Source organism: Pseudorca crassidens, chromosome 17 (genome assembly GCF_039906515.1).
Source record: "Pseudorca crassidens isolate mPseCra1 chromosome 17, mPseCra1.hap1, whole genome shotgun sequence".
NCBI classification, from domain to species: Eukaryota; Metazoa; Chordata; class Mammalia; order Artiodactyla; family Delphinidae; genus Pseudorca; species Pseudorca crassidens.
The window spans coordinates 66786632-66858720 of NC_090312.1; the positions used below are offsets into that span (position 1 = coordinate 66786632).

The 72089-nt window shown below is 35.9% G+C and overlaps 1 protein-coding gene across 1 annotated transcript; it reads right to left on the bottom strand.

Moving 5' to 3' along the window:
• Positions 1 to 15447: 15447 nt before the first annotated feature.
• On the bottom strand, positions 15448 to 44066 carry PI15 (peptidase inhibitor 15). Its single transcript, XM_067712025.1, has 5 exons — positions 43794 to 44066; positions 25734 to 25852; positions 24732 to 24864; positions 24495 to 24610; positions 15448 to 21295 (listed from the first exon to the last, which is right to left on the bottom strand). Exons 1-5 carry the CDS (start codon positions 44064 to 44066, stop codon positions 21160 to 21162), a joined length of 777 nt encoding a protein of 258 aa, XP_067568126.1. The 3' UTR covers positions 15448 to 21159.
• Positions 44067 to 72089: the final 28023 nt, after the last annotated feature.

Genomic DNA, 72089 nt, shown 5'->3' on the forward strand with positions numbered 1-72089 from the left:
TATTTATAACCAGTTATTTGGTCTTTAATTAGGAACAATGCCATTATTCAATATTTATCAAATTTCCATTAATTCGCTAGTAACCATGTCAAGAAATCTACATACAAAATTGAGTAGTGGTTAAGAACACAGTCTGGAGTTAATTTGTCTGTGTTCAAATCCTGGCTCTGCCACTTAACTAGCTGAAGATACCCTTGCTTATGGTTCAAACCCTATTCAGATTATGTAAAATACAACTCTGTTTTTAGTAGTGTGGTAAAAGAAATACTTTGAAAACCCCTCACACTTGAAATTATTAAAATTCTGCATAGAATATTTATTTGCTTTAATTCATTTCTTAGCTGACACAGAAGGATGGAATCTGAGGAACGTTATAATAAAAGAGGAAGCAGGTGGGTAGCCTCATAGGGGACTTCACATAACGCTGGACCCCTTCAGTCAGTGTAAGAGAGGGTGAGAAATAAACCCACTACACAGGAGGGGACAGCTGGAAAACTTGCCTGACTTGATCTTGGCACTAGGTGGTAAGAAAATAAAATCGTCCTTGAGAATTTGTAACCACAACCTAGCCCTTACACGACAGATGTTTCCAGTCTAAATCCACCCTTTTTGCGGTCTTAAAAATCTGAATCAAGGAACTTAATTTAAAGTAGTTCCAGATTGGTAGCGTCCCTTTGGGACTAACTGCAGCAAAGGAAGCTCATCTTAGAGCGATGGGGCTTCAACGCAGGCCTCAGATAATCTACAGATAACCTTCCTGGTTTTGTGAGGTGGCGGGAAGGGAAACGGGGCATTGTCAAAATCACAACAAAAACAAACCAGCAAGAAATTCAGATATTTGAATTAGCAGATACACAGTATAAAATAACTATATTTAATTTCTTCAGCAATAAAAGAAGCCTATAAATATATAAAGGGAATAAGATGGTATAAATAATGACCAAGCAATTTTGAATAAAAGCCAGTTAGATCTTTGAAAATAAAAACTCAAATGTGTTGTCATTTTTTAGAATTATGTCTGTCTTTTTCTAATTGATTTATTCAATAATTCTGGATATAAAAACTTCCAGAAGTGCATTATAAAGTGTTTCTGCCAGTTCATGCTTTGCTTTTTTTTTATAATTGAAGTTGATTTATAGCAGTATATTAGTTTCAGGTGTAAAGCATAGTGATTCAATATTTTATAGATTATACTCCAGTTAAACTTTTTGCAATATAATAGCTCTATTTCCCTGTGCTATACAATATATCCTGTAGGTTATATATTTTATATCTAGTAGTTTGTACCCCTTACTCACCTACCACTCTCTTGCCCCTCCCCACTTACCTCTCCCCACTGGTAACCACTAGTTGTTCTCTATATCAATGAGTCTGTTTCTGTTTTGTTATATATATGTTTGTTTTATTTTTCAGATTCCACATATAAATGATAACATACAGTATTTGTCTTCCTCTATCTGACTTACTTCACTAAGCATAATACCCTCCAGGGCCTTCCATGTTGTTGCAAATGGCAAAATTTCATTCTTCTTTATGGGCAAGTAGTATTCCATTGTGTGCATGTGTGTGTGTGTGTATATATATATATATATATATACACACACATATAATAATTTCTTTATCCATTCATTTATTGATGGACCCTTGGGTTGTTTCCATATCTTGGCTATTGCAAATAATGCTACTATGAACGTTGGGGTGCATGTATCTTTTCAAATTAGTGTTTTTGTTTTTTTCAGATATATACCCAGGAGTGAAATTGCTGGATCATACAGTAGTTCTATTTTTAGCTTTCTGAGGAACCTCCACACTGTTTTCCATAGAGGCTGCACCAAGTTACATTCTCACCAATAGTCTGCAAGTGTTCCCTTTTCTCCACATCCTTGCCAATATTTGTTATTTGTAGACTTTGATGATAGTCATTCTGAGAGCTGTGAAGTGATATCTTGTGGTTTTGACTTGCATTTCTCTAATCATTAGCCATGTTGAACACCTTTTCATGTGCCTTTTAGCAATCTGTATGTATTCTTTGGAAAAAAATGTCTATTCAGGTGTTTTGCCCATTTTTTAATTGGGTTGTTTGTTTTTTGATATGGAGTTGTATGAGCTGTTTGTATATTTTAGATATTAACCCCTTATCAGTCATATCATTTACAGATATTTTCTCCCATTTTGGTAAGTTGTCTTTTCATTCTGTCAGTGGTTTCCATTTCTGTGCAAAAGCTTTTGAGTTTAACTAGGTCCCGCTTGTTTAGTTTTACTTTTATTTCTTTTGCCTTAGGAGACAGATCTGAAAAAATATTGCTGTGATTTATGTCAAAGAGTGTTCTGCCTATGTTCTCTTCTAGGAGGGAGAATTCAATAGTGATTCAATAGTGATTCAATAGTGATTCTTTATGGTTTCAGTTCTTAGATTTAGGTCTTTAATCAATTTTGAGGTTTTTTTTAATATGGTGTGAGGAAATGTTCTAATTTCATTCTTTTACGTGTAACTGTCCAGTTTTCCCAGCACAACTTATTGAAGAGACTGTCTTCATGTTTTACCTTTTCATTCTCTTGATGCCATTTTTTGATAAGCAGAAGGTCTTAATTTTAATGAAGTTCAGTTTATTAATCTATCCTTTTAGGTTTAAAGTTTATTGTGTCTTGTTTGAGAATGTTTGTCTACCCCAAAGTTATGAAGTTCTTCTCTTAGGTTTCCTTCTAGAAACTTGATTTTTATACTTTTCACTTGTATATCTATGAGTCTATCTCAAATTAAATTTTGTGTATTGTGTGAGGTAGTGCTTAGTATTTTTTTCAAATGGATATCAGATTGATAAGGAACCATTTATAGAAAATATCAACCTTTCCTAATGAACTGCAGTGGTGCCTGTGTCATAAATCAGGAACCGTATATGTAGGGGTCTACTCATTTTGATTTGTCTATCTTTGTGCCAATACTACCCTGACTTTACAGTAGTTGTAAAATTAGTTCTGAGATCTGGTAATGTACTTCCTCCATTTCTTTGCTCCTGAAATTCAAGATTTTCTTGGGTATTCTAGGTTTTCTGCTTTTTCATATAAATTTTCAATTCACCTGACTGATTTTCACATACACACAAAAACAGACTGGAACTTTAATAGGGATTGTATTGAATTTGTAGATCAATTTGGAGGGTATTGGCATCTTTAAAATATTGAGTTTTCCAATGCATGAAAAAGATATGTACATTTCAATCAACAATTGAATCAAACTTCTCTCAGCATTTGTTTTTTTGGGGTTTTTTAAGGTAAAGGTTGTACATATAATTCATTAAATATATAACTATGTAGTACTTTGGTACAATTATAAGTGAATTTTTAAATGTTCATTTAGTTTTAGTTGCTAGTAAGAAGAAATTCAAACTGGCATTTATATATGATATCTATAATGAGCAGTGACCTTGTTCATTTACTTATTAGTTCTAATTATTTGTAAATTCTTTTGGATTTTCTATGTATGCAATCATGCCTTGCACTAATAATGACAGTTTTAAATTTGTCTTTTCTATATTTTATATATTTTTCCCCTTTTCATATTACAGTGACTAAGGCTGAAGTAGAAATATTGAATAGAAGTGATGATAGTGTACATCATTGTTTTATTCTTACCTCAGTAGAACATTGTGCTTGGTGTTTAACCAGATTAAGTAGGATGGCAGCAGTAAGACAGTTGTCAATAGCTTTTATCAGGTTAAGGAAGTTCCCTTCTTTTCCAAACCAATGAGAAATTACTTTTTTTTTTGTTAGTGTGCTAATTTTTATCAAATGATCTTTCTGATTTTATTCAGATGATATATGAATTTTCTTCTTTATTCTAATAATGATAATTACATTGATTTCTGAATGGTAAATAAACTTTAAACTAGTAGAATAAATATTCATCATAATAAACATAGTATGCTATCATATATATATATATATATTTTTTTTTACTGGGTTCTATTTGAATATTTTATTTAGTATTTTAGGGTCTTGGGTTGAAATAACTTTCTAGGCCCAAGATGGAGCAAGTACTGATGGGGGCAACAAATCAGCAAGCTGAAAAGAAACTTAGATAACATTTGCATTTAGTGTTTTCCTGTAAATGCTCCCCTTGACCAGAAACACAGTATATTCAGTCAGCCAATCCCCAAACACCAAGCCAACCTGGGGCTTCTTACCCAAAACAAGGTTAACTATGTGGCCCCAGCAATCAGGCATTTTCTATTTGTCTCTTCCTTGTTCTTTATTCTTTATCCTATAAAAGCTTCTTGCCTTCTGCCCCATTTGGTAGTTCTCTGAAAGGAGATGGTCCACTTCATGAAATGTTAAATAAATTTTGTTTGTATCACCTAAACGTTTTTCTTTAACCTTTTTTTCTAACATGTATTTTTTGAGAGGTATTGGCCTGTAATTATTTTTTTCTTGTAATGTCTTTGACAGGTTGATATATCAATGTTATGCTGGCCACATAAAACAAATTGGAAAGTATCCTTCATTTTACTACTTTTTGGAAGAGTCTATGGAATTTTACTATTACATTTTCTCAAATTCTTGGATAATTCACTTGGGAAATCATCTGGTCCTGAAGTGTTCTTTGAAGGAATTTTTTTTTTTAAGTTTTTGTTTTTTAATTGAAGTATAGTTGATTTACAATGTTGTGTTAGTTTCTGGTGTACAGCAAAGTGATTCAGATAGATAGATAGATAGATATTCTTTTCCATTATGGTTTATAAAAGGATATTGAATATAGTTCCCTGTGCTACACAGTAGTGAAGGAATGTTTTAAATTACCTATTCAATTCATTTAGTAGATATGTTTTATTAAACTTTTTCATTTTTTCCTGTGGAAGTTTTGTTAAGTTTTCTCAACTGTTTTGCATATTTTATCAGAATTTTCAAATGCATTGGCATAAAGTTATTTATAATATATTTATTATATTTTAATATTTGCAAGATCACAGTGGGTTCCAGTTTTTCATTCTTGATATATCTTGTTAAGGGGGTATCACTTCTATTAATCTTTTCACATAAGAACCTTTTTGATTTGTCTGCGTTCTCTATCATTACCTGATTTCTTTCATCTATTTTTTCTCTTATTATTCTTTTTTCTTCTATAATCTTTGAATTTATTTCATTATTTGTTTGTGAGATTCTTGTGATAGAAGTTTAAATCATTAATTTTTAACTTTTTTCCTTTCTACTGTATGCATTTAAAGCTATAACTCTATATTGAACAGTGCTTTAGTTGTATTACCCAAATGTTTTGGTAACTTTTTCATTATCATTCAGTTAAAGATATTTATAAAATCCTTGTGATTTCATCTTTGACCAATGGATAAATTACTTAATTTTCAAACAGTTGGGATTGTTTTATTTATATTTATCTTTTTTTTTCTAGTTTAATTTCATTATGATCAAAGAACGTACACTGTGTGATTTCAGTCTTGAAATTTGCTGCTTTCTGGCTCAGCATATGGTCCAATTTGATAAATGGTCCATTAACACACATAGAGAACATTATTCTGTTGTTGGATGAACTCTTTGATATGTCTCTATATGTATCAAATAATTTATATTGGTTGATCAGATCTTCTATGTCCTTCCTGATATTTTTGTCTGATAATTCTATAACTTACTAAGACGTGTTAAACCCACCCACCCTCTAAATTGTTGAATGGCCTATTTTTTCTTTTAGTTGTCATTTCTTGATATTGAAGCTATGTTATTTTGTGCATAATATTGATACTTCTTATATCTTCCTGTGGATCAAGATAAATATGAGTCTTTAATGTATAGTTGATTTAGTTGGATTTTAAACTAACATCCAGCCATTTATTTTCCCTTTGTCTCATCTGTTCTTTGTTTCTAAGTTCCTCCTTTCTTGACTTCTTTCAATTAATCAATTCCTTTCAATTTTCCTGATGTATTAGGTTTTTATTTTTACATTATTTATCTGCTCTAGAAATTACAATATGATTTCTTAAATTAATACTTAAATTAATACTGCTACCATTTCTTAATCAATGCAAGAATCTTATAACAGTTTAATTCCATTTATCCTCCTTTGTATCATTGTTATCACATATACTATTGTATATACATTTTAAAATCCACACAGCACCATGATTATCGTCATTTTAAGCAGTTAATATTTATTTATACTTACTCTCATATTCACCTTTCTGGTGTTCTTCATTGCCTCCTGTAACTTCATTTTTCCAGCTAGGATCCCCTTCAGTATAGCTGAAGAACTCCTGACAGTACCTCTCACAATACAGATATTTGGGCAACAATTCTCTTAAATTTATTTTCTTGTAATCCGCAAGTATGTTTATTTCTTCTTCATTTTTGAAGGATGGTTTCTATGGGTGTTGAATTCTGTCCTGAAGGTTTTCTCCTTTTAATACTTTAAGGACATTATTCCCTTGCATTCCATCTAATAGAGTTTCCATTGAAAAGTCATCCATCAGTCTTATTATTGCTCGCTTAATGACAAGGGACCTCTATTTCTAGTTACCTTTAAGATCTTTCATTGGCTTTGACTTTTAGCAATTTGACTATGATGGGCTTAAGTGTGATTTTCTTTTTATATGTCATGATTGGGAGTGTAGAGCTTTTAAAATCTGTTTGGCAAATCACTTTGGGAAAAATCTCAGTAACTCAGAGGCATGTATAAGTTGGGTTATGACTATAGATTAAAAGGGTTATGGGGAGAGGGGAATTAGTTCAGTTATCTCCTTCAGAAAACCTCTTAAGTGCCCACACCCACTCACAACCCCCAGGTCTCCCTTAGGTGCTCTCTCTTGGGACATAGCATTAGAGCACATTTCATACTACATTGTAGCTATCTTTTTCACTACTGAAATGAGCAGAATGCAAATAATATGGACACTTTTTTTCAATATTTACAAATGTGTATGTATGTGAAGCATATAAAAATGTTAATAAAATGATTTTATTATGGCATTAAGTTTTTGTTAGATCATTTTTCGTGTATTTTGCTTGTTTAAAAATTTTAAAAACCTAGAAAATAGAATAGGTGATTTAAAATGCCCTGAATAGTATTTAAATAGTAGAGTTGAATACAAACTAATTATTTATATAATAAAGTTATATTTGGCCAAAACTCATTAAAGTTACTTAAGAGGATCAACCCTTACATTGTAATCTGTTTCTAAATGTTTACTACATACAAATTACCTATAGTTAATTCAGCTTTGAAAATACTTTTCAGTAAATATAAAGTACAGCATTGAGTCATCTTTTAATATTTACAATTCTATGCCAGTTTCTCAAATTCTTTTTTTTTTAACATCTTTATTGGAGTGTAATTGCTTTACAATGGTGTGTTAGTTTCTGCTTTATAACAAAGTGAATCAGCTATACATATACATATACATATATCCCCATATCTCCTCCCTCTTGCATCTCCCTCTCATCCTCCCTATCCCACCCCTCTAGCTGGTCACAAAGCACTGAGCTGATCTCCCTGTGCTCTGCGGCTGCTTCCCACTAGCTATCTGTTTTACATTTGGTAATGTATATATGTCTATGACACTCTCTTCATCCCACCTTACCCTTCCCACTCCCCATATCCTCAAGTCCATTCTCTACGTCTTCATCTTTATTCCTGTGCTACCCCTAGGTTCTTCAGAAACATTTTTTTTTTAGATTCCATATATATGCATTAGCAAGAAGTATTTGTTTTTCTCTTTCTGACTTCACTCTGTATCACAGACTCTGTGTCCATCCAGCTCTCTACAAATAACTCAATTTTGTTTCTTTTTATGGCTGAGTAATATTCCATTGTATATATGTGCCATATCTTCTTTATCCATTCATCCGATGATGGACACTTGGGTTGCTTCCATGTCCTGGCTATTGTAAATAGAGCCACCATGACCATTGTGGTACATGACTATTTCTGAATTATGGTTTTCTCAGGGTATATGCCCAGTAGTGGGATTGCTGGGTTGTATGGTAGTTCTATTTTTAGTTTTTAAGGAACCTCCATAGTGCTCTCCATAGTGGCTGAATCAATTAACATTCCAGCCAACAGTGCAAGAGGGTTCCCTTTACTCCATGCCCTCTCCAGCATTTATTGTGTGTAGATTTTTTGATGATGGCCATTCTGACTGGTGTGAGGTTATACCTCATTGTAGTTTTGATTTGCATTTCTCTAATGATTAGTGATGTTGAACATCCTTTCATGTATTTGTTGGCAATCTGTGTATCTTCTTTGGAGAAATGTCTGTTTAGGTCTGCCCATTTTTGGATTGGGTTGCTTGTTTTTCTGATATTGAGCTGCATGAGCTGCATGTTAATATGGAGATTAATCCTTTGTCACTTGCTTCATTAGCAAATATTTTCTCCCATTCTGAGGGTTGTCTTTTCGTCTTGTCTGTGGTTCCTTTGCTGTGCAAAAGCTTTAAAGTTGCATTAGGTCCCATTTGTTAATTTTTGTTTTTATTTCCATTTTCCTAGGAGGTGGGTCAAAAAGGGTCTTGCTGTGATTTATGTCATGGAATGTTCTGCCTGTGTTTTCCTCTAAGAGTTTTATAGTGTCTGGCCTTACATTTAGGTCTTTACTCCATTTTGTTTATTTTTGTGTATGGTATTAGGGAGTGTTCTAATTTCATTCTTTTACATGTAGCTGTCCTGTTTTCCCAGCACCACTTATTGAAGAGGCTGTCTTTTCTCCATTGTATATTCTTGCCTCCTTTATCAAAAATAAGGTGAACATATGTGCGTGGGTGTATCTCTGGGCTTTCTATCCTGTTCCATTGATCTATATTTCTGTTTTTGTGCCAGTACCATACTGTCTTGACTACTGTAGCTTTGTAGTATAGTCTGAAGTTAGGGAGCCTGTTTCCTCTAGCTGTGTTTTTCTTTCTCAAGATTGCTTTGACTATTCAGGGTCTTTTGTGTTTCCATACAAATTGTGAAATTTTTTGTTCTAGTTCTGTGAAAAATGCCATGGGTAGTTTGATAGGGATTGCATTAAATCTGTAGATCGCTTTGGGTAGTCGAGTCATTTTCAGAATGTTGATTCTTCCTATCCAAGAACATGGTATATCTCTCCATCTGTTTGTATCAACTTTAATTTGTTTCATCAGTGTCTTATATTTTTCTGCATACAGGTCTTTTGTCTCCTTAGGTAGGTTTATTCCTACGTATTTTATTCTTTTTGTTGCAGTGGTAAATGAGAGTGTTTCCTTAATTTCTCTTTCAGATTTTTCATCATTAGCGTATAGGAATGCAAGAGATTTCTGCGCACTAATTTTGTATTCTGCTACTTTACCAAATTCATTGATTAGCTCTAGTAGTTTTCTGGTAGCATGTTTAGGATTCTCTATGTATAGTATCATGTCATCTGCAAACAGTGACAGTTTTACTTCTTTTCCAATTTGGATTCCTTTTTCTTCTCTGATTGCTGTGGCTAAAACTTCCAAGACTATGTTGAATAATAGTAGTGAGAGTGGGCAACCTTGTCTTCTTCCTGATCTTAGTGGAAATTGTTTCAGTTTTTCACCATTGAGAATGATGTTGGATCTGGGTTTGTCATATATGACCTTTATTATGTGGAGGTAAGTTCCCTCTATTCCTACTTTCTGAAGGGTTTTTTAAAATCATAAATTGGTGTTGAATTTTGTTGAAAACTTTTTCTGCAGCTACTGAGATTATCATATGGTTTTTCTCCTTCAATTTTTTAGTATGGTGTATCACATTGATTGATTTGCATATTGAAGAATCCTTGCATTCCTGGGATAAAGCCCACTTGATCATGGTGTGTGATCCTTTTAATGTGCTGCTGGATTCTGTTTGCTAGTATTTTGTTGAGGATTTTTGCATCTATGTTAATCAATGATATTGACCTACAGTTTTCTTTTTTGTGGCATCTTTATCTGGTTTTGGTATCAGGGTGATGGTGGCCTTGTAGAATGAGGTTAGCAGTCTTCCTCCCTCTGCTATATTTTGGAAGAGTTTGAGAAGGGTAGGTGTTAGCTCTTCTCTAAATGTTTGATAGAATTCGCCTGTGAAGCCATCTGGTCCTGGGCTTGTTTTTTGGAAGATTTTAAATCACAGTCTCAATTTCAGTGCTTGTGATTGGTCTGTTTATATTTTCTATTTCTTCCTGGTTCAGTCTTGGAAGGTTGTGCTTTTCTAGGAATGTGTCCATTTTTTCCAGGTTGTCCATTTTACTGGCGTATAGTTGCTTGTAGTAATCTCTCATATCCTTTGTATTTCTGCAGTGTCAGTTGTTACTTCTCCTTTTCCACTTCTAATTCTATTGATTTGAGTCTTTTCCCTCTTTTTTTTGATGAGTCTGGCTAATGGTTGATCAATTTTATTTACCTTCTCAAAGACCCAGCTTTTAGTTTTATTGATCTTTGCTATTGTTTCCTTCATTTCTTTTTCATTTATTTCTAATCTGATCTTTATGATTTCTTTCCTTCTGCTAACTTTGGGTTTTTTTGTTTGTTTGTTTCTTGTTCTTCTTTCTCTAATTGCTTTAGGTGTAAGGTTAGGTTGTTTATTTGAGATGTTTCTTGTTTCTTGACGTAGGATTGTATTGCTATAAACTTCCTCTTAGAACTGCTTTTGCTGCATCCCATAGGGTTTGGGTCATCATGTTTTCATTGTCATTTGTTTCTAGGTATTTTTTTATTTCCTCTTTGATTTCTTCAGTGACGTCTTGTTTATTTAGTACTGTATTGTTTAGCCTCCATATGTTTTGATTTTTTACAGTTTTTTTTCCTGTAACTGATATCTAGTGTTGTACTGTTGTGGTCGGAAATGATTCTTGATACAAGTTCAATTTTCTTAAATTTCCCAAGCCTTGATTTGTGACCCAAGGTATGATCTGTTCTGGAGAATGTTCCATGAACACTTGAGAAGAAAGTGTATTCTGTTGTTTTTGGATGGAATGTCCTATAAATATCAATTAAGTCCATCTTGTTTAATGTGTCATTTAAAGCTTGTATTTCCTTATTTATTTTCATTTTTGGTGATCTGTCCGTTGGGAAAGTGGGGTGTTAAAGTCCCTGACTCTGATCTTGTTACTGTCAATTTCCCCTTTTATGGCTGTTAGCATTTGCCTTATGTATTGAGGTCCTCCTATGTTGGGTGTATAAATATTTACAATTGTTATATATTCTTCTTGGATCTATCCCTTGATCATTATGTAGTGTCCTATTTCTCTGTAATAGCCTGTATTTTAAAGTCTATTTTTTCTGATATGAGAATTGCTACTACAGCTTTCTTTTGATTTACATTTGCATGGAATATCTTTTTCCATCCCCTCACTTTTAGTTTGTATGTGTCCTTAGGTCTGAAGTGGGTCTCCTGTAGACAGCATATATACAGGTCTTGTTTTTGTATCCATTCAACCAGTCTATGTATTTTGGTTGGAGTATTTAATCCATTTACATTTACTTTTAAGGTAATTATCAATATGTATGTTCCTATTAACATTTTCTTAATTGTTTGGGATTGGTTTTTGAAGGTCTTTTCCTTCTCTTGTGTTTCCTGCCTAGAGAAGTTCGTTTATCATTTGTTGTTCCTTTATCATTTGTTCCTTTATCATTTGCTGGTTTGGTGGTGCTGAATTCTCTGAACTTTTGCTTGTCTGTAAAGGTTTTAATTTCTCTGTCAAATCTGAATGAGATCCTTGCTGGGTAGAGTAATCTTGGTTGTAGTTTTTTGCCTTTCATCACTTTAAATATGTCCCGCCACTCCCTTCTGGCTTGCCGAGTTTCTGCTGAAAGATCAGCTGTTAACCTTATGGGGATTCCCTTGTATGTTATTTGTTGTTTTTTCCTTACTGCTTTTAATATTTTTCTTTGTATTAAATTTTGATAGTTTGATTAATATGTGTCTTGTCTTGTTCCTCCTTGGATTTATCCTTATGGGACTCTCTGTGCTTCCTGGGCTTGACTGACTATTTCCTTTCACATATTAGGGAAGTTTTCAACTATAATCTCTTCAAATATTTTCTCAGTTCCTTTCTTTTCCTCGTCTTCTTCTGGGATCCTTATGATTCAAATGTTTGTGTGTTAAATGTTGTCCCAGAGGTCTCTGAGATTGTCCTCAATTCTTTTTTCTTTATTCTGCTCTGCAGTAGTTATTCTGCTATTGATTCCTTTTAGAGCATTTTAATTTCATTTATTGTGTTGTTCTTCATTGTTTGTTTGCTCTTTAGTTTTTGTAGGTCCTTGTTAAATGTTTCTTGTATTTTCTTCATTCTGTTCCCAAGATTTTGAATGATTTTTACTGTCATTAGTCTGAATTCTTTTTTAGGTAGACAGCCTATTTCCTCTTCATTTGTTTCGGTTAGTGGGTTTTTACTTTGCTCCTTCATCTGCTGTGTGTTTCTCTGTCTTCTTATTTTGCTTAACTTACTGTGTTTGGGGTCTCCTTTTCACAGGCTGCAGGTTGGTAATTCCCATTGTTTTTGGTAAACCTTATCAATGGGTAAGGTTGGTTCAGTGGGTTGTGTAGGCTTCCTGGTGGAGGGGACTGGTGCCTGTGTTCTGGTGGATGAGGCTGGATCTTGCCTTTCTCATGGGCAGGACCACGTCCAGTAGTGTGTTTTTGGGTGTCTGTGAACTTATTATGATTTTAGGCAGCCTCTCTGCTAATGGGTGGGGGTGTGTTCCTGTCTTGCTAGTTTTTTGTCATGGGGTGTCCAGCACTGTAGCTTGTTGGTCATTGAGTGGAGCTGGGTCTTAGCGTTGAGATGGAGATCTGTGGGAGAGCTTTCTCCGTTTGGTATTATATGGGGCCAGGAGGTCTCTGGTGGACCACTGTCCTGAACTCAGCTCTCCCACCTCAGAGGCTCAGGCCTGACACCTGGCCAGAGCACCAAGACCCTTCATCCACATGGCTCCCTGGGCTATTCTGAGGTTCTGAGAGAAGAGGGAATTGCAAGGTGGATCAGAGGTCGGCATCTGAGCCATGGAAGGAGGCAGTGGTGTCCACCCCGGAGCCATCCATGGCTTCAGAAAGAGCCGTCCTTATTATTTTTTATTAACTATTATTATTCACTTGGGAAGGAACAGGTCATAAATTTGGCTCTTGGATTTTTAACTGCCAACAATATTCATATAAATAATATATAGAAATTTTCACAAAGGTAAAACATGTCACTAAAGTAACTATATTGGCTGCAATAAATCTGAGAAAATGTCATAGATAAATTTCTAAAACCTCATCCAAATCTAAATCTGTTTAATTTTATGGGTTAATTATGGAGTCGATTATTAATCTCAACATTTGCAAATGGCCAACTTTTGTAATAAATTACAAGATTATTTAGAGTTTATGGCTCTCTAACAAAATAAGGCAATAAAAAGGGAAGTGACTGTACAACAATAATTAATTAATTAAACAATTAAAAAGAGTAACCTAGGTATATACTTGCATTATTCTTGCTCTTCCTTCTCCCACTAATACTATTACTGACAGACTACAGATAAAGTTTTGTATTTCTTTGTAGCTCTGTATTTGCAATGTACTCCACTGAGGTTGTACCCTCAAAACACTGTCTTTCAAAATCATTTGAAAAATTTTTGTCCCCTCCATACTGTTTCTTTCATATTCCTGGTGAATATGAAATTGGTGAATTTAATTCACCAATTAAAAACAAATATCTATTATTTCCTGTGTGTATATATGTATCACTCCCTCTTATCTTTCTTACAAGGTTAACATGCTAGTTACACTCTTACATATCCTGCTTTTCACTTGTACTCACATCCTGGCAGACCACTCTATCAATTTAGAGATTTTTCTCATTCCACGTTCTTTGCATAGCATTCTCTTATGCCAGTCCCCTTATGATGGACCTTTGAGTTGTGCCTGGCCTTTTACTAGAATAATGTGATAATGATTAATGTTGTACACATGTCATTTCATTATATTGCCAGTGTATCTCTGGAATGGATTTGCAGAATAAGAATTGCTGGGTCAAAGGGTAAATGCATACACAATTTTTGGAGAAAATGGAGGATTGTAAGCCTTGTAGAATTCACTTTTTATGTTAGAAAAAAATCATTTCTGAAGAGATAATTAAGGACATTGCTCAATTTATTATGTGAAAACTCACAGAACAAATCCCTGTCTACACTCACGTTTGGTAAAACGAAAGTGCCCCTGGATAAGTGGTCACATTAACTTCAATCAATAGGCTATCAATAAAGGAAACATGTCAAGACCTCACTCCTCTTTCATCAAGGGAGACATTTGGGGCCAGAGAGATTCAAGTAAGGTTGGTACCAACCTCTCCAGTTTGCTAAGACAAAGCCAGTCACTCCTGCAGTGTTGGCTTAACAGTGCAAGCACAGGTCAGGAAGAAGTTGGCGCCCCTGGTACTGCAATGCCAAGGTGACTGTCTCAGAGTCACTGGCAGTGGGAATAGGCTTTGCTCCCAAGAGCATACTCAGCTGTTTCTGGGAAAGCTGATGTTTGCCTTATCAGGGTGAGCCTGCTTCTCATGAGGTGGTCAGTGATTGCTCTCACTGTTGGGGAAGACTGAATGGCATCCGGCATCCACCAGCCCCGCATTTCTTCACTGTCAGAGGTGTGCAAGACTCAGGGACAAGACTTCTTTTGCATCCATCCGGCCTAGTCTGAGGGGCTATAAACTGCAACACACACACACACACACACACACATCGATGAATGAAGCCCCACCTCCTGTAGAGATGGAAAGAACTTTCCAAACATGTGGATGAGAAACTGGAGGCATAAAAGAGGAGGAAACAAAGTGAAAAGGGAAGACTAGCAAGAGAAGGAGAAGCTGCAAGGGAGCCACAGAGTTCTAGGGGGTGGGAGACATTCTGAAAAGGCTTAAGTTAGTGAGGCTTTCTTATCTTATGTGAAATAAGGAGAAATTTAAATTTTAAATTAAGTCCTAGATTTGGGTCCTTCTCAGCAAACTAGCCTGGGAATAACACTCTGCAAGGCAGAGCCACCCTGTAACCAACAGCCTTGGGCCAACTAGTGACCAGAGGTGGTGCTTCTCCCCCAGGAATGCCTATGGTTTCTCTTCTTGCCCTTAATATGGGGAAGTATGAACATTTTTATGTTCAACTGCTGCAGTTTTCCTCAGCCAGAACTTCTTGATATAATGTTCTTTTCCTCTTTTTCCATGGAACCGTGTTTTACCTTGGTACCTCAAAATATTTTTTGAATTAAATAGAAAAAAAAAATGGAAGAAGGAAGGAAAAAGGCAGGGAAGGAAAAAAAGAAATGGAAAAAAAGAAAAACAGAAGATCTGATGTATTTCAGTGATGCTCAAAGATATAATCATTTCTGCTTTAGAAAAGTAGTCCATTCCTTGTCAAAACTATCATGGCATCTACTTCTATTGTAAAACTACTGAAAGCAAGAAAACAATTAGATTAATTGTTATTAATTAAAACCCTAAAAACAAAACAATTAATTATAATATTTTATTGAAAGAAAAAATACAGCAGAGCTCAAAAAGCTACACTTCTTATGCTTTATAAAGGTAGATGTTTACACAGGTTTTATAAATGCACACATTCATGACATTATGTCGCAATATCAAAGGCACCTTTTACTGCCACAGTATTAGGTAATGAATAAAAAATATCAAATTAATCTTTAAAAAATCTAAAATGATACAATATATTTTAGGATTATGTACATATTTGAAACATTTAGCTATTTTTAAACACTTTATTTTCATACGTGCATCAGAATTATCTCTAATTCTCAAAATATTATGGTACCAAAATTCTGTTTGTCAAATAACAAAACACAAGATGCTGTAATCTATAACCAAGCACCAGTTAAAGTCAGTATTTGAAGCTCCATCAGTTTGGCTTCTAACATGTGCAAAGTGAAGTGGGTATTTAAGATAACCATTGCAAAACATTGAGTCTCAATTTTTTGTGTCTTTAATTAGCTGATTAGAGAAAATGGGGAGAACTGGATGATTTAGATCAATGTTTTTCTAATGGTTCAATGGAATCCTAGGGCTCTCAGAAGAAATTTCCAAGGCACAGAAGAGGGTTTGGGAAATAAGTAGGTCCATTATATGTACATTATATGTTAGAGCTTTGTGCAGGATTGAGATCATACAAAGAGTTCTATTGCTTTAAAATGTTTGAAAATACTAATTTGGAAAACTGCTTCAAAACATATTTCATTTGGTTATGCTAACGCAGTTTAAGAAATATCTTTGTCAAAACAGATTATCACACTTAGTCAGTTGCACAACTCAAGTGAAAGTTTATCTAAAAATGTTGACTTCATGGTTACAGGGTATATAATTCTAAGTTTTTCTGTACATTTTTAAGTCTATAAAGACTTTGAATGGAATAATAAAATGTTATCATTAGCTCAATAGTATGAGCAAAGAACATTATCAAATTATAGATCAACACATAAAAGTGGAGAGATAATCCTTTGATATATGGAATTGTTTTAATATATAAAAATAAATGATCACTTCTGAAAGTGAGATGCACCATAATTCTGTTTGATAATTTTAACTCTTATTGTATTTATGATGTAAACAAATTAAAAATGTATTTTATTAATACCTACTTCACAAAAAGAACACTTTAATAAGCACCTCAGATCTGGAATATCATTTAAAAAAATATTATTTAGGAAAATGGATGTCAAGTTATATTATCTCTATTATCTTCCTAGAAAATTATGTCAATAGAGTCAAGCACTTTTTAATGCTCTCGGATTTAGTGAGTATCCAAGAATTTAAAACTGTTCAGCTTAAATTTTTATTGAACGGAAGAAATGGTTTTGTTGCAGGCCAAGTAGCCATCAAGAATTTGTTCTTTTAACCACCAGAGGGCGCCGGTGCCTGCAGCATGGTTGGTGTAGGTGTAATCTAACCTTTACTTGAATTTTACATCGCCGTGCTAAAAAATGCCTTTAAAAAAAATTGAAAACTTCTAAGAAATATATTTACATTCTGTAACATCTAAATAATGTTGGGCTATTAGATTAAAAAATTGAGTGTACTGGCTTATTTTGGTTAAGACTAATTTAATAGGACTTTATTAATGTTTCTAAATCAGGAATTGAATGGATAACACTTTTAACTCTGAATAAAGAGTCCCTAAGCTCCTAACAGTAACAATTCATTTAGCACCACATATTTAGCACCAGAATAGATATTGATAGTTCACACTTAATAAAAACTTTAATTCCAAAGAAACTTCAAAATTGTAGCAAGCATACGGTGGTTGTTATGCATTTTCAGCACCATTAATCAGTGAACTGTGTAACTTTCTAAGTTTTTGATTGACCTCTCATAAGTCAAAGTCAGACCATGATATAATTTTTAAAAATCATTCTGCATGCGTTTAAATATGTCTTCCCTCACACATACAACAATACAAAAAATATATATAAAACAAAGATAATATTAGACATTGATAGAAATCTAATTTCACTCTACCTAAACACTTCTTCAGGAAAAGGCTTCCCTACATCCATGTCAAGATTTGTGTCCTATGCTACTGCAGAACATAGGGAATGCTGTTATACACGGGGGAGAACACAGACCCCAGGTTAACCATGACTTTTCCTTCCTGGACACATTCAAATTATCTGTTTAACTTATGTTAAGCAGGATATGAACACAAAACACATAACTGGCCTAAGTGTGTTTTAGATTTGCTTATGTAGATGTTATAAGTTGATCTAACACAATCATGTATTAATGAGAAAAAGATATATTGTTTCAGTTCAAATATTCTGAGTAAATTTTATCAGTTGAACTTTCCCTAGTGTTTGGTCAACTCTTCGCTAAAGCTGCATGGAGCTTTCAAATGAATATTTCCATGAAGGTTTCAAATGAACACCACAGCACTGCCAATTGAATTTGGTAGGGAAGCCCTAATGGACCACAGAAGTGATGCTGCTTAGACTACTGAACAGACAAAAGCATGATAACAATAAAAACTGTTTCTGCCACATCTTAAAAGCATGCTTATCCATCATAACCAGCAACATTAAGGGTGTGCCTACACAACTCAAATACAATTCTGTAAAGAAAGCCATCAGTTTAACAGCGAAAATTGTAATTTTTCCAGTCTTTTGATGACACGGAAGCCAAAAAAATCTATATCGAGACAGAAATTTTTTACTTTTCTACTGAATAAAGGATGACATGAAAAATCTATACCAAAGATAAAACCAATGCTGTAGAATATGCATGCCAATTACTATTTCTTTTGAATGAAACCTATTAAAATGAAAACCTCAGTAATGACTATTTAAAGCTGCTCTTATGAAATAGCTTATACCCACACCCTTTGTGCTCTGGGAATTACAGTGAGAAATAGCTATCCTAGCACCATTGTTGCATGCTGTGTGAAAAAATATGACACTCTGTGTTGATACTAGCAAACTTTCATTTGCTTTAGCCTGGAAAATAAAACATTTCACATGGCCACTTCATATTACTAACTTTAAAAAGTACAGATAGAATAACAAATATACCCGTTATATTTTCAGCTGAGTTGTTAAGTTATAAATAAACTTACAGTTCTAGTTGTGATTTGGAAAGGACTGTTGTGTACAAGTTATGAGTGTGTGAACCACAGTCATAATCTGATATGTTTGATGATTTATCTGGATTGTTGATGCACTCAAAGCTTTGTATTTAAGACATTTTTGTCTTAATGAAACGTGGAAAGGTGGGGTTCCTCTAAATCCTTGCAATTCTGGACTTTTTAGTTAATTCTAAAAACCCATTCATGTAAACATTTATTACATTACAGCCACTATATAAGAAGCTGGTATAAATACAAAGATAAGACAGAATTTCTGCCAAAGGGGAGCTCAGATAATTTTATCTCAAATAAAAGTCTCACAACATGAATGCTAATTTTAATATTCATACATTTCTGTTACTATGGTAATCTTACTTTCATGTGACAAAATATCATTATACTTTTTGAGACTTGAGAAACGAAGCTACACAAGTAAACCAGCAACAGAACTGGAACTGATAGTAACCTTTTCTGGTTTAATAGTACTTTTCCTACTTCTGTAGAACTAGTTTAGCAAACTCAAGGAAGGAAATATTTTCTAGATAAATCAAATGAATATCGCGCTAATGAGCTTTCTCTTCAACTGCCGATATATATGTTAGCTAAAAGTTGAATTGGGGCCTGATTCTTACTGTTATTTCTATTTTTCATTTTAGTCTCCAAAATTTTTAGTTTTAATAAAATATATGTCCCCACAAAAGCAAAGTAGTATGATATGAAAACATTTGGTCAGATTCAGTTCGTAAAAGGAATCAGGCCAATTGTTTGTCATCATGTAAACCTGAACTTCAGATGGTGGATGTTTCCACCATCGGATTTAATTAACTACCTCACCTTTCAGCGCATCTACCCTAAGAAATTGCAAACGTGTAGGGAGTTTTAAACAAGTAGTTTTCTTCTGTTATTTGTACTCTGGAACTAACCGTGTTTACTTATTCTGTGATCCTGTTGAAGCATTGCATAACCTGAAATATACACACACACACACACAAATGCATGCACACTTGAAATGTAATGTGTTAAGTGTCTTGACCCATGTGTTGAATTCTCCTCTCTGAAAGTGATTCCCTGATTTGGAAATAAGCATTTTCAAAGTCACATGAGTGAAATTTTCATAGTGACTTTGATTTGATTTCCACCAAACTTAATGGAGAACTGAAAATTATTCTTCTACTTAGATATGGGAATAAAATTTAGTAATTAGTCCTTAGAAAATCATCTGAAGAGGCCCCTTTAACAAAATCATAACTGTCTGTGGTGTGCACATGGGAACTTGCACATGATGCTCAAGGACCATGGTGATTAGATTGATTCTCACCAAGTAAGGATGGGCAAAGCAATGGAGAGCTGGAGGTATCCTTGACACCTACAGTGTTTCTTTCTGACATCCCTCACCTCCTGCTGAAAGGCTTCAAGTTACACTAGACCTTCAGTATATGCCCTTCAGAAGCTCTCCACCTGTGTGTGTGTGTGTGTGTGTGTGTGTGTGTGTGTGCGTGCAGTAACCCTATTTCTGTGACTTTTCTTACCTGTGACTTTTCATACCTGAAGCTCATTTCTCTTGGACCTTCTCAGTTTACTTAGGTCTTGCTTTCTGCCTTCCAAAATCACAACTATTTACTCTCACCCAGTAATCCCTAGGCAGTTGTTAATTTTTCCCTGCCTCATTTAGTTCCAGACGCTATAGCTACATTTTCATGCTAATCAGAAGGCTTACATATTACACAGTGTGGCCTATCACCTATTCCACCTACATGTGAACATTGTTGCACTCACTTCCTCAAAATTACATGGAAAATAAATCTGTTAAAAAATAATAATTTTACAGCAATATAATTAGGTGGCATTATTTCCTGAATATTTTTGTGAGCTTCTTGAAGTCAGGAATCGTATTATCTTTGCATGATCAGAACATAACTATCAGAGTGCCTTGCCCATCGTAACCACTCAACACAAGATTCAATAAAAGAGATTAAGCAAAAGGCATGATTTGAACCTTACATAAGTCAAGAGTATCTTTTGGTGAACCCAAGTAAGATAAAATATCTCCAGAATGAAATCTGTGGTTGCTTAATTAAATTATTATATCCAGATATTACTGAGTGTTATTTTGCAAATTATCACTTTTGGGGCACTATAGAAGTGGGTGCTGAAGATGGCCCACCACCTCACATACATTTTAGAATAGGATTTTTAAAAATTTCCCTCAAGTTAACTACAAAATCATATTATTATCATCTATGTGTTATATCAGCTATGTGTGCGTATATACACACACATACATTATAGGCCAAATATATATTCTATTCCTTAAGAACATAATTCCTTTGGAAAACAAGTTTTGGAATTGGATGCATCAACTATGTCAATACTACATACACAATATTTTAATTTAGGCTTAGAGGTCAGAAAACAGAAATGGATGCTTTGTTTACCTCCAAGGATTAAACAAACATAATAGACAAACACTAATTTATACAATGAATAATAAGAGGAAAACAAGATTATGATAAAATATGTATAATATGTGCAAAACTCAATATATATATATGCCTATGATTCCCAGAAACCATTATATTTCCTGGAGGAAAAGACAAGCTTATTTAAACCAGTATAGGTAGTTTGACGTTACTCCTGCAAAACAAAGATTGTCAGTACAAGACCCCCCGTAACTGGGAGGGCAAGCTGAACATGGTACCCCTACTTTATATGGTGCTTCTCCAATCCAGTTGCCCCTTGGAAAAAAAAGAAAAAGAGAGCATTAGTGCTACTTGCCCATCCTTTAAAATCTGATTGTCCTTAAGCACAAGATCACGTGTTGACATGTGATGATATTTTTAGAAGTCTGTCGTTTTAGAAAAGCACTAAAAGTTATAACCATTTCTTATTTCTACAGTAACTTGTTCTGTATATCTTACTTTTAAAATGTTTTCTTTCTGAGTAAATTAATATTATGTTAATTTACAGATAAGAAGTGAGGCACTACAATGCATGGTGACATTATTAGCCATCCGACACCAGGCTTGATGCTCTATCCACTCACCATAGCTGCCTCGTTCCTGCAGCAGCCTTCTAGAGCACATGGGCTGTGTCCACTTAAACTTACTTCTTAAAAAACTCATGCTAATATTATTATAAAGATAGTAAAGTATATACAGATATAGATATATCCATGTCCATTATATATATAAAGATATATACACGTAATTCTGGGATGCTTAGAAACGGTGAAATGAGCAAGAAGTTGTTACAAGCATAAAAAATAGGTTTTAAGTGTTCAAAGGATTTCTTCCTCAAGTTGAAAAAATAGTTTAGATTCTCAGTATTCGTAAGATGAGATAACGGAAAACTCAGTAAGAGAATAATGGCTCACAGAAGCAGCCATTAAAGGTGATTCCAAAACATTTTCCCATATGTAAACTCATAGTTATAATTTTTAGTAATACTATTAGTTTTTTGATAATGCTGAACCTATTTAACTGAATTATTATGTGTTATCAATATTTTTCTTCATCTGTAATTATGGCCATGATTATAGTGGTACACCAAATTCACCATTTAGGATAGTTAAAAACAGCCACAATGCCTTATGTTATTAAGCTCTTTTAGCTGTGAGGAAGGAGGCAATGAATGTATTCTCAGTAGCATGGTGATTAGTAACTACGGTACTATACAGCCAGTGATGTGAAGGAAATTGAATGGTCAGGAGAAAATTTGGTTGTAGATAGTTGAAGATATCAACTATCTTGAAGATAAGACAACAGTGTAAAGGCTAAAATATGAAACAAGTGGGTCTCATCTTTGAAACCTAAATAAGACCAAGCAGGTGACTCATACAGTGCATCTACCAGACATGAACATATCCTTATTCAGTCAGTTGAAAAGTCACGTTTTTATCTATAAAATATCTGTAAAGGAAAAGTTGTCTGTAAAATGAAAAATATGCTGATTATTCATATTACAAAATGAGATTACAAGGCTGCCCACCTCTATCTAGCTTATTCTACACTCTGCCTTCCAGAGAAGCTTCCTCAAGCATAATTTTGGTAATGTAAATGTTTGCTTATGAACATTCAAGGAGGTCCATCCCTCAAGAGTGCAGCTCACTCCTTTATCCTAATCTCTCCCATTCTATATTCATAATCTTATTTCCCTCTATATCTTTACCCAAACCTATAAAAATATATGAACCCAGCCTGTGGTATTTTAATTTCATATTTTTCAACTTATTCTACATAGCTTTTAGAAATTACACAGCACATATTTTTGGTAATGTTAACTTAGAAATACAATTTAATTATATAAAAATTATTATATATTATATTACAAACTTTTATACAAATGGAAGATAATTGTATTCAGTATTAGATCAGTCAGTTGATAAACTTATATTATTTTTCCTTCTAATTTTTATTCTATTTCATCTAATTCAATTCATTCTCATTCTCTCATTTTTCTCTCTCTCTCTCTCTATCTCTGTCTCCCCCCCAAACCCCTTTCCTTCTCTGTTTTATTTTGCCCCTGAAAAACAGTTATACTTGAGATAAATTCATATTGGGATTGGAAGAAACATAGTCAACTATCAGTCAGGATTTTAAAACTTTCTTCATTGCCTAGGTTTCAAAAGAATGGTTCTCTATCACAGCAAATATAGCATACTAACACATATCTTAAACTCTCAGACTTATAAAACAATCAGACATCTCATCAATAGTATTACAAAATTCCAATCATTGGCCAAAAACAGAATAGTTAAATGAATGTTATAAAAAAACCTCTTTCACTATTTGAGTACTACTTGGCCTATTTATGTCAGAAAGAAGGGTTAAAGTCTTAATAGGAAAATATACAGTATAAAACTGAAAATATCAAACAAATGCAGTTTTAATGCTTATCATAATGCAGCCACATTTTACTTTCCAAACCTTACTATTCTAATAACTGTGGAGAGGGGACCATCGGGAAAATTGCTATTTTTCTAACTTTGCAAAAACACTGCCACTGGCATACTACCATATAAATGAGTAATGCAGTTATTTGTGAAACATTTTCTCATTCCCTCCCCATACTGGCAAAGCTGGAGAAAATCTTTGTTTGGGACTTACTTTGGAAGACACCAGGAGTGTCATAAATCCTTTGTACATTTTAGTATTTATTCCAAATGAGAACAGACTCATGTATAAATACTGGAACATTTTATCCGAAGAGTCATTGTTATCAAAAAGGCATTTTATCAGACGTTAACAAATGCTTATTTATCCTCATACTATAAAGAATGTTCATAAATGTGAGCCTATTTTATAATCTTTGATCAATTTTCACAATATCTTTTTATGTATGCCGTAAGAAGAAATTACTGAATATTTTTTGTACTGAAATTGAAATCATGGCAAAGCTTTCATTAAAAAGAAGTCATAGCATTTAAATTTTCCCTTCTGATTCTGAATGCCTCCTTAACCATCTATGGAAAAAGTAAACTGTGATTGTAATTTTACTCTTAAAAGAAAGAAGAAGGGCTTGTTTTGCTTTCCTAGTGAAAAAGCTAAGCCAACATTCTAGTACTGATTGATGAGAATACTGTGGTGTTGATAAATTCCCTAGAAGATCCTTTCCTGATGCCTTTTATATAGCTATCAAAAACCTAAAAGCGTATGTTTATTTTATAATTACCATGCCTAAAGAAAGATGGTAAGGAGAATTTAGTGACTCTCCAAATCACAAATAGTCTTGCCTGCAATTTTAATCTAGAATCCTTGTGAAAAGAAACCTTTCAGCTTATAACTTTTCAGATATACAAGAAGATGGAAGATTTGAGGATTAGTGCTTGTTAGTTAAGTCTTACTCATATTATTTACCTGTTAAAAGTATCTATCAGACTGAAGATATTTAACATCATTAAAGATTCCAAGAAGTAGAATCCAACTGTATACTTACTTTGGGGCATAGTTGCATACCAAATAAACTGCACGGCGCCATACAGCTCCCCAAACATTCATGTTTTGACAAGTATGAATTGCACATCCTATTCGATTGGAAGTGGCCCAAACCATCTGAGAAAGTAAATCGATATACTGTTATTGAAGTTGGAGCGAAGAAAATTCATGTTCACCAAAATAGTAAGAGCATTTTTTAAAAGTATGAATCAAAAATGAACAAAACAATTAAAATAACCTGTGTATAATGTGTGCACATGGGGCCAAAACATCTCATAGGACATCTGGGATTGCAATCCTGGGGATACGGAAAAGCATAATCTTTCACTTCATCATACCATGGCTTGACCAACTGGAGAATAGAGCGATATCTAGATATCAAGAAACACAATGAGAACTTAGAGTACAGTAGTGGCAATATATAGTGGGCTCACCTTAAATTATAAGTTAATTGGTCCTTTTGCAGATTATTCATGATAAATCAAGAACATACCCACCCCTCACAATTACCATCATCACCTAGTAGAATCCTCTATTCCTTCAAGTAGAGCCAAACATGAAAATGCCCAGGACTGGAGCAAGTGATCCTGTATTTGTCTAAGTATGTGTCTGGTTGTTTCAAAAAGAGAAATGCAAATCTTTCAGGAATTATCATCTTTATCTTGTTTTACCACCTGATTTTCCTCCCCTATGTGGAAGAGAATGAGTCTTTGGAATATTGGATGATGACATTCCACAGTGGTAGAAAAATTATCCTATTACTGGGAACAGCTTTATCCATTGTTGCATATACTTGCATATACATACGTGTGCCTATTTATATATACATATATGTGTAAATATATTGAATTTGTACAACACACACAGATACAGGTATATGCAAACATGGGAAGGTTGCATACACAATAATGGCTTCTGCCACCATGAAGGGATTTTTCTGAAGTAGAAGAGATAGGATACAGGATACAGCCTGATCCTTTCAAAGATTCTGTGAGATAAGGGTAGAATACAGGCTAAGGGAGGGTGTTCCAAGGGTGAAAGGGAAAACTGGTTTTTCTAGGCCCTTTTAAAAAATTAAATAATCCTTGAAGACATCTAAAACAGTCATAGGCCAAGCATCAGTGCCTGACACATAGTGAGCCCTCTTGCAGATATTACTTGAAATTGGTGTCACTAACCCTTGGAGTCCATAAGCAGTAAAGTTGCATGGATAAACAGTATCAGTGAAACTACTTCCTACCTTCCAGTTCGTACAGATAGATTTTGACCCAAAAATCTCAATAAGTAAGAAGGCCCATGGTCCCAAATGCAAGTAGCTGCCCAAGCCTCTGCAGATTTTGCAAGATTTTCATCCCAGACCTGTGAAAGTGAAAAAAACCTTCAGCTTTACTGGGTTTGCTAGTAACAAACAAAAAGAGAAAAGAAATGGCACTACTATTTCCTAAACTTCTTTCAATTCTGCTTCCTGACTAGAAGAAAGCAAATTTAGACCATTGTTATTCAAAGTTCTACAGTGCAATATTGTTATTCCTCAAAAATCTTTATTGTTTTTACAGGGCCATCTAGACCCAAAGTCCAGACATAAATTTTGGTAAAGGATAGGTTAACAAAAATATCGTATCCAGATGTAACTTGGAGATACCTCATACTGACCACTGAAGTTTGAATCCACCAAAGTCAATTGATTTCCCTGGAGTTTATTCACAGCAAAAAGGAGCCATGCTATTGATATATCTTAAAAATTAATGAGATCAAATTTATTCAAATCAATGTACCAAAATTAACAATGTCTCATAGTCCAACTTTTTAATTGAGATATAATTGATATATAACATTATTAGTTTCAGGTGTACAACTTAATGATTTTTATGTACATATATATTGTGAAATGATCACCACAATAAGTCTAGTTAACATCCGTCACCACACACAGTTACAAATTTCTTTTCTTGTGAAGAGAACTTTTAAGATGTATTCTCTTAGCAGCACCCAAATGTACAATACAGTATTATTAACTACAGTCACCATGCTGTATATTACATCCTCAGGATTTATTTTATAACTGAAAGTCTGTACCTTTTAACCACCTTCACATATTTCACACACCCCACCCCCCAACCTCTGGCAGCCACCTATCTGCTCTCTAGATCTCTGAGTTCAGTATTGTTTTTGTTGTTGTTTTTAGATTCCACGTACATATGAGATCATAAGTTATTTGTCTCTTTCTGACTTATTTCACTTACCATAATGCCCTTCAGTTCCATGCATGTTGTCACAAATGGCAAGATTTCCTTGTTTATTATGGCTGAATAATATTCCATTTATCTACTTATTTGTTGACGGACAGTTAGGCTGCTTCCATATCTTGGCTATTGTAAATAGTGCTGTTATGAACATTGGGGTGAAGTTATCTTTTTGAGTTAGTATTTTAGTTTCCAGACTAATACCCAGAAGTGGAATTGCTATATCATATGGTAGTTCTGTTTTAATTTTTTGAGGACACTCTATACTGTTTTCCATAGTGGCTGCACCAATTTACATTCCCACCAACAGTGCCCAAGGTTCCCTTTTCCCCAGATCCTCACCAACACTTGTTATTTCTTGACTTTTTGACAATAGTCATTCTAACAGGTGTGAGATGATGTCTCACTGTGGTTTTGATTTGCATTTATTCCAACTTTTAAGTGTCAAACTATATTAAATTATAATATATAAATGATATTTTATATCATTTGAATATTTGATAGTAATAATAATATTAGAACTTTTAATTGTTATGAGCTAGAAACATAGATTTACTTAATGTAACAGTGTATTTAAGTGAAAGGAAATTAATTTAGTGACTTTGAAATAAAATAGGAAAAAAAATTGATGAACCCTTCAGAGACATTTTTACCCTAGAAGACCATGGCACCCACCCTGAAAAAAGATTTGTTAGCCACTTAGAAGTTGTCTTAAATTAGAAAAACAAAGTCATCTTACATAAATCTATCTAGAATTACATTAAAATAAATTCACTCACAAAATTACATGAAATCAGAATTATCAAGAAAGGATCTGGAGTAATTCTGTGGTGACAGTGGCCATATCTCCACTGTCTGTGTAAAAAGAAAGATCATTCAAAAAGCTATAATAAAATACACTTTCCTTAATTATCCAGAATATAATCTGCCCATTTTGTGGATTAATTAAATGTGGCAAAACATTACATAATACCCTTTTAATAAGTAAATAATCAGTGTTAAATACAGTATATAAATGGAAAATACTCATTCTATAATATTTTAAAAGTTAATGTCTCTTTATATACTTGTCTTCTCCTTTGAATTGATATCATGCTTTTTTACAGTTATAAAAAATACTTTGTATTATTCCTTCACACATAGCTCTGTAAAATAATCATTTGATATGTTTTATGAATTATTACTTCAAACCTCTCCTTTTGTTTGTAAAAATTCTGTGCAGAAATATCAGTGAACCAAACTAAATTTGCAATGAAAATCATAGTATTCTAGAACTGAAATTAACTTTTAAAAGCATTTTGTTTGGCTAATAATGGATTCATCTGGTATTTATTCTTCTGATATTTTTAATGAAATATGGATTTACAAAATATGGATTTCAGTTCACCAGAATGCAAAATATTACCATTAGATCACAAATGAATTTTAGACGGAATAGCATCAACAAATTATGTCTCTGAGCTAATTGTAGTCACTTTGGGAAAAAAATACATCTAAATATTATTAACATATTGAAGTGGTGTGCACTCAGAACAGTAACTGCTAAAAACACGGCTTTTCTGTGTTTTTATATAATCTTTCTAAAAACAGTCTTTCTTATAGTCTTGTTCTGAAATATCAGCACTGCATGGCACAAATAATACTGAAAAAGAAAATAAAATATCTTGTATTCTAACCCTAAGCCTACTGCTAAGATCATCTGTGACTGAGGACATGTCAATTATTCTGTCTCCCAGTTAACTCATCTCTAGGGTCCCTTTCCTCTTCAGCATTTCATGATTTAGTATCCCTGAGTAACTCCAGCATCAGAATCAGGAAGATCTGTTATATTGACCTATGACTTGTTCAGTTCTAGCCTTTTCCATACCACAGAAAGAGGAAACCTAGATTCTTCACAAAATAATTTAAAATATTTAAGGCAGTTAACAAATTTAAGGTAACTTAGCATATATAATTCTATATGCTTACTCATATACTTAAAACGTATTGTGTATGTCAAAGAGATAAACCAAAGAGTTCATGCCTGAAAAATATCTTACATGAGCACCATTTTTAAATTATTATAAAGGATTTTGATAGGAAGACCCTGTATTTAGCATTACCGATGCCTACGTTTTTAGGTGTTTCTATGTACAGATATCATAATTAAAATTTTTGAGATGATAGTTGTGAGGGAGGAGAGATGACCACTTTTTTTCATTTCTCCATGTTTGCTTTTAGGAAACTGATGGGAGGGATTTCTGCCTGTCCCTGAAGGAAGATGCTGGAGACCCTGGCAGCACTGGCCAGGTCCCACACAGAGAGTGGGATCATTTTGCCTTCCCATGGGAGACATACCAACTGTCTCTCTGATGCCTACTGCAGAAGAAGTCAGAAAGTCCTGTGCTCTTTCTTGCCTGTTTGTCCCCAGGCAGGACTCACACCCATCCTGTAAAGAGGGGAAGATCCTGCTCTGAAATTTACGAATTGCGTATCTACTGTATTTGCTGTCTCCGTCTTTCTCCACTGGTTACAACTCCCAGGAGAATATGGGTGAGTGATGTATCCCTTTAATCCACAGTGGTATTTAAATCTATTAATATGATGAGAGGTCTTTCAGGGTTGAAAACAGCAAATAAGGATAGCTTCTTTCTTATCCAGAAGCTCTAAATTGTGATGAATGTTGCCAGTTTAACCATGTGAAAGAATTCTAACAACTTATACAAATTTAGGGAATGAAGTTGTAATCACCTAAACATTTGACTAATATATACATTTCTGGATGCTTAGTGGATAATCTATCTGCTGAATTTTGCTGAACACCTGTGATATTTATTTGAAATAAGTTTAGTATCATACCCTACAAATACAGCAAAAGAAAAAAGGTCACAGGTGTGTACTTACTTAACGTTCTATGGAATGACTAGCAAATATGCAACATATTATGATCATTTGTTAGAAAAGCTAAACACCTTATATTTATTCAGCTTTTATGCAGCTAGCCTCAAATTCTGTATTTCTAGTTCTTGTCCCTCTAAATGGATAAAATACTTTCACAGGTAACTGAGTTGTGAACACTTAAAATATCATGCCTTCTAAAAATTAGGCAAAAATTAAGAAAATGATGCATGGAGACAAAAAAACATTTACAGGAGCTAGTAGGAGTTAGATATTATGATTAGATAACTCACAAAGTGAAGATGGCTTAAAACGGTGTCAGAGCGCACAGAAGCCTATATATGTGCCCTATTGCGCCACAGGATTTTCTTCCATTCTTTGCTGTTACGAGCCATTTAGTTGGTCAGCTTGTAAACTGATTGATTTAGCTCTGGACTAAAATGTTTACCATGAACTACTCTGCTTATCAACAAATTTAGCACCTTGTCTGTGGAAACCACATAGTCTGATTAAGCCATGAGAAGCATCCAGAATTCAAACTGATGTCATTTCAATAGCTAGAAGAGTGTGGCTCCAAGAGATAGGAGGCATATGAAAAGAATGAAAAGACCTCAAGTCCAGAGATCTTCAGAGGTTAAGCCAAAGAAATACAAAATTGAGTCAAAGAAAGTCTCAGCATGGGAGAAAATCACTGACTTCCGTAAATTGAAGAATTAGAGAGTGATATGATCCAGCCCAAAGATGAGGTTGTTTTATCAGCCATTTCCTTAAGTTTTGTTATCCACAACACAGTGGGCACCGGGACATCCGAAACTGCCTTCTTAAACCCCAGTCACTATCTCCGGACAATAAGAAATGTAGACCAACTGAAAGGCAACCCTGAAAATTACTTGAGAATATATCCCCAACATTGTTTGATATGACATACTGTTTTTTTTCAAGTGGGTAACATCTTTTAATTCCAAACATAAGAATTAAAGGTAGATGTGTTTGAAAGAATTAAATATAAGGTGTTAAAAAGGATAAATATTTCTAGGTAACGAACCTGTACATATTTGATGTTATTAATATTTATAGTGGTTCAGAGAATCTGGCAACAGGTTATTAAAGCAATACGTTAGCCTTGTAATTTCAACATAAAATATATCAATAATTATTTATATTTGTGGTTTTAAGTTAAAAATTTTAAGAAAATCTTGTTACAATTTTTAAACAGTATTGCAAAATTTAGAACTTAAGAGTCACTGTGTTACTTAGACTTTTAAGACATTTAAATATATGGAAATTATTTTCAATAAGCCAGTTGAAGTACTAAAGGTCAAATATGTTAAATCTATAAATGCAGCTTAAAATTTAAATTAATTAGATTTGTAAGTAGTAACAAACATTAAACAAATGTGATTGCCAAAACTTGCTAGATTTCTGAATAGAACAAAAATATATGTAAATGAAGCTAAATTAGAGGAGAACAAGAAATATTAAATTTGAAAATGACCTCTTAAAAAATCTGTTCTGCACGTGGAAACCATCTTCAAAGACATAAAATACTAAAAAATAAAATTATCACACTGAGTTTTTGAAGACACATTTATAAATTGGTTATTGTCATGGATACTCTGATAGCAATGACATTGGAAACAGTATGGCATGTCGTATAGACACTTATTTTCTTGGACTGACATGTGGTCATTTCTCATATATTTAGATAAAAAGTAAAGGCAGTTTAGATAGACAAGTTTTTGGCTTTTAAAAATAACTCAGCTGGGGCTCTTTGTTCTTTTTCTGGGTTAGATTGGGAAAGCAGTGCTGACTTATAGAAGTGAGAAAGAGCCATTAAAAAGATATTAAGTGATGACAAAATTATTTTCCCTGAGGGCTGCCAGAAGCTTTTAAAAAACACTTCATGGGCATGGTTGTGGTTTTGTTTTGAAATTGGGGTTTATTCCCTTTCGGTGGAAATGCTTGTGAAGTGCCAATAAAGGAAACTGAGAGCTGAATATATGACCCAGTGTTAAACCAGACAGGAGGGAAGAATGGGCCTTGGTAAGACTGGGGGGGGGTGCGGCACAGGAAGAGAAAAGGATTTCCCATGGGAAATTGGGGGCACTAATTGGATTAATTAAATGATATTAAACCAATTATACTTTTAAAAAGAACTAGCTAAGGAACTTGATTTAAAAAAAATTCCCTCAAGCCTCAAAAATGACCATAAATATGGGACCACATTATACCACAAAGTATCAACGTGGGGTCCTAAGCATTTTTTAAATGTTTAAATGAAAATAGTGAAGACTTTCCTCAGGTAAGATGAGTGCTACCTTTTATGTAGGTGGGAAAGGTAAATTTCTATAAAAAAAAGGTGTAAAAGTATACTTTTTTTTAGAGGTATTCTGAACTGGATCATTGCCAGCAGCATAAAATTCTTAAAAACAAACACAAAAGGACTTCTCTTGACCCCTTTTCATCTTCGTCTTCCAATGCACCATTCCTCTTCTTCCTTTTACAATGAAATTTGAGTGTTGTCTTAACAGAGAATTTTCAGTTTTTCTTCTTCTACTCTTGAGCCCACCCCAGGCAGGTTCCCCCCGCTACCTCCACTCTACCCAAATTGCTCACATCCATATCATAAATGGTCATTTCCTGGTCACCATGTTTTTTGTTCTATTAGCAGCTTTTAGAATGCCTGACCACTTGCTCCTCCTGGACCCACTTCCACCCCCTGGTTTCATGACCCCACCCTTGCCTTGTTTTTCTCTGGCTGCTGCCTTGTTTTCCTCCATATGTTTGCTGATTCTTCCTCATCTCCCTAACCTGTGCATGCTGGAGGGTTCCCAGGGCTGAAGCCATGTCTCTGTCTGTCTCTCTGTCTGTCTGTCTCTCTCTCTCCCTCTCTCTCTCTTCTGTTTCATCAATTCACTGCCTAGGTAACCACATCCAGTCTCACACATTGAAATACTATTTATAAGCTGGTGGTACTCTTCCAAATTATATCTATAGACCTCTCCACTGAATTCCAGACTGATTTATCCACCTATCCACTTTAAACCTCTACTTAACAAGTCCAAAATTGAGTTCCAGTATTCACAACCCTACTGCCACTCCCTACCCTCTAACCAGCTACTCCTACAGTCTTCCTCCCGTCAGTGGATGACATTACCCTTTTTCTTCTGGTTCAGGGGTCACCAGATCTATCCCATTGCCTACTTATATGTTATCTATAGCTGTTTCTGTGTTACAGTGGCAGCACGGACCACAAGGTCTGCAGAGCTAAACGTATTTACCATCTGGTCCTTTACAGAAAAAGTTTACCAATTGCTTTTGTAGTTGCTCAAGCCAGAGAGTCCATAGCCATCTTTACTCTTTCTTTGCTTAATAATCTTTATATGCTCTATCAGCAAATCTTGTCGATCCTGCCATTAAAATCCTGTGTATCCAGAATATACCCACTGATCATCACTATTATTACCACCACCTTGAGTGAAGCCACCATCATTTGTTATCTGGATTATTGAAAAAGACTCCTTCCTGAGGGAGTGTTTCCTACATATAAAGCCTTAATATATAAATTAAGGAAGGCATGGATAAAAGAAAAATATTCAGAATTTGAGGTAAGATTATTTAAACAGGATTGGTGATTAGGAAATAAAGGAAAAAAAATTTCAGTGCTTTAATCTATGCATGGCTCAATCTATACCTCAGTCAAGTGCTTTGAAGATACCAAAGTGCTATTTAAATATAATCAAACTCAACTGATTGGGTTGGGGGTTGGTCTAGTAATGAAAATGAGTATTGGGTGTAAGATGACAAAATGCAACTGCTGCTTGACATCCGGACAGTTATATGAAAGAGAGAGAGAGAGAGAGAGAGAGAGAGAGAGAGACTTGGAAATGAGTGAATTTTTCCCCACCCAAAGAGGCTCTTCCTTTTTAAACAATTGCTGACAAGTAGGAAGTGGGCACAATGTCTCTAAACCTTAAAACTTTTCAGGATAATCTAGAAATCCTGATGTATATGTGAAATGTATCCACTTCTACATGTTGCCAAATAGCCTTTTAAATGTAAAATTCTCTGCAGTTCAACACTTGCAGAGCAAATTAAACATGACTACTAATTGGAATGGTTAATGGGCCTACAGTTTATGAACTCTGATGGGAGGTATCATTGTCACCATTACGCTTATGTAGATGTGTGATCTTAATACACAAGGATGGTGGCAAGAAAGAGTGACCCTGGAACTGTCTTGGCCCCAAATCTCCTTACACCAAACTTACCAGATGGGGACTGCTGTTTTGTTATCAACAGTGGAAAATGCAAGAAATGCAAATTTCCAGATCAACCAATAGAATCCTAGATAATTCGTTAATCTAGGCAGCTAGTAATTGGCTACTTATTGGGAGGGCTGCACAGTATTGGGTACTGGGAATTCAACAGTCAGCAAGACTGACATGGACTCTGCTTTACAGTTTAGGAAAGAGACAGGCAATTAACGCACTACCAAATAAATAGTGAATTTATTCCTGTGTGTATGTGTAATGTAAGAGGTAGCATGGGGGGTGGGGAGGGACTTGATTTTCCATTCCCTTAATGGCACAACTTCTTACCTTTTCCAAGATTTTCAGAAAGCAAATATCTTCGTGCCACCTTCCTTATGCTGGCCATACTCTGGTTGCAAGAGGTGGTGTGTACAGGTATTTCACACAAAAGGGCTGGAGGCTTAGAAAGAGCTGGGAGACTGGGGGACAAAGGTTTAAGGCATAGATGCTCACAGGCTTCAAAGGCTTGAAACACTATCGTAATACAGAGTTTTCCTATGTGGTTGCCAAGATTAGAAAGAGTACAGGAAGCAAGATTTGATTCCATATGAAGAAACACTTTCTAATATTCAGCGATGTCCTCAGATAAAAATGCATGTGGAGCGGGCTCAAGAGCAGGAGATGAACTCATGGAGGGGAGTGTGTATTGTAGTCTTTCAAAGCATGGGCTCTGTTGTCATACAGAACTGCTTTCTCATCATTTTGATTTACTTACTCTGGGACCTGGGGGAAGCAACTTACGCTCTCCAAACTTCAAATTTCCTGTCTCTAAATGAGGAAAACTGTCCCCATCTCACGAGACTGTTGTGAAGGTTAGGCAAGATAGTGATTGAAGAGAATTTAGCACAGCTCTAGCACGGCAGGGTGTACAGAATGGTAAACGCTATTATTATTGGAAGATCAGGCACTGGAAGAGTGGTGGTGTCTGTGAACTAGAAAGATGCCTAAAGTGAGAGGTAATGAGAGGTGCACTTTTGATCACCTTATCTGGCAGCCTGAAGTTTGAGACACATCAAGCTTTAATCTCAACTTAGCAGGCAATCAGAGAAAGTGAAAACATAAACCCTGAAGCAACAAACTAATCAGAAACAGAACTGTGTATAGATAACAAGGACCTTGCTTCTTGGCAACATAACATCAGACAGTGGAAGATAAAAATTAGAGAACATTTCAGAAGTTTTAAAACCTATTCATTCCCCTCCTTAAATCCCTCTTTAACATATGTTTTATCTTTAAATTTAAAGACCATTTGTTGATGGATTCTAGCAACAGTTCTCCTTTCCCGGGAAATTAATACCCACCAGCTATCATTTAATACTGTAGTTATATGCCAGGAAGACATTTTCATGTGTGGTTAATTTTTTTCACCAACTCAGTGTTACAATCAGCTAAAAACTGACTTCTTGATTGTTAAACTATCTTGTGAGACACATGCAAACCCCGTACCTTGCTGTTGCCCACTTAGAAGAATTCAAATGCCTTTCCGCCTACCTACTGCTTGCTGAAAACATGATCTCACTGGAATGCAGAGACAGATTTGGTAGAATGTTCATATTTAATGAAATTATGAAATGTGAATTTGATGCACTTTGTAGGGTAAAAAAATATTGTGCCCTTAAGCAACATTCCTGGACTGTTTCAGTTTGGAGTATGTGATGTGAAATTTTAAGAGTCATGAAGTTTAGTCTAAACACACAACTTTGGCGGCATTCTTCCATATTTGTGTCAAAAAAATGCTTGGTACCTGATTTTAGACTCTATGGGTAACATAGACTGGGAACATTCAAATCATACCCCTCCAAACCTCAGTCCATGATGTATTTTATGCCAAACATTTCTCTTGACCATTTTAAGCTGTTAGTCTTTATCTTCCCTGCCTTCTTTCCAAGCCATTCTTCAGAAATTCTCATAGACAATTAAACATCTCAAGTTCATAACCATTTAATGGCCATTGACTGACTATTAAATGGTTTTCAGATATACTAAATTCAGGACACCAGCCAGACTAGTCAACTTCGATTTTTCTGAAGTCCTTTGATTAGTTTCCAGAAAAACCTTATCCTGAGTATGTCAGAAGACTAGATGGACCTGGTGCTATCTAGGCCCCTGAAATAGATTTGGAGTCAGGTTGACTTAAGTCTCAGCACTGATTCTAAAAAAAAAAATATATATATATTCTTAAAAGATACATGAAACTTTCTTGCAAAAATTCTTGAGTAGATTCCCAGACATAAAATCATGCATCCATGCTGTCTCCATGACACTACCCTACCCCCATTATGTAAAGTGGTCCATTCTGATTACCAAAGCATATTCCCAACCAAAATTCTTTGTATTGGAAGAATGTTCCCTCCCACACACTAGCTACTTTTTTCAACCTCTGTAGATGTGTACCCTGGATGATAAACCTTCAGCTACTTAATGACTACCAGAAACCTGCACTTTATTTTGTGTTCTCCAACTCAGGGAAGCCCAATTGTCCTAGTCAAAGATGGAGGCATACTCCTTGGCTTCTCCATCATATAAATCCTTATGCCACTTCTTCATATAAATCACTTACACATACTGATTTGATCCCCAAATTCATTTTGTCACATCCCTATGTCCTTAAATGTCATTGAGGCTTCAATTATCTCTCGCCCAGGCTATTATAACAGTCTCTTGACTGTGCCATTGCTTCTGCCTGTCTCCAATCCCTTTCTCAACCTGTAGCCAGAATGACCCTTCTGAAGGCAAATTAATTACACAGCTTAAAACCTTCAACCACTTCCCTTAATCTTAGAATAAAACTCAAACAAGTTTCTGCTTGCCTTCCCAGCCTCATCAAACATCACTTTTTCTTTTATCCTCTACATCCAAGCCACACTGAATTTCATCTATGCCTTCAAGGTACCATGCACCTTCCCAAAACACCCTTCCCCACCTACCACATATTGCCTCTTTCCAACTCCTGCCTGTATAACTTTTATTTATTTTTCATATTTAATATCTGAAATCATTTCCTTTTGGAAGCCTTCCTTGCGTCTCTACCCCCAGTCCAAGTCTGGGCCAGATATGCCCCATGTGATCCCAAAGCACCTGTATTTATTCTACTTTAGCACACAGCTCACTGCTTTGCCCACTTACTCGTCCATTCACAGTACTTCCTATCAAGAAATGTCTTTTTGCTCCCTACTGAACCCCTCAGCACAATGCCAGGCACAGGAATAAATACTGTGGAATGAGTGATTGAATACTGAGTGACCCCTGCCCACCTGAGCACCATAGCCATGTGCTCTTTACATGGAATGCCCAGCAAAGGTTAAAAGACTTCATTCAGTTGTTCCATAGATTGTTCCTGAGTGTTCTCTGTGGGACAGATATGATGCTAGGTTCTATAAATAGTCAGCAGGAATATAATAAAATTTTCTGTACCATTGCATATGGTCAAATATAATTTGCCAACAAAAAAGCAGTGTTGAATACTAGGAAATATGGTCGATATATGTGTAGCCTATGTATGATTCAAAGCTCTTCCTTCTACCAACTGATGGTGAGGTTCTGAATCATATCATGTTAATGTTTTTACATTTGCACATCTTAGAGCCTGTACTCAAAACAATCATAAACAAAATGTCCTTACTTTCAGCTGGCTCCATAAGTGGAGAGCTAAACATTCATATATAAGCAATACTAAGTAACTAATACTATGCAACATGCACCTTGGAAGAAAATTCATACAAAATGTGCCCAGTCTCCATTTGAAGCCAAGACACTTAAAAGGTTCTACATGTAGGAGAACAGGAATGTGGAGTTCCAAATGAGCTGGAGAAATGCCTTCCTGTCAGCAATCTTTCTCAGTTCCCTGCTGGCTGGCAATGTTCTCAGGAGGCTTTCTAGTGGTCATAAAAGCATTCATTGAAAAAATTTAAGTTAGACACATCAAATTTCTCATAAGAAGAAAATTGAGTTATCCTTCCCAAATGAGAGGAAAGGTGCCATCTGGTCCAGTATATGGTTTCATTTAAAACAACGATAAGGATAGACATCACAAGTGTTTTGTCAACTATGAATAATTTAAAAAAAAAACGTCTTTTACATTATCTACATTCTCTTACACACAAAGCCCAAATAAACAAAATCCAAATTTTTCCTTATTCTCAAGACATAAATTACTGTAGGCAAATACTTTACTGGCTATTTCTGAGGACGGATTAATCTATTCTCCATTCATTCATTTGAGTCATGCTTTCTGTAACTTTACTACCTGCTGTGACTTGGTAACTAGTATTTTTCTCTTTTCCAGAAGAGTATAGGAGACTGATTCCCTTAGCTCTGCAAATAATATTTGCAGGCACCAAACAAATGAAATAGGGCATATTATCAATACAGCTATTTTGGCTTCTTGAAATTACATTACACATTTTTTTTCACTTTTAAGTTGTTCAGTTCATATCTATCATTATCTTCACGCTGTCCCCTACCTGTCTTTCCATCATTCTCTACCATTTATGAAGATGGCTACCATGTGTTCTCATGAACTACTTCCATTAACTGTTCATACCTGTCACTGTGGTAGGTATAGGTGTCCAGTTCCTCCTCACCTTTGACTAAAAGAATGGCCCTGTTGGGCTTCCCTGGTGGCACAGTGGTTGAGAGTCCACCTGCCGATGCAGGGGACGCGGGTTCATGCCCCGGTCCGGGAAGATCCCACATGCCGCGGAGCGGCTGGGCCCGTGAGCCGTGGCCGCTGAACCTGTGCTCCGCAACAGGAGAGGCCACAACAGGGAGAGGCCCGCGTATGGCAAAAAAAAAAAAAAAAAAAGGCCCTGCTGATTCAGTGGTTGCCACCTCTTGGGTCACCTTCACAGCCAATCTAAACTCCATCAATTGATAGTGCCATCTTTCTCATATGCACCTCTGACCCTGCTCTAAAACCTCCGTGGCCTCCCTAATGGCTCTTGTATTAAGTGATCCTCAATCTTTTCTCAAAATCCTTGAAAACATGGCGAATGTGTTATGCTTTTTCTCTCCTGGCGATTTTGTTCATTCATTGCTTTACCTACTATAACATCCAATCCTACCCTTTCCTGAGCATCTATCTCATATACCCTTCCTCTAAGCAGCCTTCCATGATTTTGCCAACTAGAGATTACCTCTTCTTTCTTTTATTTCTCCATGGTATTTTGGTCTGTACTCTTTTATTACATCAGTCTTACACAGCAGCGTCTTATACTGAATTATGTGCCTAAGGTTTTTTTTTTCCTGCTTGTTTTTCCTGTTTTGTTTACAGTTTAAATACAAAGATTTCTGTTATCTTTGGATCTCATCCTCTTACAGAAGGACTTCAAATTTTTTAAATTAATTTATTCAATTGCCTTAAATTCAAGAAATATCTTACAAATTTTACTCCATGTATGAGTCTTGTAATTTCATTCTTTTAGGGAATGATTCTTATTCTAAGAAACTAGTGTGGTCTGTGGTTTAGAGTCACGGTTTAAGTTGCCCTTAGGAAGAATGAAAAACAGCTGGTGTTCAAGGAGCTATGGAAATTTGTCAAAAAACTAATCGTAAAACAGAAGCCAAGAGTTTGACTTGCATATCTTAAGCTCTATCTATATTATTATTTTTTGAAAGGATACAGTGTTTGGAAAATCATGGCCGGTATACCCAAAGAAGATATTATACACTAAAATATGAATGTCAACACTCTAGTGTTCAAATTGTGTCCACTTAATTTACTCAAGCATACACTAGCATAACCAAGTACTTAAAGAGGATAAAATCATTTAATTTTAAGGGGCTTTTTGCTTTTTAGAACTTTGAAAAACTTCTTTCATATTTTAGGTGCACAGGATAAAATGTTATTATAAATGATAAGCGAACTTTAAATATAAATAATATCAAAATTGATTCAAGTTATAAACATGTAACAATTCATAGGGATTTCAAATTCACCAAATAATGGTTGATTACTGTCTATACACAAGAAATTTCCCAAGAAAATAGTTATACAAAGGTGAATAAACATAGACTGAGCACCCTGAAAGCTTAAAATTAGGAAGATTGCAAGAAATATACAAATAACTGTAAATTGAGTCTGATTTTAATAAGAGCAGTGTGATAAACATAATAGGCTACAGTGGTTCAAAAGAAGGAGAAATCAAATATGACTGTGAATGTAAGAAACATCAGTGAAGGACACAACATTCTTACATAAAACTTGAAGGGTAGGATTATAAATATTGGAATAAGTTAAGGAGGAGACATTAGAAGGTGAGGAAATGGCATGGGAAGAGGCTCAGAGAGTAAAGTTGTGAATGAAGGGGATTGCAAATCAGGCTGATGCAATTAGAAACAGCCCTGATACCAAGGGGGAAAGGGGTGGGGTGGGAGGAATTGGGAGACTGGGATTGATACATATATATTATTGATACTATGTATAAAATAGACAACTGATGGGAACATACCATATAGCACAGGGAACTCTACCTAATGCACTGTGGTGACCTAAATGGGAAGGAAGTCCAAAAGGGAGGGGATATCTGTATGTGCATGGCTGCTTCATTTTGTTGTGCAGTGGAGGCTAACACAACATTGTAAAGCAACCGTACTCCAATAAGAATTAATTAAAAAAAAAAAAAAGAAAGAGCCCTGAGCTGAAGACCATTTTCTATGAGGCTCCCATAGTGATATCACCCACTGATGGGGACAGTTTGAACACAGGGCTGGTAGCCATACTGAGGTACGTGTCCTAAGCTTTTGAGGTCCATATTTGAAGTTAGGAATTGAACTCACTTTCGAATTGTTCACAGTCCAAAGCAACGTTAAACAAATTAAAATAAAAGTAACAGTGTTCAACTGAGATCTGTATTTTTCACCTGGCCTGGAGGTTAAAGTCACTGACATTCCTGCTCTGACCTGTTAGATTTTATTTCTCTCAAAGTTTCTCTGAGTCTGCATGAGGGATCCAATGAATTATTTCAGTTAGTCAATTTACTCACAGAGACAGGATTTCACTAAATTGAGCACATTTTTCTAACTGAAGTAATCTGTTCCTCTCCCCCCACCTCAGGGAGTTTGCCCACTCTCTTCCCTCTGTCTGGAATGGTCTTCCCTCATCTGTCAGTGTGGCTTACTGCCTCACCTTCCTCCAGGACATCTCAGGGAGCCCTTCTCTGACCACACTATTAAATGTCCCAGCCTCAACCTGCTTTATTTTTCTTCATAACCTTATAACCTTCTAACATACTATGTAATTTATTTATCTTGTTTATTGCCTGATTGCCCACCCAGGAGGCCAAGGACTGTCTATTTTATTCATGAATTTATCCTAGGTGCTTAGAATAGTACCTAACATATAGTAAATGCTCCATAAATATTAAGTGAATAGATACATGTGTGATGAAGTGTATGCAGTATTTACATGATAATTTGAGACAGTGTTACTTTATAGAGCTTAATATTCTGACTACTGTTTCTCGTTAACTTTACTAAGTGAAGAAGGATTTATAAAGCATTTACTATATAACAAGCACTGTATCTGGTTCTTACAAAATAAATTATTATGTAGTAGCTCCCATATTTGAAAAGCAAATAATAAGAAAGGAATGACAAATAGAATATGAAAACTATATGATTTCAGCTGGCATTGCAAAGAAGGAAACAGTGATATCCTGACATCTCCAGCAGTTTCCCCCAATGTAGTATTTGCTCGGTCTAGAGAATGAAAAGATGCTCCCCAATACAAGCATAGGCTTTGAAATTACACAGACCTTAACTCTAATTCCAATGATACCATTCATTATCCAAACCACCTTCACCTAGTCATTAACTTCTTTGTGTCTAAGTGATTTCATTGGTAAAATGAGGATCGAAATCTTAACCTCACAGGGAGACTGAGCTATCAAATGAGATCATCTGTGGAAACAATTAGCCAAGTCCTTGGCACATAGAAACAATTTAATAAATGCATGTGGAATGAATTAATTCTTGATCAGTGGGGAAAAGTATAACTAGAAAAATGTGGCTTTTTAAAATATATTTCTACTGTGTTGTACCCCACATATTATTCATGATGATCCCTCTTCCCTCAATATTATTGAAATAATAAATTGCATTATATATTGATTGGTTATCATATAAATTATTGTTCCCATTTCACAGAGAAGGAAGTAGAGTCTTATGCATATTAAGTAACTTGCACAAGGCCACAAAGTACACAGCAGAGTTAGGATTTCACCCCACATGAAGTCCTCTCCAAAGCCGGTTCATTTGTCTTGATCCTTACCTTAGTCTGCATAGCTATGTGATTGCCGCCAGAAAGTATTCCCTAAACCTGCAGTCTGGATAGCATACCTTTTTGAGCTCACATAGAATCTTATGCATATTTCTCTCATAATGCATGATGTTTGAAAACATGTTTGTTCCTCTCCTTTCTATACCTGGGCATCACCTTCTAGAAACACCTGTTCAATGTGAGCAATTGTTCCTATTTTTAGATCTTGAACAGGTTTTCACTGGGCACTTTCACAGTAAGCTCACAGAAACCCATAAAAACTAATGTTTATTGAACATTATTTTTCTGTAGGCTCTGGTCTAATTGTTCTAGTTCTCAACTCCATACATTCCTCATAACAACCCCATATGGCAGATACTACCTTTATCCTCATATTAGAGATGATGAAAATAAAACACAATTAGGTTAATGAATTCACTCAGCTTATATTCCAGGACTGGGGTTTGAACCCAAACATTTAGATTCCAGACTACATATTCTTAATCATGAGACTATATTGCCCCTCATACACCAGGACTGATGACATCTTCTTTTCCACTTTCATTTAAAAATCCTAGAAAAATGCATTTTCATAGAGTCTAAATTGTACTTCTATGAACCATGACTCTCTTACATTTGGCAAGTCTGTATTTTTCTGTGACACTAATTTCTACAATTAGTCAAACTTTAAAAGCTTATTTAAATAAAATAGATACATTTAGAATCTGACAGAAACCCCCAAATTTTAGGTCAGCACTTACAGAGTGTTGTTAGTGGTACTGCCATACCCACCCCAACTTAGAAATACCATACTGGTGGTCTTCATTGCCTTAAACAGGCTCCAAGCTGTGCTCTTGGAAGGTGCTGGAAGTTAAACCATAACCTTGTATAAATTCAAAACCAAAAACAAAGAAACTTTAAAAAGACATCTATCCTTTTAATACCAACTTTTTAAAAAAACTTTCCAAGTAAAATGATTTAAACACAGAGAGCCTATTTTTTATTTTTAAGAGAGAGCAAAGAATGTGTTCATGGCAAGTTGGAACAGTGTGCAAATGTGCTGACTTCACTGTTATCTGAACGACAAAGCATTAAATCACAAGAAGGAAAAAGTCAGCATGTTCTCTGAGAATACAAATAGATTAGTGTCAGGAAGAGCTTTGTCCAAGAAAGGGAAGAGATACCTATCCAGAGAATAATTCATGCACATGAAACCTATAATTTAAAAAAATCATTTTCAAAAAATATTTTAGCTGATAAATATGACTATTAGATAAACAAAGCACAGAAAAAGTTCCATGTGAATTTTTTTTTTAAGTGGACCTTCCAAATGTGATCAGTCATCACACCCCACTCTTTACCTCTTTCTTATATAAGACCTGATTCATTAATGGTTATGGAACTCACACAAAAATATTAGATCCCTTTCCTCCCTTTTAATTATATGATGGAACAGTACTTAAGTTTACCAGGCACTTAAGAACATTCCTTAAGTTAAAAGGTATAAAAAACCCCATATCCCTTAACATATGAATTCTTTAGATTCTCCTAATGTACAATTTAAGTAAAGCGTCCTCACTCAGAATTCAAAGAAAACAAGGTTCTCTTACCATATATTCCATGTTTGCTGCTGGTGGGAACACTTTGCCCCGAACTTGGTTATGATAATCAAGAATGGCGATCATGTCATTCTGCGAAATGTAGCGCTTCCGCCTGGCTTTGGGGATGTCCGCAGAATCTAGTTGTGCTTTTAGAGCTGCTTCAATATCAGTGAAATTATTGGTTGGCGGGGATGAGTCAGTGGAATTGAGTAAGATGACGGCACTTGCTTCACAGAGAAGGGAGAGCAGGAGTGCACTGCTGATGGCAGAGATTGCTATCATTTTGAGAGGTGGAGAGGGAGAGGCCACAGAGTTTGCCTTAAAGCAGAAAGGTAGAGTTAGGGTCTATGAAAGGAAAAAAAAAAATAGGGCCAGAGGGTATGAATTTACAAAATCATTGCTTGACCTGACTTTCTTCAAAAAATCCAAGCAAATGCTGAACTCAAGCCTAGAAGACAACCTGTAGTGGTCTCTATACATTTTACTTGGTGTTATGAAGCAGTCCCCTAAGAGGAACTTCCTATAGCTAGAGAAAAATAAACAGCATGGCTACTAACCCTAAAATGAATGTGAGCCATTTACCCCAAACGCCTGAGCCACAGAATGCATTACTGCATATTTATTTTCAGAGGGAAATCTTTAGGAATTGAAATTCATCTTGAGAGTGAAAAGGAAAAATGCATCACAGGTAATAACAGAGAATGTGCTGATAATGTCCCCCAGACATATATGGACACCAAGTAATAGAACAGATAGAAAAAAAAAGTTATAATAATCCAATCTCATTTCTAAAAAAATAAAAATGTGAGCTACTTTAAAAGCAATGCATGCAAAATAAACTTGTTGAGCTAAATAGCTTACCTCTGCACAATGCCAAAATGAATATAGTATTCTTCCAAAAATTTAAAGTTCTTTGCTAGGTTGTAGCATGAACTCTTGTAAGAGGAGTGTGTCTTATTACAAACTCTCAGAGCAAAACTCTGCAAGGTTTGAGTGCTGCTGGCTACAGGAGCAGCTAACAGCTTTTATATGTCACAGTCTGCAACGTCCAGAAAGGGCAGTCTTTCTTAGGGTCTCTCTTAGCCAAAATCAAAGGGGAGGGGTTTTGGATAGAAAAAACAGTGATTGGGTGGCAACCTTTTTATGTGGGTGGTGAGGAAATTGAGTCACACCCACAGCTTACAAAGTACAAACCATAAAAGACAAACCCTTTTTGCTCTGAGCTTCCACCTTTTCTGTGACTGGTTAATTTTCCTCATTTAATGCCTTCTAGTTCCTGGTTCCCATACAAAAAAAGGAGAAAAAAAAAGGGACTGTGAGTTTTTGAAAACACAGAAGGTTGAGTAACAAGCAGTACATTTTTTTTTTTAAGACAGTAAATGACATGGGAGCTGAAAAGAGCAAGCTGATATTAACTCAAAAGATCAGCTCACATAGTTAATCTGGGTGGCCACAAATATGATTCAAAAGAGATGCCAAGCAAATCAGTAGTAGTCAAACTATAGCATATGATATTGGGATAATAGATGCTCAAGTGGTTGCACTTTCTGTCTCCATGTGGCTTTATTCCTCTAATTTTCATATTTAGTCTCTCTTTATCTCTTTCTCTTGTTTCACTCTCTCTCCTTTTTTTCCTTTCTCTACAGAGAGGCAGCAAATTACCTGCCTTTTACCTGCCTTGTATAGAATGCAAATAGAGAAGCTTATGACAAATGACAGCAGCCAAGATAACATCTGTTTCAGGTTTAGAAGCATAGAGTTGAAATTTTAAGCAAAGAGTAGCCCAGCCTCTCAGGAAGCATATTGGAGGGCACAGCTCCGAGGCCATGAAGAATGTCACAGCAGCAGCTGCAGCTGTCAACCGTCAGAAGTGCCTTCCTAGAAAGATGCCATTGGAGCAAAACCTGTGTCTGGCAAGACAAGAGCCAAGAATGTGACTATTAGGGCAATTTGTAACAAAAGGACCCTCACAAATACCCTGTGTCATGAGAACTTTAACAAAATGTGGGATATTCCCAGTCTGTGGCAACAGGAATCTTAGAAACTACACATTATTCAGTTAAACTTGCATAACGTACACTGACTAGTCTAGTTGGTCATTGTGTGTTGCCTCCTGCATGTTTCAGCAAGGAGGAGTACTATGTGGATTTATATTTGTCAGAAAGGATGATCATGTGGTAAGAAGCACACCAGGCTGGGAGCCAAGTTTCCTGGGCTATATTCCCAGTCGTGTCTCTAGCAGTATGTGTGGCCTGACGCACATAGTTTAGCTCTTCACTGGTGCATCTAAAAATGGGAGGGAAAAGGTGTGTATTCTATTCTTCATCAAATTCCTTATGAGAGCAGGACAGTGTTTGAAACTGAAAGTGCCACTGAATTTCAAAGTCCAGTGTGGAGATGCATTCTTTGATGTTGATAACATGTGCCAAAGTTCAGGTTTTGCTATATTTTCATGAGCCTTAAGTTCCTAACTAATTTTGAGTAATTTGAGAAGGGCTCAAGGTGCAATACTGAAAGCTATAAATAGGAATTAATGAACACTGTTAAATTGAAAAGGCAAGAACATCTAATAGGAGCACAGAAGGTGAGCATGAGTATTATGAAACATCAGAGCAGCTTCAGGGAATGCACGTGGCTGCTCACAGCTGCCTATGTTTAACAACTGGAGCTGTCCAGCTAGGGTCTCACCCCTTCAGAAAGGACTCATGGCACATTGAATGAATCTCAAGGATGCTGTGTCAGAGATTCCTGAATCGAATAGAAGATTAGATGACATATTCTCTGTGGGCCATCCAACTCAAAGATCCAAGACCTTTTGAGAAATAGTGCCAGCACTGATTAGCCTATACTTTTCAACATATCTCTTATAGCTGTCTAGCATACAGGAGACTAAAGGACTTTTAATGCCTAAGCAGCAGACATGAATCTTTCTTTCTCCAGGGTGGCTGAGTTCTTGCTTAGAATCTCATAAAAATCAACCATTGCTTTCACGGTTACCTCTTTGTCATGTATACAAAGAGATATTGTTCATCTATTGAAGTTTGACTTGAGGTACTTCCACAGGGATGAAAATGTGTCCCTCGAGAAACTTGTCTGAACCATAAATGGATTTCCTCTACAAGAAAGTGGAGGGATGGAGGAGGAAAAAGAGAAAGAAGGAATTTCTGAGATGGACCTAAGCATGCCCAATTACATGAGGACAGAGATGATAGTTACTTAATCCTGAGACCCTGAGGCATGTCAATGATTTCAGATGTCTTTCAACAAACATGAATTATAGTGTGGAATTTCAGACTATTAGGAAAACCCCCAAGGGTATGGAATCATAAAAGAAAAGACCTGTGGGAGGAGAGTTAAGAATTCTGCTTCCAAGCAGACATTATTGCCAGAAGAAGTATTTTAAATGCTTTGGAAGTCATTTTAATTTTAAAATACTTACAAAATTAAGAGGCATACATCCAAGTTGTCAGTAAAAGAACTACTAATGAACAACTAACAATGAGGTGGTTCTTTATGAGATCTCTTCTTGAAAAAGAACATTGATGTGTATAGAAACATTTAGGGGAATGCTTGCCAACATGGACAGAAAGGAAATGCAGTTATATTACTGAGAAGAAATATATAAACAATTGGCAGCAACTATTGTATACCTTGAAACCTGTGAGAAAATGGTTGCGATTTTAAAATTGAAATCAGATATATTATGTATCCCAGAATGGCACAACTGCTTAAGCAAAGGTACTGTGAGTGTTTGTGTGTGGATACAGATACACATATGGTTTTAGTCTAAAACATTTCTAATCAATGGAGAACAAAGAAAGAGTTACACGAAAATGAGTGAAATGATTCAGTTCACTTTTTAGGAAGGTAACAAAAGGCAATGTTGATAATGAATGACAGGAGAGGCACTAGAGTAATACTAGGAAAAGATTGTGGAATTAACTTTAAGCAGTCATAAAAATGTTTAAAAGGGGAGAAATTGGCAAGACATTTCAGGCATAAAAATCCACAGGTTTGGCCAAGCTGTGGATGTATGAAGCAAGGTGAGAAACAATAAGCAATGGATAATTTGGGTTTCTGTCCTGGAAATGACAGAAGAAAGTTATAATTTCTATTTATATGGCACAACAGAAAACACTGTCACACACACTCAGCCACCTGAACCAAGATGGTGGAGTAGAAGGGTGTGCTCTCACTCCCTCTTGTGAGAACACCAGAATCACAACTATCTGCTGGACAATCATTGACAGGAAGACACTGGAACTCACCAAAAAAGATGCCCAACCTCCAAAGACAAAGGAGAAGCCACAATGAGATGGTAGGATGGGCACAATCACACTAAAATCAAATCCCATAACTGCTGGGTGGGTGACTCACAAACTGGAGAACACTTATACCACAGAAGTCCACCCACTGGAGTGAAGTTTCTGAGCCCACGTCAGGCTTCCCAACCTGTGGGTCCGGAAATGGGAGGAGGAATAGCTAGAGAATCAGACTTTGAAGCCTAGTGGGATTTGATTGCAGAACTTCTACAGGATTGGGGGAAAAAGAGACTCCACTCTTGGAGGGCACACACAAAGTAGTGTGCGCATTGGGACCCAGAGGAAGGAACAGTGACCCCATGGGAGACTGAACCAGACCTACCTGCTAGTGTTGGAGAGTCTACTGCAGAAGCCGGGGGTGGCTGTGTCTCACCGTAAGGACAAGGACACAGGCAGCAGAAGTTCTGGGAAGTACTCCTTGGCGTGAGCCCTCCCAGAGTCTGCCATTGGCCCCAACAAAGAGCTCAGCAGAAACCACATACACAGAAAGATAGACAAGATGAAAAGGCAGAGGGCTATGTACCAGATGAAGGAACAAGATAAAACCCCAGAAAAACAACTAAATGAAGTGGAGATAGGCAATCCTCCAGAAAAAAGAATTCAGAATAATGATAGTGAAGATGATCCAGGACCTCAGAAAAAGAATGGAGGCAAACATCGAGAAGATGCAAGAAATGTTTAACAAAGACCTAGAAGAATTCAAGAACAAACAAACAGAGATGAACAATACAATAACTGAAATGAAAACTACACTAGAAGAAATCAATAGCAGAAGAACCGAGGCAGAAGAACAGATAAGTGACCTGGAAGACAGAGTGGTGGAATTCACTGCTGTGGAACAGAATAAAGAAAAAAGAATGAAAAGAAATGAAGACAGCCTAAGAGACCTCTGGGACAACATTAAACGCAACAACATTCACATTATAGGGGTCCCAGAAAGAGAAGAGAGAAAGGACCCGAGAAAATATTTGAAGAGATTATAGTCGAAAACTTCCCTATCATGGGAAAGAAAATAGCCACCGAAGTCCAGGAAGCTCAGAGAGTCCCATACAGGATAAACCAAAGGAGAAACATGCTGAGACACATAGTAATCAAATAGGCAAAAATTAAAGACATAGAAAAATTATTGAAAGCAGCAAGGGAAAAACAACAAATAACATACAAGGGAACTCCCACAAGGTTAACAGCTGATTTCTCAGCAGAAACTCTACAAGCCAGAAGGGAGTGGCATGATATACTTAAAGTGATGAAAAGGAAGAATCTACAACCAAGATTACTCTACCCGGCAAAGATCTCCTTCAGATTCGATGGAGAAATCAAAAGCTTTACAGACAAGCAAAAGCTAAGAGAATTCAGCACCGCCAAACCAGCTCTACAACAAATGCTAAAGGAACTTCTCTAAGTGGTATACACAAGAGAAGAAAAGAACGTAGAGAAACAAACCCAAAACAATTAAGGAAATGGTCATAGGAACGTACATATTGATAATTACCTTAAACGTGAATGGATTAAATGCTCCAACCAAAAGACACAGGCTTGCTGAATGGATACAAAAACGAGACCTATATATATGCTGTCTACAAGAGACCCACTTCAGACCTAGGGACACATGCAGACTGAAAGTGAGGGGATGGAAAAAGATATTCCATGCAAATGGAAATCAAAAGAAACCTGGAGTAGCAAGACTCATATCAGATAAAATAGACTTTAAAATAAAGAATGTTACAAGAGACAAAGAAGAACACTACATAATGATCAAGGGATAATCCAAGAAGAAGATAAAACAATTATAAATATATATGCACCCAACATAGAGCACCTCAATACATAAGGCAACTGCTAGTAGCTGTAAAAGAGGAAATTGATAGTAACACAACAATAGTGGGGGACATTAACACCTCACTTACGCCAACGGACAGATCATCCAAAATGAAAATAAATAGGGAAACAGAAGCTTTGAATGACACAATAGACCAGATAGATTTAATTGGTATTTTTACTACATTCCATCCAAAAACAGCAGATTACACTTTCTTCTCAAATGCGCACGGAACATTCTCCAGGATAGATCACATTTTGGGTCACAAGTCAAGCCTCAGTAAATTTAAGAAAATTGAAATCATACCAAGCATCTTTTTTGACCACAACACTATGAGATTAGAAATGAATTACAGAGAAAAAAATGTAAAAAACGAAAACACATGAAGGCTAAAATATACGTTACTAAATACCCAAGAGATCACTGAAGACATCAAAGAGGAAATCAAAAAATACCTAGAGACAAATGACAATGAAAACACGATGATCCAAAACCTATGGGATGCAGCAAAAGCAGTTCTAAGAGGGAAGTTTATAGCTATACAAGCCTACCTCAAGAAACGAGAAAAATCTCAAATAAACCATCTAACCTTACACCTAAAGGAACTAGAGAAAGAAGAACAAAAAACCCCCAAAGTTAGCAGAAGGAAAGAAATCATCAAGATCAGAGCAGAAATAAATGAAATAGAAACAAAGAAAACACGAGCAAAGATCAATAAAAATAAAAGCTGGTTCTTTGAGAAGATAAACAAAATTGATAAACCATTAGCCAGATTCATCAAGAAAAATGGAGAGAGGACTCAAATCAATAAAATTAGAAATGAAGAAGGAGAAGTTACAACAGAAACCCCAGAAATACAAAGCATCCTATGAGACTACTACAAGCAACTCTATGCCAATGAAATGGACAACCTGGAAGAAACAGACAAATTTTTAGAAAGGGATAACCTTTGAAGACTGTACCAGGAAGAAATAGAAAATATGAACAGACCAATCACAAGTAATGAAATTGAAAGTGTGATTAAAAATCTTCCAACAAACAAAATTCCAGGACCAGGTGGCTTCACAGGTGAATTCTATCAAACATTTAGAGGAGAGCCAATCTTCTCAAATTCTTCCAGAAATCTGCAGAGGAAGGAAAACTCCCAAACTCGTTCTATGAGGCCACCATCACCCTGATACCAAAACCAGACAAAGATTCTACAAAAACAGATTACAGACCAATATCACTGATGAATATAGATGCAGAAATCCTCAACAAAATACTAGCAAACAGAATCCAACAACACATTAAAAGGATCATACACCACGATCAAGTGGGACTTATCCCAGGGATGCAAGGATTGTCCAATATACCCAAATCAATCTGTGTGATACACCATATTAACAAATTGAAGGAGAAAAACCATATGATCATCTCAATCGATGCAGAAAAAGCTTTTGACAAAATTCAACACCCATTTATTATAAAAACTCTCCAGAAAGTGGGCATAGAGGAATCCTACCTCAACATAATAAAGGCCATATACGAAAAACCCACAGCAAACATCATTCTCAATGGTGAAAAACTGAAAGCATTTCCTCTAAGATCAGGAACAAGACAAGGATATCCATGCTCACCACTATTATTCAACATAGTTTTGGAAGTCCTAGTCATGGCAATCAGAGAAGAAAAAGAAATAAAAGGAATACAAATTAGTAAAGAAGAAGTAATACTGTCACGGTTTGCAGATGACATGATACTTTACATAGAGAATCCTAAAGATGCCACCAGAAAACTAATAGAGATAATCAATGAATTTGGTAAAGTTGCAGGATACAAAATTAATGCACAGAAATCTCTTGCATTCCTATACACTAATGATGAAAAATCTGATAGAGAAATTAAGGAAACACTCCTGTTTACCATTGCAACAAAAAAAGAATACAATACGTAGGAATAAACCTACCTAAGGAGACAAAAGACCTGTATGCAAAAAACTGCAAGACACTGATGAAAGAAATTAAAGATGTTATAAACAGATGGAAAGATATAGCATGTTCTTGCATTGGAAGAATCAACATTGTGAAAATGACTATACTACCCAAAGCAATCTACAGATTCAGTGCAATCCCTATCAAATTACCAATGGCATTTTTTACAGAACTAGGACAAATCATCTTAAAATTTGTATGGAGACAAAAAAGACCCCAAATAGCCAAAGCAGTCTTGAGGGAAAAAAATGGAGCTGGAGGAATCAGACTCCCTGACTTCAGAGTATACTACAAAGCTACAGTAATCAAAACAATATGGTACTGGCACAAAAACAGAACCATAGATCAATGGAACAAGATAGAAAGCCCAGAGATAAACCCACGCACCTATGGTCAACTAATCTATGACAAAGGAGCCAAGGGTATACAATGGAAAAAAGACAGTCTCTTCAATAAGTGGTGCTGGGAAAACTGGACAGCTACATGTAAAAGAATGAAATTAGAACACTCCCTAACACCATACACAAAAACAATCTCAAAATGATTAGAGACCTAAATGTAAGACTGGACACTATAAAACTCTTAGAGGAAAACACAGGAAGAACACTCTTTGACATAAATCACAGCAAGATCTTTCTTTATCCACCTCCTAGAGTAATGGAAATAAAAACAAAAATAAACAAATGGGACTTAATGAAACTTCAAAGCTTTTGCACAGGAAAGGAAACCATAAACAAGAAGAAAAGACAACCCTAAAAATGGGAGAAAGTATTTGCAAATGTATCAATGGAGAAATGATTAATCTCCAATATATATAAACAGCTCATGCAGCTCAATATTAAAAAAACAAACAACCCAATCCAAAATTGCGCAGAAGACCTAAATAGAAACTTCTCCAAAGAAGACATACAGATGGCCAAGAAGCACATGAAAAGCTGCTCAACATCACTAATTATTAGAGAAATGCAAATCAAAATGACAATGAGGTATCACCTCACACCAGTTAGAATAGGCATCATCAGAAAATCTACAAACAAGAAATGCTGGAGAGGGTGTGGAGAAAAAGGAACCCTCTTGCACTGTTGGTGAGAATGTAAATTGATACAGCCACTATGGAGAACAGTATGGACATTCCTTAAAAAACTAAAAATAGATTTATGATATAATCCAGCAATCCCACTACTGGGCATATACCAAGAGAAAACCATTATTCAAAACGACACATGAATCCCAATGTTCATTGCAGCAGTGTTTACAATAACCAGGTCATGGAAGCAACCTAAATGCCCATCGACAGACAAATGGATAAAAAAGATGTGGTACATATATACAATGGAATATTACTCAGCCATAGAAAGGAACGAAATTGGGTCATTTGTTGAGATGTGGATGGATCTAGAGACTGTCTTCCAGAGTGAAGTAAGTCAGAAAGAGAAAAAGAAATATCGTATATTAACGCATATATGTGGAACCTAGAAAAATGGTACAGATGAAGTGGTTTGCTGGGCAGAAATTGAGACACAGATGTAGAGAACAAACGTATGGGGGGAAAGCCATGGGGGGAGTAGTGGGGTTGGTGTGCTGAATTGGGCGATTGGGGTTGATATGTATACACTGATGTGTATAAAATTGATGACTAATAAGAACCTGCTGTATAAAAAATTAAATTAAATTAAAATTTAAAAATAAAACAAAAAATAACAGTCACATATCTTAACCACCTTGTGATAAATTAATATGTATTAAATAACAAATAGGGTTTATACAATGATCTTAAAAAGTCTCTGACCACTACTAAATCCATTGCCATAGAATCAAGTTCAAGTGCCTTGACCTGCCTGACCAGGGTCTCGAGAATATAAATCAATTTACCTTTTAAGGTTTATTTACTTCAATCAATGGTTTCTGTTTCTGTACCCTGGCCACACTTTATGCCCCCACTACACTTAACCACTCTTTTTTTCTGTTGGCTTCAGTAAGTTAAGCCCATGTGTGTTTATTCATTGGGTAGGATGGCAGGCTTTTTGCCTTTAATAATATAATTAGTACAGATAATTATGTATGTTATTATAAAAAGAGCTTAACAAACAGATAGCACTGCATTAGCTGTGAATTGACCTCTGTTTAATAAATTATTTTCTTAATTACAAGTCTCACATAGCATTGTAGAGTGCCCAACATCTACAGATGTTTAAATGAGCTTTGCAAACATTTTCCCCCATATTTAGCCGTTAATAACTACTAATCAAACTATAACATATATAGGGGATAGTTTGATGAAAGGTGCTAGAATGGTAAAATGTTTCAATGTCTAATGTGTATTTCAATTTGTAATGTAGAGGATTGTGAATTTATTGAATTCAGAAAATATGCAGAATAAACATACAAAATATTTTCAAATTTTAGCCCTCTGTCTAATTAATACTATATATAAATATATAATATGTATAGGTTATATATTATATACTTATATAAATTTTATACATTATATAATATATATATATTTATGATATGTAATACCAAAGTACAGCATTTGGGGAAATATTTGAGAAATTATGTAAGATACATATGAACTACCATCTTCACATAATTATGATTTCTTTTATTATATTACCTAGTATTATGAAACCAGATTCAGGGTATCTGTACATTAACTCACCATTATCTCTTCCTTTTCTCTTTCTTACAAAAGTGATTAGGAACTAAATATCACATTATGATATTTGTGTGATAATTCCAACTTCTGTGTGTTTATTTTTCCTCAAATAAAAACAAAGCCAAAAACACTTTTAGGTATTCTTCAATAAAAAAGCATAAAAATTTACACTTTTGTGTGACCAAACTTGAGCTTTCTCATTGAAAAGCATGAGAAAGCTCATTGAAAACCGTTGAAAAGCATGGTTCCAAAGCAGCCTTTTAAGTCCCTGACACAGCTTGTTTCTAAAATAAACAAATAATACAAAGTAATAAAGAATGACAGTTTAATGAAATATTTAATGTAAAAGTAGAATAAAATTGTTTTATATTCATACAAGCTTTTAAAATCTTATCATTCATGTACTTTTTTTGAAAAGCTATTGGAGAATTTGCTGCAACAAAACAAAATAAGTCAAGAAGAAGATAGATGTGGAATTCAAGAAATAGGTCCATAACATGAGAATAAGAGATTCCCTCAATGATGGAAATTCCTGTGATAATGGTGGAGGGAATTCTCAAGCAAAACTTGTGGTACCCTAGGGGCCAGCCAGTCTCGGTTGAAATAGCAGCACAAAGAACACCAATATAGAGTATTTCTGAAGGGGAAAAGAATGAAATTGATATATTTCATAATACTTTTTAACATGTTGAGCATATGCTCGTGAAATAATGTAGGAGAAAGGAAATATAATCACAGAGTACTATGTGATTCTGCCATGAATAATTATATATGTATAATATAAACAATGAATAATGCTGTAACCCAAAGAGATGAAATTACTCTGTCAGAAGGATGAAGAAAGAAGTGTGAATTTGTATGTTAACAGGGAAGGAGGTGGGGGACTTGAAAGAGAGCTTCTTTGAAACACTCGCCTTCTGTTATAGTAAATGTATGACATCAACTACTGCAAAGCAAATTATTCTGAAGCTTAGAGATTAAAACAACAGTAAACATTTATTATCTCACACAGTTTCTGTGGGTCAGGAATTTGAGAGTAGCTTAGTTGGTGTTCTGGCTCAAGGTTTCTCATAACATTCCAGTCAAAATCTTGGGACTAAATGTAGTCAGATGTGGCTGGGAGACTTTAATAGGGCTGGAGGATTAACTTCCAAGATGGCTCATTCACTTGCCTGGAAGGTTGGTGCTGTTGGCATGAGGCAAACACATATGGACCTTACCACATGGACCTCTCCATAGAGCTGCTTGAGTGTCCTCACAGCATTGAAGCTGGCTTCCTCCATAGTCAGTGATCCAAGAGTGAGCAAGGTAGAAGATCCAGTGTGTTTTACGACCTACCTATGGAACTCACACACCAGCATTTCCACTATATCCTGCTGGTTACATGAGCCACTCAGACCTATTCAAGGAGGGAGGAGACTGTACAATACCATGAAACAGTAGGTGAGAATTACTGAGGGTCGTCTTGAAGACTAGCTACCACAGGAAATTTTTGGAAAATAGCTAATTTTTAAAAAATCAAGACATATGTATATTAGTTGAAAATATGGAGTAAACTATCAAGGAAAACTATTTAAAAGAAGTGAAAGTGGGAAGCAATCTGAATGTCCATTGACAGAGGAATGAGTAAAGAAGATGTGGTTCATATATACAATGGAATATTACTCAGCCATAGAAAATAATGAAATAATGCCATTTTTAGCAACATGGATGGACCTAGAGATTATCATACTAAGTGAAGTAAGTCAGAGAAAGGCAAATATCATATGATATCACTTATATGTAGAATCTAAAAAGATGATACAAATGAACTTATTTACAAAACAGAAACTGACTCACAGCCTTCAAAAACAAACTCATGGTAACCAAAGGGGAAAGTTGGGGAGGAGGGATAAATTAGGGGGTTGGTTTTAACATATATACACTACTATATATAAAATAGATAACTAATAAGGATCTACTGTATAGCACAGGGAACTCTACTCAGTATTCTGTAATAACCTATGTGGGAAAAGAATCTGAAAAAGAATGGATATATGTATAGGTATAACTGAACCATTTTGCCATACACCTGAAACTAACACAACATTGTAAATCAACTATACCTCAATATAAAATAAAGATTAAATTAAAAAAATAAAAAAGGTGAAAGTGGCTGTTTCTGGGGAGCAGAAACATAGTAGAAGTGAGGGACATGAGACTAATGTATTTTTTCATTTTAACTTTATAGAATTATTAGACTTTTAAAGTATATACATTTATAACCTAGTTAAAGTAAAAATTAATCAACTAATACAAATTAATCTGGTAAAAAGTGCAGAATAACGTATGTCTACTGAGCAAATAAACAGATGACAAAACTGGAGATGAAGATCAAAGTGAAACCACAGCTGAGTTTGCCTGGTCTCTCTCTCATTGGATTTGATTATGTTACAGGAGCTTCTAACTAACTGGACCATTTTATCTTAATAATTCAATAGCTTCACTCCTAGAATAACTGTCCTATAGGTCTTTGTCTACCTTCCTTGTCTGAGTTTGAGGCTACGCTTTCATCCTTTTGTGTTTCAATGGAGAAAATGAGGCCCTGAAGGAACATATATGTAGCAGTTGCTGTTGTGGATGTTTCATGGTCCTGGATAAAGAGGAGGTAGCCATAACTCTCATCTAAGGGACTTTAAAACGTTGTTGCTTTAAAACGAAGTGTATGAACACTGTAGTCACGGTTTCTTTAGCATCAGTATTAAAGGAAGGCACACCGTCTCTTTTCTAATTAATCCTTAAAATGAGTACATACTTTTCTCTACTTCCTCTAGATATCCTTCAGAAATCTCAAGACTCTTAAGACCAAAGTGTCTGGTGAATCAAGAAGAATCTCATAGCTTAGCTACACTTCATCAATTTAGACTTTGCCAGCCCTGAAGGAGGACAAACATGAAGGGACTCTTCAAACAGCTAATGAGTTTGTGTTGATGTAAGAAAAATAGCCAGTTGGAGAGCTGTGTTGTTTTCCACTAAGACACTTCAATGCATCTGAAAGATTGTGTAACTGAATTTTAATTATCTGGCTTCAGAAGGTATAAAAATCACATTCATGATTAGCAGATAAGAGAGAAAGTTATAGTGGTAAATTCTGGTATGAAATGTTGGTTATATCTGGTAAAACACACAAAGAGCCAAACATGTTAGAGGGAGTTGGTTGGAATTAGAGTATGAGTATTGGTTTCTTAATGAAGGGAAAAGGGACTTGGATATTAGGATCATCCAGAAATTGTATGTTACCTTATGGAGATGAAAAACCCTAAACTTCTATGCTATATATACATATTTTTTTCTCCCTAATCTTTAGGATAAAGTCGATTCTAGAAAAGAAGAACAGCACAGTGACCCAATGGTAGGATATTTCTTTCCATGTGCCAAGAGTGTATCAAAATAGAGGCCAAAAGGTCTGTGCTGTGGCCAAGTAGACAGAGAGATTTTAATGCACTTATTCATGGCATTATTTCAGACTTTGCCTATAGTTGGCATTCAAAAGATGTTTGTTAAATTTGATAAATAAACAAATGCTATATCAGTATGGCCCTTTTCTAATCCAGGACCTTAGCACACAGCCAGAAAAAACTTGCACTCTCCAAAAGCCATCTGCATTCTGGCCAGAGTCATCAATTCTGCTTGGTCCTTTCACAGTGAAGAAGGTTTGGATAAACTTTGTGGGAAAGTCTCGTTAGCTGCCCAGTAAAAATTTAGAAAAGAACATGGGAGATGGTGGTATTAGGATGCCTTGAGTCATTGGGTAGATTATATATCACAAAGTCCATCATTTGTCATTCACAATGACCATGATTAAAGGTGTGCAATCATGTGGCCCTTGTGAAGGGGAATGGAAAGAACATTAAAATCTCCTGAATGTGTACCATTCCAGACATTATACAGCAACCTCAGACCATCTGGTAATCAACAGTTATGAAAAATTCTGCTGAGTAAAATTTTGCTTAGTGGGTTAATATTCTGAAAATAATAAACTGAAATAATTATTATGCTTCCCATTAATCATGTTCCCACAAAGGCTGACTGCCACTGTGGCCCCAAGGAAAGGATTGGGTTACTGACACCTCAAGGATAAGGATGCTATCACATAGCACAAGTCCCTTCTAGACAGAAGAGGAAGAAAAAGAAAGCCTTTCTTGTTCCAGAGAAAAGAAAAGAAACAGGAAGATAGATGCAATAACTGTAACTCAACATTCTCGGTGACAGTCCTGGATAATGAAGCATGGATGACAAAGGATAGATACTTCATGTATACAAAGCAGAGAGCCAAAAATAGGAAGGCTTGAACTTACATCTAATTGGGGCTTTTAGGAGGAGAACCATTGCAGGGTGCCCAATACCAACATGCCATTCCCACCTCTGAATGGTGTGGTGGCATTGGCAGCATGGCATATTTGAGCAGAGAAAAGAGCAGATGTAGTATATGTCAAATCTCTTCCTGATCACAGGTATCACAGAAAGCAATCTTCAGCATGCTCCAGTGGTGGAGAGGATTGGGGGACAGAGGGCTGTAATGAAGAGTGAAGTAACTTTGTTAACTGAGGCTGCAGATGGAGCCGGAGAGCGCAAAGCAAGAGTGGGGAAGAACAACCTGATTGAAATTCAGAAACCCTGCAGTGCCATTGACAGCTGAAGTGAGGGCAAGTCTACAAGGGAGGGCCACTGGATTCTCAGTGTCCTAAGTGAGAGACTCAAGTTTCAGCACTACAGTTTCGAAAGTAGATGTTAACATAATGCCCAACTACCAGACAGTACAGAGTTTTGACACTAAAGAAAATTAGCCTCCAGGGGAGATAAAGACAGACACAGAATTTAAAATCTCTATCCTCATGAAATTATCCAAGATTTACTCTACTCTCTAGTGTCATCTTGAGTAAGAGGATGAAGGAGAAATCCTGAATTACCGAGTATTTACTGAAGACATTGAGTTGCGATTCCCTCTTTTGGCAAATTTAAGGATATGTTTACCTCCAAATCCAGCTAGCAGAGTGAGGGCTTGGGGGAAGATTAAGGAAAAGAAAGGAGCTAAAATGTTTTGGGAGCAATCCTGAATTGTGCTGTGTAACTTTCTAATACACTATAGATGTTTAAGTAGGATTGTTTGGAGGACCTATCTAGATTGCTTAGGTGTTATCTCTGTATTAAGCTAAATGTCAACAGAGAGCCACACTTTTGGAGCACATTCCTTTTAGTGCTACAACAGTGCTTTCACTGACTTGTGCATCGGTACTGTGCCTCAGATGTAGAAGTGCTAATGGAAAGGGAAATGGTGCTAGCTCAGTAATTCCAGGGATATTGTTAAGGGTGTTGCCAGCCACATCATTCAGTGTTTCCAACAGAAGTCTCAGCATGAAAAGCTTATTTCCTATAGCTAATAGGAAAAGCTTCATTTCTCTAGCAGAATTTGTATGCTTTTCCTTTATGACCATTTCAAACCTTATAATTGGTTGTGTTTCCTTTTCTGCTTTGGTTAACAGAACCCAGATAGTCAATTTTAGCGTCCAACATAGACTGTAGGTTTACATATCTACATATTCATCTGATTTTATGTTCCTGATCTATTTGAGTTTTTGCTGGCCGTGATTTTAAATTATGATTTTCCCTTTAATATTGTTCTGAATCATTTTAAAATGTCACTCAATATTCTTGAATGACAACATATAATGATAAAAATAATAGTTTTGATATATTGAGACTTCCTATGATAGGAACTTTTCTAAGATAAGATTTAATTCTCACTACAAATCATGACCTGTGAGAAAGTTTCCACACATCTCTATTTTACTGCAAAGAAAATAGGTATAATTAGATTGGGCAATTTACTCAAGCACAAAGCTAGAAAATGCTGAGGCTGGGATACAAACCTATATTTTCTGAGGACAAAGCGTGATCTCTTAGTCGCTATAGTATACCATCATTTTGGAACAAAATGAGGTTTATATAAAAAAAGTTATCAATTATTAAACAATTATTAGAAACTTCCTCAAATTTCAATCCTCTATTGAACACTAAAGATAACAACAGAAATACTCATAGAAAATCAATTACCCTATGCTCTTAAGGGTCTTATATGTTAGTTGTAGAAATAAGACATGTGTATTGAATTATCTAAATTTATAGAAGATAATTTATAAATAAATATATTCATATACTAAGTAGTAGAAGAAAGCCATCTGGAAATTTTTAAATGGAGGAAAATCTGCAAGTATTAATTGTGGATTTCTTATCAAAGATGAAAATTAGGCTGAATATAAAGGTGGCTAAGAATAAACTGATGTAGGTAAAGACAGAGACTTCCACATAAAAAAAAATAGAAATTAGGTACAGAAACAAAAACAAAAGATAGCACATTTGTGGGACAGAGGAATTAGATGTAGTCAAGGAATAGGGTTTAATAAGTAGATCAATAATAAAATTTAAATGTCTCAAAAGTTCTAAGCCTAAAAGCTTGGGAAAAATATCTTTGCCTAAGAATTTGGGAAGAAAATCCCATCTGGGGAGTAAAATGAAAAGCTTACTATGCAAGTGTTGAGTTTGAAATGATATTCAATTGGAACTATCAAGCTGTGGAGTTGGAGACATAGTACTGGGAATTGGTTAATTGTCAGGCTTTATGACACTGGGACAGATGGGAGTAGGACATAGAATATACTGCAGGTCAGGTTCTGTCCAGAAACCAATCAACACTAGAGAATTAGTTAATATGTGAATAAGTAACTTAGCATATCTTCTTAGTTCAGACAAGGAAGCAGGTATAGATTTGAGAAGTCTACATAAATGAAAAGAAGAAGTGGAAACAAATCTAGGGGTAAAAAGCAAAACCAAGATATACAGTCTCTGGTGTGAGGCCCTATTATATGTTGTTAGCTATAGGTGGGTGGTTAGATAAGAGTGTGTGCATGCGGAACTAAACAAAGACTGAGTCCCATGAGACTTAGTAGACTATGATCATAAAAAAGAGCATTACACCTTCAAAAATATTCTTATAATACTAGAAATAAATATAATCTTCAAATTCTAGATGCGAGTGAAATCCTTGAAAGTATACTACCTATTTAAGGTAGTGATGGTAAACAGAAAAATATACAAAAATAGGTAAATATAAGCTATACAATCTAATATGATAGAAAATAAAGGTCTTGACTAATCTGAAGATGTCATTGTGTAGGGCTGGATTTCCATGCACAAATAGTGACTGATTATAATATATTTTGAAGAAATTTCAAGACTACTTATCACTTAATCTCCCCACTCCCTACTGTGGTGTAACCTCCTGGCCTTTCTCTGATAAGAATACCCAAACTAGAGTTGCTAACAAAATAGGCAACAACTGCAAGGTGAATGTGTCCATAGGCCAATGGTAACATGCATTTATGATATCTAAGGCAACTTTTTACCTCTTTTCCAATCAGCACGCTCATATCATAAGTTGATTTTGCTATATAACCCTTGAAAGGCATAGATGGTCTGCCTCAAGCACATCCCAAACCCCACCTCATCCTAACTCCAGCTTGTAATTCACCATATCTTCCTAATTCTCTCAGAACAGAGGCTCTCCAATTTTAGCATTATTAGAATTATCCAGAGGTCACGTTAAACCACAGATTGCTGGGCCAGAGTCTCTGACTTAGTAGGACTGGAGTAGACTCAAAACTTTGCTTTTCTAACATATTCTGAGATCATAGTGATCCTGCTGGTTGGGGAAGCATGAGAACCACTGACTTAGAAGAAGATCGTAGGTATTTGTATAGTTAGAGTTGCTAGTTAATTTCATATTGATTTCCCTCACAAGGTAGTGAGGTAAGGAGAAGACTGTCTCTGGTGCATCTCTGAACTCCCACTGGGCTGCACACTACCCAGTACAATAACAAACATGGACTGAACAGATGGATTCACCTCTCCATTTGAACTTCGATTACTCCATCTTAGGCATTCATGAAATGGATGCTCAAATAAATGCTTAACTAACTACTAGACTTCAGTTTTCCCTAATGCTTATATAACTAACCCATTATTTACCAGAACTTTATAAACATCCTTATTTTTTATTATTAATTTCATAAACACCCCTGTCTTATTATTCCCCTATTTAAAATTGCAAAAGTCTCTTACTGCAGAAATGTAAATCCTTCTTTCTCCATCATACTGTCTATTCCTATTTACCATTAGTATTAGGCTAGTCAAGCCAGTTGCCTCCACATGAGATGATGCCTATGCTCATTCCAGCTTTGCTCAGAATGTGTCCCCAGTGGCATAAACTCACTCCGTCATTACTTCTGCAAATCCTATCTACAGGCTTTCTAGAATACTTCAACAAATTGTCTCAAATCCTTTTGGAGACAAGATGAAGAAGTGCAAACCAACACTTACCTCACCTATAACTGATGCCATTTTTATTCTGTATTAGATTATATCTTTTATTATTCCTTATGTGTCTAATGTACATTAGTCTTCTAGCTACCACACAATCATAAATTCCTTGTGGACAAGGACTATATCATCTGTAGCCCCACAGTACCTAGAAAAATAATTTGTACTTAATATGGATTCAACAAATACTTTTTGGCTGTTGAACTGTTTAGACAAATAAAGGTCAAGAAGAACATATCTTACCTTAATGAAAAGTACAGATCATAATATGAGTGGGAAAGAACTATATAAAAAGGTTTGAACTGTGATTAATATAAACCCTTAAAAATTTAAATAAAAGGTACCTTTTTTTTTTAAAGTGACTGCCCTTTAATATTTGAAATTGTCTTGCACAAACAACTATGTGCAATCTCTAACAGTGACTAAAGCAAAAAGAACAATTTCCCAACATTGTGGTGGGAAAATCATCCCATAATACCCACTTTTCTGTAATTTTCTATTGTTTATTAAACAGTTTTTTTGATGTGTACATACTCTCACTACAGTTTAACGTCAGCTGGGTAATCTCTTAACTCCTCCAAGTTTGTGTTCTTGGCCCAGGGCCATATCTTCAAGCCAACTTTTCGAAGATCTGAAAAGTAACAAGTGGTACCCTAAGCTGAAAAGTCCTATAACACAGAAAATTATATTTTACTTTCCCAGAAAATGGTGGGAATTGATCGGTGAGACATGCAGTAAGGCTTCTTCCTTCTTATCTCTTTCTAGCTCTAAAAAACTCAAGCTTATACAAGTACAAGGCTCACGTTTACTACAAGTTTTCCATATATTGTGAGAAAAAAAATGAAACAATATAGCAGGGCAGCTGAGAGCATGTACTCTGAAAATACACAGCCACACTCCAACATACATCTTGCTCCACGACTCCCCACCTCTAGGATTGTCAGCCAATTACCTAATCTTTCCTAAGACTAGACTTTTTTCTCCTTAAAGGAGGGATAATAATGTACCTCACAGGGTTGTTGTGAGAATTAAGAAAAGAAACCTACGGAAAGCATTTAACAGACAATTTTATACACATACATATACATATATTACATAGGACATTTAGGGCATTTCTGCTTCTGCCCAAAGACCCTGAGAAGAGGGTAAAAACTGTGGGAGTTAGGGGCAGGGATGTGTGTGTGGAGAAGGCAAGGGAGAAAAGGAAAGAGAATACCCAAATTGTTGATAAAAGGAAAAAGGAATCATTTCTTACAATTTTTGAATTTTCTTCAAATGGTATGGAGTTGAGAAGACAATCATAAAGAGAGTAATAGAATTAGAATTTGAATTTAATGTGTGCAGATATAAAGTATGATTTTAATGCAATGAAAGAGAGAGGAAAGAAGGTTAAAAGGAAACAACAATAACTGAGGGATGCAGTCTCCCACAGCTGTTCAGAAGCGCCATTCTCAGCCTCAGAGTGAGGTGTTCAAACCAGCTGCCATAGAAGCATGTGCCAAATCTTGAAGAAGGTTGAGATGGGAAAGGTGAAGATGGAACTAATAGAGATAAAGTAAGCAGGGATGTGTAGGACACAGGGGTAGTAACAGGCAGTGATGCAATTCATTATAATGTGTGGGAAAAGCCTGGATGACTGAACACACCAGTGAAGTCTTGATGTCACACTGTCTTAGTACATTGAGTAACATCTAGAACAGGACTCAAATGTCTTTCAGATTTTCCCCTTGTTCCATTTTCCCACCATAGTGATTGCCTCTGTGCTTACAAAATATCTGTGCATCATCTGAGCTACATGAGTCCATTGAATGATGCACTTGTTCAGAAAGAGATACATGTGACTGTCCAAATGTTTAGGCCAACTTTAGAGGGTGCCAAGCAAGATCCACTTCAACAGATCATAATTTATACTGACAGCTGGACAAACAAAAGCAGAGTGACGCATGAACCAGCTTAAGAAAATTGCCAATCCTCCACCAACTGCTTGTTATATTACTCTTAAATGTTTCTAAATAAGTCAGTTAGAATAACATCATGTGGGCCATGGTAAGTCAGAAGAAAATAAATGTCACTTTCAACAATTTGAATTCTATCTCTAAATGCCTTCTCTTTGGTCCTTTTATTTAACCATCATCTGGCAAAGGGTAAAAAACAAAATTGTCATGGTTTTGTAGTGGTCAGCACTTTCAGTGATTCACATTTCAACGTGGCCTTGTGACAACTATGGGTCTTTTCCAGGTGGTTTTTGGCATTACCTACATGGCTGGTCACACAATGTATTTTGCCTTGGAGACTGGAAGAATAATAACAATGACCCCATCTTTCAGAGAACCACAACCTCACTCTGGCAGAGGTTCTGAGCCAAAAGCTCTGAAATCATGAGCTCTAGGATAGTAAGAAGTTCCAGAGTCTTGGGTCACCCAGCTTCTCCTTCCTCAATATTCAAAGAACATGATAATCCCTGGAAGTATGCCAAATCAGTTCTTTTGGCTGAGGTTAGGTATCATGTCAGAAGTGCCCTCTAATAACATTTTAGCCAAATGGAGTTGGGTTTATGGTTATGCACATCTGGAAATGCAACCAGAGGAAATCTGTCAACAATGATAACTATAAAGGGCAGCAGACTTCTTTTTGCTTGTATATGCTGTTGGGGGGAGGAAATTACCAGGGTTCATCTTTTTTTTTTTTTTTAACATCTTTATTGGAGTATAATTGCTTTACAAAGGCGTGTTAGTTTCTGCTTTATAACAAAGTGAATCCGTTATAAATATACATATGTTCCCATATCTCTTCCCTCTTGCATCTCCCTCCCTCCCACCCTCCATATCCCACCCCTCTAGTTGGTCACAAACCACCTAGCTGATCTCCCTGTGCTGTGTGGCTGCTTCCCACTAGCTATCTATTTTACGTTTGGTAGTGTATATATGTCCATGTAACTCTCTCACTTTTTCACAGCTTACCCTTCTCCCTCCCCATATCCTCAAGTCCACGCTCTAGTAGGTCTGTGTCTTTATTCCTGTCTTACCCCTAGGTACTTCATGACCTTTTTTTTTTTTCCCTTAGATTCCATATATATGTGTTAGCATATGGTATTTGTTTTTCTCTTTCTGACTTACTCCACTCCGTATGACAGACTCTAAGTGCATCCACCTCACTAAAAATAACTCAATTTTGTTTCTTTTTATGGCTGAGTAATACTCCATTGTATATATGTGCCACACCTTCTTTATCCATTCATCTGTTGATGGACACTTAGGTTGCTTCCATGTCCTGGCTATTGTAAATAGAGCTGCAATGAACATTTTGGTACATGACTCTTTTTGAATTATGGTTTTCTCAGGGTATATGCCCAGTAGTGGGATTGCTGGGTCATATGGTAGTTCTATTTGTAGTTTTTTAAGGAACCTCCATACTGTTCTCCATAGTGGCTGTATCAATTTACATTCCCACCAACAGTGCAAGAGGGTTCCCTTTTCTCCACACCCTCTCCAGCATTTATTGTTTCTAGATTTTTTGATGATGGCCATTCTGACTGGTGTGAGATGATATCTCATTGTAGTTTTGATTTGCATTTCTCTAATGATTAATGATGTTGAGCATTCTTTCATGTGTTTGCTGGCAATCTGTATATCTTCTTTGGAGAAATGTCTATTTAGGTCTTCTGCCCATTTTAGATTGGGTTGTTTTTTGTTATTGAGCTGCATGAGCTGCTTGTAAATTTTGGAGATTAATCCTTTGTCATTTGCTTCATTTGCAAATATTTTCTCCCATTCTGAGGGTTGTCCTTTGGTCTTGTTTATGGTTTCCTTTGCTGTGCAAAAGCTTTGAAGTTTCATTAGGTCCCATTTGTTTACTTTTGTTTTTATTTCCATTTCTCTAGCAGGTGGATCAAAAAGGATCTTGCTGTGATTTATGTCATAGAGTGCTCTGCCTATGTTTTCCTCTAAGAGTTTGATAGTGTCTGGCCTTACATTTAGGTCTTTAATCTATTTTGAGTTTATTTTTGTGTATGGTGTTAGGGAGTGTTCGAATTTCATACTTTTACATTTACCTGTCCAGTTTTCCCAGCACCACTTATTGAAGAGGCTGTTCTTTCTCCACTGTACATTCCTGCCTCCTCTATCAAAGATAAGGTGACCATATGTGCGTGGGTTTATCTCTGGGCTTTCTATCCTGTTCCATTGATCTATATTTCTGTTTTTGTGCCAGTACCATACTGTCTTGATTACTGTAGCTTTGTAGTATAATCTGAAGTCAGGGAGCCTGATTCCTCCAGCTGCATTTTTCTTTCTCAAGGTTGCTTTGGCTATTCGTGGTATTTTGTGTTACCATACAAATTGTGAAATTTTTTGTTCTAGTTCTGTGAAAAATGCCAGTGGTAGTTTGATAGGGATTGCATTGAATCTGTAGATTGCTTTGGGTAGTAGAGTCATTTTCACAATATTCATTCTTCCAATCCAAGAACATGGTATATCTCCCCATCTATTTGTATCATCTTTAACTTCTTTCATCAGTGTCTTATAATTTTCTGCATACAGGTCTTTTGTCTCCTTAGGTAGGTTTATTCCTAGATATTTTATTCTTTTTGTTGCATTGGTAAATGGGATTGTTTTCTGAATTTCAATTTCAGAATTTTTACCATTGGTGTATAAGAATGCCAGAGATTTCTGTGGATTAATTTTGTATCCTGCTACTTTACCAAATTCAGTGATTAGCTCTAGTAGTTTTCTGGTAGCATGCTTAGGATTCTCTATGTATAGTATCATGTCATCTGCAAACAGTGACAGCTTTACTTCTTCTTTTCTGATTTGGATTCCTTTTTCTTCTCTGATTGCTGTGGCTAAAAAGTCCAAAACTATGTTGAATAAGAGTAGTGAGAGTGGGCAACCTTGTCTTCTTCCTGATCTTAGTGGAAATGGTTTCAGTTTTTCACCATTGAGGACGATGTTGGCTGTGGGTTTGTCATATATGGTCTTTATTATGTTGAGGTAAGTTCCCTCTGTACCTACTTTCTGGAGGGTTTTTATCATAAACAGGTGTTGAATTTTGTTAAAAGCTTTCTCTGCATCTATTGAGATGATCATATGGTTTTTCTCCTTCAATTTGTTAATATGGTGTATCACGTTGATTGATCTGCATATATCGAAGAATACTTGCATTCATGGAATAAACCCCACTTGATCATGGTGTATGACCCTTTTAATGTGCTGTTGGATTCTGTTTGCTAGTATTTTGTTGAGGATTTTTGCATCTATGTTCATCAGTGATATTGGCCTGTAGTTTTCTTTCTTTATGACATCTTTGTCTGGTTTTGGTATCAGGGTGATGGTGGGTTCGTAGAACGAGTTTGTGAGTGTTCCTCCCTCTGCTATATTTTGGAAGAGTTTGAGAAGGATAGGCGTTAGCTCTTCTCTAAATGTTTGATAAAATTCGCCTGTGAAGCCATCTGGTCCTGGGCTTTTGTTTGTTGGAAGATTTTTAATCACAGTTTCAATTTCAGTACTTGTGATTGGTCTGTTCATATTTTGTATTTCTTCCTGGTTCAGTCTCGGAAGGTTGTGCATTTCTAAGAATTTGTGCATTTCTTCCAGGTTGTCCATTTTATTGGCATAGAGTTGCTTGTAGTAATCTCTCATGATCCTTTGTATTTCTGCAGTGTCAGTTGTTACTTCTGCTTTTTCATTTCTCTTTCTATTGATTTGAGTCTTCTCCCTTTTTTTCTTGATGCGTCTGGCTAATGGTTTATCAATTTAGTTGATCTCTCAAAGAACCAGCTTTTAGTTTTATTGATCTTTGCTATCATTTCCTTCATTTCTTTTTTATTTATTTCTGATCTGATCTTTGTGATTTCTTTCCTTCTGCTAACTTTGGGCTTTTTTTGTTCTTGTTTCTCTAATTTCTTTAGGTGCAATGTTCGGTTGTTTATTTGAGATGTTTCCTGTTTCTTAAGGTAGGATTGTAATGCTATAAACTTCCCTCTTAGAACTTCTTTTCCTGAATCTCATAGGTATTGGTTCATCGTGTCTCCATTGTCATTTGTTTCTAGGTATTTTTTGATTTCCTCTTTTATTTCTTCAGTGATCACTTCGGTACTAAGTATTGTATTGTTTAGCCTCCATGTGTTTGTATTTTTTACAGATCTTTTCCTGTAATTGGTGTCTAGTCTCATAGCGTTGTGGTCGGAAAATATACTTCATATGATTTCAGTTTTCTTAAATTTACCAAGGCTTGATTTGTGACCCAAGATATGATCTATGCTGGGGAATGTTCCATGAGCACTTCAGAAAAATGTGTATTCTGTTGTTTTTGGATGGAATGTCCTATAAATATCAATTAAGTCCATCTTGTTTAATGTATCATTTAAAGCTTGTGTTTCCTTATTTATTTTCAGTTTGGATGATCTGTCCATTGGTGAAAGTGGGGTGTTAAAGTCCCCTACTATGATTGTGTTACTGTCGATTTCCCCTTTTATGGCTGTTAGTAATTGCCTTATGTATTGAGGTGCTCCTATGTTGGGTGCATAAATATTTACAATTGTTATATCTTCTTCTTGGATCGATCCCTTGATCATTATGTAGTGTCCTTCTTTGTCTCTTATAGTCTTTATTTTAAAGTCTATCTTGTCTGATATGAGAATTGCTACTCCAGCTTTCTTTTGATTTCCATTTGCATGGAATATCTTTTTCCATCCCCTCACTTTCAGCCTGTAAGTGTCCCTAGGTCTGAAGTGGGTCTCTTGTAGACAGCGTATATATGGGTCTTGTTTTTGTATCCATTCAGCCAGTCTATGTCTTTTGGTGGGAGCGTTTAATCCATTTACACTTAAGGTAATTATCAATATGTATGTTTCTATTCCCATTTTCTTAATTGTGTTGGGTTTGTTATTGTAGGTCTTTTCCTTCTCTTGTGTTTCTTGCCTAGAAAAGTTCCTTTAGCCTTTGTTGTAAAGCTGGTTTGGTGGTGCTGAACTCTCTCAGCTTTTGCTTGTCTGTAAAGGTTTTAATTTCTCCATCGAATCTGAATGAGATCTTTGCTGGGTAGAGTAATCTTGGTTGTAGGTTTTTCTCCTTCATCACTTTAAATATGTCCTGCCACTCCCTTCTGGCTTGCCGAGTTTCTGCTGAAAGATCAGCTGTTAACCTTATGGGGATTCCCTTGTGTGTTATTTGTTGTCTTTCTCTTGCTGCTTTTAATATGTTTCCTTTGTATTTAATTTTTGATAGTTTGATTAATATGTGTCTTGTCATGTTTCTCTTTGGATTTATCCTGTATGGGACTCTCTGTGCTTCCTGGACATGATTAACTATTTCCTTTCCCATATTAGGGAAGTTTTCAACTATAATCTCTTCAAATATTTTCTCAGTCTCTTTCTTTTTCTCTTCTTCTTCTGGGACCCCTATAATTCGAATGTTTGTGCATTTAATATTGTCCCAGAGGTCTCTGAGACTGTTCTCAGTTCTTTTCATTCTTTTTTCTTCTCTGCAGTAGTTATTTCCACTATTTTATCTTCCAGGTCACTTGTCCGTTCTTCTGCCTCAGTTATTCTGCTATTGATCCCTTCTAGAGAATTTTTCACTTCATTTATTGGGTTGTTCATCATTGCTTGTTTCCTCTTTAGTTCTTCTAGGTCCTTGTTAAATGTTTCTTGCATTTTCTCTATTCTATTTCCAAGATTTTCGATCATCTTTACTATCATTATTCTGAATTCTTTTTCAGGTAGACTGCTTATTTCCTCTTCATTTGTTAGGTCTGGTGGGTTTTTACCTTGCTCCTTCATCTGCTGTGTGTTTTTCTGTCTTCTCATTTTTCTTATCTTACTGTGTTTGGGGTCTCCTTTTTGCAGGCTGCAGGTTCGTAGTTTCCCGTTGTTTTTGTTGTCTGTCCCCAGTGGCTAAAGTTGGTTCAGTGGGTTGTGTAGGCTTCCTAGTGGAGGGGAGTAGTGCCTGTGTTCTGGTGGATGAGGCTGGATCTTGTCTTTCTGGTGGGCAGGTCCACGTCTGGTGGTGTGTTTTGTGGTGTCTGTGGCCTTATTATGATTTTAGACAACCTCTCTGATAATGGATGGGGCTGTGTTCCTGTCTTGCTAGATATTTGGCATAGGATGTCCAGCACTGTAACTTGCTGGTCGTTGAGTGAAGCTGGGTCTTGGTGTTGAGATGGAGATCTCTAGGAGATTTTCACCATTTGATATTGTGTGGAGCTGTGAGGTCTCTTGTGGACCAGTGTCCTGAAGTTGGCTCTCCCACCTCAGAGGCACAGCACTGACTCCTGGCTGGAGCACCAAGAGCCTTTTATCCACATGGCTCAGAATAAAAGGGAGAAAAAGAAGAAAGAAAGAAAGAAAGAAAGAAAGAAAGAAAGAAAGGGAGAGAGAGAGAAAGAAAGAAAGAAAGAAAGAAAGAAAGAAAAGAAAGAAGGAAGGAAAGAAAGGAAGGAAGGAAGGAAGAAAGAAAGAAAGAAAAGAAAGAAAGAAAGAAAGAAAGGAGGGAGGGAGGGAGGGAGGGAGGAAGGTAAAATAAAAATAAATAAATAAAGTTATTTAAATAAAAAATAATTATTAAGAAAAACATTTTTTTAAAAAGAAAAAAAAAAAAAAAAGGACAGACAGAACCCCAGGACAAATGGTGAAAGCAAAGCTTTACAGGCAAAATCTCACACAGAAGCATACACATACACACTCACAAAAAGAGGAAAAGGGGAAAAAATAATATATCTTGCTCTCAAAGCCCACCTCCTCAATTTGGGATGATTCGTTGTCTATTCAGGTATTCCACAGATGCAGGGTACATAGGTAGATTGTGGAGATTTAATCCGCTGCTCCTGAGGCTGCTGGGAGAGATTTCCCTTTCTCTTCTTTGTTCGCACAGCTCCGAGGGTTCAGCTTTGGATTTGTCCCCGCCTCTAAGTGTAGGTCGCCTGAGGGCGTCTGTTCTTCGCTCAGACAGGACGGGGTTAAAGGAGCCGTTGATTCGGGGGCTCTGGCTCACTTAGCATGGGGGGAGGGAGGGGTGCGGATGCGGAGCGAGCCTGCGGCGGCAGAGGCCACCATGACTTTGCCCCAGCCCGAGGCGCGCAGTGCGTTCTCCCGGGGAAGTTGTCCCTGGATTACGGGACCCTGGC

Excerpts from the sequence above, each read along its gene's own strand:
- PI15 (XM_067712025.1), bottom strand. The coding sequence starts at position 44,066 with ATGATAGCAATCTCTGCCATCAGCAGTGCACTCCTGCTCTCCCTTCTC. Across the intron at positions 25,853-43,793 it reads CAGCAAACATGGAATATATG|GTCTGGGATGAAAATCTTGC; the intron begins GTAAGAGAACCT and ends TCACTTTCACAG. Across the intron at positions 24,865-25,733 it reads CTATCTGTACGAACTGGAAG|ATATCGCTCTATTCTCCAGT; the intron begins GTAGGAAGTAGT and ends CTTGATATCTAG.